Here is a 60948-nt window from a genome sequence, read left to right as displayed (position 1 = left end):
GTTAATGGTAAGACCCTACTGTTGAAGACACCATATATTGTTGGTATGTAATAATATGGCTGGAACCTGGAAGAAAGTCAGACCCCAAACAGTTAGTGTGTCTAGTGCCAGAAGGTGAGCAATATCTGCCCAAACAACACATGGTCTAACTTACATAGCAGCAAACAACCTGATGTGATGCTCATACAAGTGCAATAGTGGCACACAGCCATGGTGGAAACCAACTGCTCTCAATTTGGCTCACTGATCTGCTCAGTGGACCAGAACCCATAGCTGGAGCTGAGAAACAAGTCAGGACAATATCCAAAAACGAACCCATTCACCACTAAACTATCTCTGAAAAACAGTGGTTGTCACATTTACTTGGTATTAACTTTACTCTCCATTGGAGGATCTGCTTCTGTTTTTCAGATAGATACAGATCCTAAGGAGAGAACCACCCCATTACACCTCAAAAAGGCCCCAGATGAAACTAAGAATAATTGGGGAAGCATGCAAGTAGCTGTTTTCTTGGCGAACTGGGAACCAGCACAATGGTGAAGGAGATAGACACAGAGAACAACCAACCCTTACCAAACCAGATATCCAGAGACACAAAGGCACCCAAGATCTCAACACGGAAACAGACCAAATATGAACCCAACATGGCTCAGGAAAATTTTCGGAAGAGGGGGTGGAAAGAATGTCAGAGCCACACGTTGGGTCATGACACACAGAGACATTTCCTCCTACCCGAAACTAATGGCTAACCCCACAATACATGACCCATATACCCCAACAAGGAGGGTCCCTGTGGAGACGGGAGGACAGGGAGGAGGCTAACAATGGTACCCACTTGAATGTATTCACTGGCTACAAAAATAATTTAAAAAATATGCAAGAAGAATGTAAGCTGAAGAAACATTATTAGAGGAATGCATGGGATGCAAGTGGGTGACAGAGTTGAGAAGAAGCCAGTGATCCTTCTGCCACATTCACCTACACAGCTATGTGTGCAGTTTACTTCTGTTCTTTCCCCGGAACAGAAAAGACAATACACAAACTAAGCAACAGCAGCACAGGCATGATGATGCCAGAAATAACCTTGTTTACCAAATATTCCTCAGAGAAACAGATGATTAAAATGAAGTCAATTTTCAATATGTGCATCTGAATAGGTAATGAGTACAGTTATTTTGGTAGTAGATGAAATGAGATGCTATTTTAAGCCTTGAATAACATTATATAACACAGAACAGAGAAAGAACAAAAGGAAATCCAGTAGTTAATGCTCATACAATTTTGCATTTACTAACAAAGTGCCCAAGTTTTTTGCCAGAGAAAGACCCTTAGTTATGGTTTGCTGGAACAAGTTTTTGAGATTCTAAGAAATTTAGGAGTCATAGTTTGATGTGTAGGAGTAGAAAAACAGATTAGTAAATGTCTTCAGAGACTGAACTGGGATGTGGCAATGGCTAAGAAAATAGAATACTGTGGAAGGTAATAATAATAATAAAAAAACCTAGCACTGGCTTGAGTCCCTCCACAAGTTGATTAGAGACCGCTGACTCATGCTGCGGGGTCACACAGCTCTCCCAGTTTGCCCTCCTGTCACGGGGACAAGTTAGCAGACATGCACAGACTCCTCCCATCCATTCTCATAGCTTTCTATGTCATTAGGCAGGGAAACTGCACTTCAGCTTTATAATATCTTACTGAAAATTGAGAATGGTGGATTTATTATAGTCCTTTGATCTTCTGTACTATGAGCAATGCTAAAAGAAGCTCAAAAGACAGTATCTGCATGTCTAGCCAGTATCAGAACTATTGCCACTAAAATGCCTGCTCTTCTCTCTGTTGGCAGGCAGACTAATTTCCCCAAATGAGTGTCTTTTGTTTCAATAGTTCAAACTCAGTTTGTTTGTATTTCTTTCATCACTGGCATGCCCAAGCTCTCCCTCTCTCTCCTTGCAAATAAATAAATAAATATTATTTTTTTAAATGCCAGGGTACTGGGAGTCAACATGCTAACAGAAAACACAAGAAGTAGAATTGAACTTAAAACTCTTAAAATTTTTGTACTTGGGGGAGCATTTGGGTGAGATGCTCCTTTACTGGTCATTGTTAGTCATTCACAAAGAAACATCTCGGCATTGTTTTTAAGGGAAAAATCCAAGCTGACCATGGGCCACATTCAGCCCAAGAGAGCTATGAAAGTTGCTCAAAAAATCTGTAGATAACAACTTCATATCACAGTGCCAAAATCAGACACCCCTGGTGCTTAAACAAAATGCAGATGCTTTGGATACTGAACTACAGTGAAATGAAAACCATTCATGTGACCACTTGCAGTAAGAAAGAGAGAGAAACCATGGAATAAAAGGAGGAGTTTTCCCTAACAAATGAAGAGCTATCTATCTGAGACCACAGCAGGTGGGCACAAAAGAGAAATGAGCAGTGTATGAGAAGACACAAAGATGTCTGGTATGACAGCTTATGACCTTGATTTTCCAAAATTTCTTTATGTTACCATCAATCCATCATCACAATGAGAGAGACTTATACAGTGTGTAGATTGTGTGAATGAGCCCTTGAACATTAAGGCTGCTGTTCCACATCCAAAGTTACCACATGAGGACCTGAGGCACAGCTGGGCAAAGAGAGAGACAGTAAAAGGACAGATAGAAGCTTTGGAGGGTGGAAAGACCATAGCGAACAAGAGCCAAGGGGATCCGCCGAGTCCATGACCATGACTAAGCAGTGATCTGAAATCTCAGGGTCAGGTGACTACACTAGTGAACTCCCCCAAAGTGCACTCATTCCTCTGATGTCATGAAAGGCGGGGCCTTCTTCTATACTTTTATCCTCCTTTCCCCAGACTGTTTGCCACATGTATATAATTAACTTCTAGGAAATGCAGATTACTCATCACCACAGATTCCATACCCACATTCTGAGTCATCAAGTTAGCTAACAGTGTCTTGTTTGCAGCCTCCGGTTTGTCCTTGGCAATAGTAAACTCAGCTGAAAGAAAGAACTTAAACCTGGGAAGCCTGCATGCTAAATATCCTAGGCCTCTTTGCTACATGAATGTGCTTCAGTCTCCTGTAGACACACTGAAAGATGGGTGGCCATATGTATGACTGAATGTGAGATGGTATGAAGTGGAATTCAGAATGTATTAATATGTTTGCATGATTTAATATAAGCATAACTTAAGCAATAGTCCCATAAATACAGATTACAAGTTTACACATGCTGAGCAAGAGGTACTGTTTTTTTTTTCCCCCACCACAACAGTTGGGTTACATAAAATGAACAGCATTTACACTATTTTCTTTTGCTTTTCCTTTAAAATCATGGCAAGACAGTTTAGAACATATGCAGTTCAATAACTCTAGGAAGCTTTCCTACTATCTCACCTGGATCACAAAAGCTTAATTTTAAAAGGTGGGAAACAAACCCTGGGTGAACGAGGTAGCTACTCCTATGGTCGTAGCTTAGTAAGTTCATCCTAGACTGCTGTCCTCCACGGCAGTGCCTACTTCGGCAGCAGATTCAAATCTTCACTGTCACTTTGCTCTTAAGAAAGTGCCTTGCTCTTTCACCACTTGTGAGCACCTTTCTTCGGGTCTTTGAGTAAGATGCCCCACAGTTTTCACTGTCATTGGAGGCCTTTATTCCAGCACAGAAAGATGAGGGAGACCCATGTCTTAGGTACCACTGTGCGATGCTTTGCATGGATGAAGCCCCGTTTTCCGACTGCTTAGCACAGTGAGGGCCAAGCAGGAGCCGTGAAAACAGAGGCAGCGGAGACAGGAGAGTGGCAGCTGTGGCACTGGTGATGTGGTGACAGTGACTTCTGGGCGGTCAACAGCCAAACTGTAAAAGTGGCCAAGCAGGCAGTCGATTGACAGCTGAGGGGGCAGCTGAATGTCTTGACAGAGTGGCCAGGGCAAGAAGAAGGGTATGACAGAAGGAGAGTGGAACATGAGCTAAGGATAAAGATACACAGCAGGCTAGACAAAGCCACAGAAAAAAAAAAAACCAGGGGCTGGGAGATGTCTCAGTGGGCAAAGGTTTGGTGCTTGAGTTCAACCCACAGGAACCCCTTTAAACCTTCCTCAAAACCCACACAAAGCCAGACCCGAAGTGGCCCATGCATCAGTAATCCCAGTGTGTCTATGGAAATGGGAGGAGCCACGAGGAGAATCCAAAAACTCACATGTAACAGGTGAAGGAGAAATCCTGTCTGGAACAGGTGGAAGAACAGGAGAAACACCCTGACCTACACATGCACACACACACACACACACACACACACACACACACACACACACTATGACCAGTATTTACTCTCACACGCACATATCACTATATACATCATACAAAAACACACATGCATACACAAATAATAAAAACAGAAAAAAAAATAAAATTAAAAAAAATACTGCAGGCCTTGGTCACTGGAAGAGTTCCAAAGAGCTGTCAATTCTTCACAGATAAGGGCCTTAGCTGCTCCAGACCTAGGAATGGTAAATCCCAATGCCTAAGCCTGTGAGAAAGCTTTGATGCCAGGCTAAGTCATCCAGGTTCTTTAAAGTCTTTAAAGTAGTAACACTTGCAGTGCTTAACTGTCCTTGTGCCCTAGTCTTCCACAAGAGTGGTTAACTTTGTGTCAACTTATCTGTTTAGGAATCCACGGACATTCCTCATAAGTGGGTCTCTGAGATTACTTCCAGGAAGGGTTTACTAAGGAATCCTTAGGGTGAGCCCTACCCCCAGAGTGAGCAGGCCCCTCTCAGAGGGAGGAGGCCTTTATCTAAGGAAGCTCTGGGAAGGGAAGGATCCCCTCATCCAACCTGGCTACCAGTGCTGCTTAGTGCTTGTTGCTCGCTGCCTTCCAATGTGGACGGAAGACCAGTGTGGAATGAACAGCAGCATCTCTCCAGGAAGCCTCCAGGTCTTCAGTGCTGGACTGGTACTGCTGAGGCATCCAGCCTCCTGGTGAACTGAGCAGCTACCGGTTCCTTGACTCTCAGGGCTGCAACCTGCTTCTTGGACTGCCATAAACATATCCAACTGTGGTGGTTTGAATACATGGACCCCAATATAGTCAATTGTTTATTTGTTTGTAGTTTGCATCTTTAGCCACATGGCTGGAGGTAATGTCACTGGGTGGCTCTTAAGGTGTGGTGGTGGGTTTCAGATTTCAATCTAAAGATATGCAAAGTGTACCTAGCTGGAGTTCCTGAAGTGTGCTGTGCTGTGTGGCTTTTTGGCTTTAGGCTTGTACTTCTCTCTCTCTCCTTGGGCCTGTGAAAGCAGGCCAGCTTCTTCTGCCATTATGGAACTTCCCCTGGATCTGTAAGCTTTAATAAATCCCTTCCTCCATAACTGCGCCTGGTCTGGAAGTTTATCTCAGTGAACCTGAATCTGTGCGCTACACCAATGAATTCCCTTTTAATACAATTCATTCTATCAGTTCTGTTCCTCTGAAGAGCCCTAACACAGGCCATAACTAGTAAACCTGTAAGAGTACTTATACCTGAGACATTAAGGAGAACTGTAAAGCTTAGGGCACCACTTGCTGCTGCTCCCTCCTGCCTGCCACCACACATCATTTCTGTCAAATGCAGAGGGATTCAGAACCTGGCAAAGACCAGCCCTTGAAAGGCTCCATGCTCGTGCATGATTTTTATTCATGGAGAGAAGAAAGGACCCCACCATCTGAATGGTAAGACAACCCATGGCATCATCCAGCTTGCTGATCAGCTGGGAGGCTACCATGCCGCCATCTACAATCTGGTGTCATTTATTTGAGGTCTCAGGATTACAACAATCCAGAAATTATCCACTGGCCTTCACAGAAAAAAAAACAAAAAGAAACAAAATTTCAGGGATCCTCTTCTAATAGAAGTTCAGTGTGTTTCTACAGTTCTCAAGACCTGAATGATGTCATTATAGACCACTGTCTGCTGCAGTCAAAGGAATTGTTAATTCAATCATTAAAGGAGAGCAGCTTAGCTGTAATTGAAAAGGTAGCTGATGTCAAATTCCTATTATTTGATGCTGGATTTGCATATTTGCAATGATATTATGCTGTGGAAAGTCTCTGGCCTGTGAGCTATTAAGAAATGACTGAATGAGTGACTGCTTCCAGCAGTACCAAATCAGAAAGTGATTTCAGCACAGATCTTTCCTTAGCGGGGGAAGCACAGTAGCACTAGTCATCTTCAAAAATCTGCCACTGTCACCCAGATCTGGAAAGATGGGAGAAACGGCTCAATGCCTCACCTCTACCTTTAAAATCTGATTTTCATCAAAAGGAACATAGATTCTCAGTGAGCCACTTCTAAGTGAAAGTTTTCATGTCTAAACTTTCACCTACTAAGTTTTTTTTTTTTTATGGGACAAAAACCGAGAATAGCTGTGCTTTAACATTTTATGGTAACTAGTGTGTCTTAACAGGAAACAGTGCTCAGTTTCACTAGCTGAGGATATCGAAAGCTATGAACATAATTGGAAGGAGCCACCCTGTGAAAGCACTCCTCACCACAGGGAGACAACAGTGTGAGATATTCAGATCTGCTCCAGTTACGAAGTGGCTTTGACCAGTGTTTTTTTTTTTTTTTTCTTCTTTTTGTAAATATCTGCTACCTTCATCAATACTTCATTTTCTTAGCATTTCAGAGACTTGAAACAGACACCTGTTCAGTTTCTGAGAGGTTTACTAAATTATCTTCCTACTCACACAAAAGAAGCCTGATTCCTGCCTTATAGGAGATCCAGGATCTGGACATTGCTGAAGAAAGTTCTAGGAGGTGAGTCGTGCGCTGTGTTCTGCACAGATGAGACACCTCTGTGCAGTCCACAAGGACTCGGGAAAATTAGTGCTGCTCTGAGGAGGGGAGGGGAGCAGGCTGCTCACTGCACTCATCGCAGCCTCATGGCAATAGCTGGAGTCTGACGCTTCCCTGGGAAAATGATAGACAACTTCCACTTCCTCCACTGAGGCTGGAGCCAAGGCAGATGCATCAGCACTATTGCAGATTGTAAAATAAGCTTTCAAAATGAAGATCTGCATAAGTTGATAATGACCAGAAGGTTTTGATTACCTTCCTGGACAGCTCACAGGAAATCTGGTGGCTATGGGATATGACTAGGTAAAAACAAAAACAAACAAAAATGTAGTGATAGGAAAAAATTGTAATGAAATAATATTAAGTAAAAAATACATTTGTAGTTAGTAATATTAGTTAAATTTTAGTGACAGGAGAATTAAAGTACATGTGTTGTAGAAATTTTTTTTTCAGATTCAAAGACATGGTGATTTTAGTTTCCCAAGTAGAGTTAATGTTCACTTTTATCTCCCTATACACTAGGTAGACCATAGGCATTTTTATTGTCCACAGTAAGTTATTTTACATCATACTGAAAGCAATGTTTTAATTACTTTTATGTTTGGGGGACAAGGAAAGTAGAAGATGCACACAGAGAAAAAAGAATTAACTAGAAATTGATTTCTATTGCCTACTTTTAGAATGATTCAAAGATTTTATGTGTACCATAGTATAGTACTTTATGTATACTTGAATAGAATATTAGGTCTTAAATGTTGACTTCAGAATTATATCCATATGAGATCAGTTTTGCTAAGTTTATTATGTTGCTCAAGCATCCTAAATCCTTGAAGATGTCTTACAAGTGTGCTCTCACATGTACATTTTATGTATGCTGTGCATGCACATGAATGGATGTAGGTGATTGTGTGTATACCCTATTGTCAGGAGCTGCAGCTGTTCCTTGACTTCTTTTCTTGAGACTTCAGACACAGAGGCATTATCGTGTGGCCGTGGTGAAGCAGACTTTAGACACGTAGGCATTGTCGAAAGTTTTATAATTCTATCAAGAAACATGAAGTAATGATAAGTACTGTGTAGTCTTTTAGGATAATAAAATCATAATTAAAACTGTTGTATCATCCTACAGGGTGCAACTTTATCAATTTGTGATATCTGATGAGGTTTTATTATTAAGTTCTACTTTATGCTATACTAATAGTGTTAATCTGGCATTTTTATTTACTATGTAAAATATTTTTTTCCACTTTTCCAACTTTAAGGGATGTTTGATTAACATGTGTCTTAAGTATAATTTGGCGAAAGTTTCCACTAAACAGCTTAGACCCTTTTATGTAAGCTGATAAGTTACGTTTTTATTTTACTCGTGTCACCTATACTGCTGTATGTCATTTTTGTCTTTTCTTTTAACTTATACCTTACACTTTAGGATGAATACATTAGTGAATTGTTATAGTCTATTTACCTCCCCCTCATAGGTATTGATATTCTTCATTTTTCTCCCTTCTCTGGGGTTTTATTTTTAAGACATGGAACACTTCATTAAAAAAAAAAAAAATTTCGCTTTCCTTACCCTTAAGCCTGAGGTCTCATCTTTTTTTTTTTTTTTTAACTATTGCTTCCAATACATATTTCTATTTGGATTTTGTCTTTCAAAACTAAAGAGGCCTTGATTATCAGAAATTATTTTTTTAAGTTTTCCTTTTTAAATGCCACATTTTAATAGGTGCAAACACTAGCCTGAAAATTATTCTTTTACTCAGGTTAGGTTGAGAGCACTTCTTTGTTCCAATTGGGATAAATTTTAAACACCACATAACTAAAAACTCCAAAATCAAAAGCAACAATATTTTAGCAAAACACAAATGTTCACATGTAAATAAGATACATTAAAATTATATGCCACCTACTGAAATCTCATATCTAATTATACTTTGGAGATAGTTATGTTGTTACAACTCACAGAACAAATTATGACTTTCTGGTTTTAAAACTTGTTTTCCAATTGATATGACTTTTTGGACAGTATAATATAAAAATTGTGCAATTGTTTTCCCGAATGTAGTTTTGCTGTGACAATTATCCTATCTGATTATTGACTCTTCACAGATGGCCTTCCATTTGTGTCAGAAGGCTTACTCAGTATTCAGTTTGTAGCCTTCCTCATTTTCACTGTCATTTGTCTTTCTGATGTTACCTTCTTCATTCTGTGGGCCCTTTCCACTTGAGGATGCTCTTTTATATTTCTCAAAATAGGGAGTAATTAATAGTCCTAGAAATCTAACATAGGAAAGGAACACAGAAGAGACAATAAGATGTTATTCTTAAACCACAGTGACATGAACTTTGGCAGAATATGAGAATCCATCCACACGCTGAGGGTCAACAAGGAAGTACTCAACTCCTGAAATTCAGAGCAGGAGTTTTGGAAGTTTCCAGAAGACTAAACCGCACTTAATTCTTAAAGGTTCTCACGGGAGATAGACAAAGAAAGAAATGTAAAAATGGCGTTGCAGACAATGAAAATGAAATTAGCTAAATCATAAAGCATGGACAAGCAGAAGTACTCTATATTTCTAAAGCCATTTTATATGAGGAATATAAAAGCAACATAAAGTAAAAATATGGAGATTATGCAAGGACTTCCAAGACAGTATACGAAGCAAGTACTATTTTGAATATGTGTGGAACTATTGGAGGACTTCAGCAGAATTGAAATGTGTCTGAGGTAGAAAACTTGTTCTAGCCTATGTGGTGGAATAGTTTTTAAACCCAGAGCTTAGAAGGTTCAGGTAGGAGGATCACAGTGAGTTCTAGGCCATCCTAGACTGCAGAGTGATTCCAGGTTACCCTGGGAAGGAGTGAGACACTGCTTCCAAAAAGAAAGAGAAAGAAAGGAAGGAAGGGAGGGAGGAGGGAGGGAGGGAGGAAGGGAGGGAAAAGAAAATTGGTTCTAGGAACAAACCAACTGATTAAGAAAATTAAGCTAAACAGGAGAAAAAACAAACTATTGAAATAATTATACTCCATAAGTGCTGTAATCTACAATAGAAATTATATAGATGCTGATCAAAGTGAACATATTTAACAAGGCGCTGAGGACACAGGAAGCACATCCCGACACCAAGGGAAAAGGGATGTGATGTTAAGGAGAGCTGCTTACAGAAAAGCCTAGGGGCACAGGAACAGAGTCAGTGCCCCATCAGGGGCCCACATACTGTTGATAAACCTTCATGCATATGATGAGAGCTGTATCCCGTTACAGATAAACCTCTAGGGCTCAATGAGTGTGGGAAGAATTGAGAATAATAGGTAGATATCCAGGGACAGGCTTCATCACCAATGAAGTATGGGAAGAGGATCCAGGGGTTTCAACAGTCCCCAGCCCAGACTCCAAACAGCAGTAATCACCTATTTCCTCTGTGCCTTCTGCCACAGCCACCAATGACCTAACTCAGTTGTCATCGTTCATAGGCATGAAATTCTTAGACATGTTTAATACAATAACCCTATACTTGGTGCAGGATTGAAATCCTGGGAGAGATTATACAAAGATACAGAAATATGCAGAAGACCCCATGCTGGTCCTTATCTATGTTATCAAAGACTTGAAAAAATGTGGACACAGAGAAGGTTAAATTATGAGATTTTTATTTTAGGGAGAGTGAAGATAAGAGGGAAACTCAGGAAAGCACCTAAGTAAAATTTTCTCCCCATCTCAGTCTGGCTAGAAATGGGAATAGGAGATGAAAGAAATTTTACTCACATACAGTCTCTCCTCCAGGAGGAAGCCACTGGGAAGGGAAAAGGAGAGAAGGGGAGGGGAGGAGAAGAAAGAACTTACACATGCATTCAGACCCCTTTATATGAGTCAGAGTCCAGTTAGAATAAGCCTTATCACAAAGCTCAGGTATGTTGTGAAGGACCTGATTGGCCTGTGGGCCCTGGAAGAACAGTAACTTAGGAAGGGCCAGGAAGTTGTGGTTGCTAAGGAGTTGTTGCCTTCAACCATCTTAGTTGAAACTGAATCAGATATGTGAGCTCTGTTCTTGCCAGGGCAGGCAATGTGGTATCTGTGTTTATGTGGCCAGTCCCTAGGTAACTAACTACCTATCAGAGAAAATTTACCTGGATCCTGTGTCTCTGCAATACCCATTTAGCGCAGTGACACATTGTCAGTGGCCAAACGGCAGCAACAGTCAGCTCCGGAGTGTGATGCTGACAGGACACCTTTCAGCAGGGCTGCGACATCCAAGACTTTCTTGGGCAGGACAAGAAGTCTTTCAGCGACCTCCTGGAGTGCCTGTTGTCTGACAGCTTGTGCTATTGCTGTCTTTTCCATGAATTTTTTGGGATTATTATAAATTTATTACTGCTTATTTTTGCCTTTGTTTTCCCCTTTTCAGTAGTAATACGGGAATCCAATTCAGATGTGCTTATACAATCACCAATGGTTAAACAGGAAAAGAATGTTTCTACAGAAATTTTTGAGTCTGTAATGTTTAAACAGGTAAACAGACTATGGATCCTGAAACTACAACTAGTTTGACTGAACAAAGTTTCTCAACACCACAAATGTATATTTCACCTCAGACGTGTTCCTCACAGTGCTATGCTACATGCCTTACCAATTGTTCCCAAGAAACATTATTTATGGTTACAGGAATTAATGGACACGTTTCCTGAATCTACAGATGACTAACTAGAAAAGGAGCCTGAAATGCTAGGGAGCAAAAGTAAACATCTTTCAAATGATAGGGTTGGGCCTACACAAGGAAGTCAAACAAAATATGTAACTTTCAGAATTAACAATAAAGTTAGGTTGGGCTCCTAAAGGAAAGACATCAATGCAAAACACTGATTGGATAGATCAACCTTTACCATATACAGGGGCCTCATACCTTATACTCACAAGAGCTACCTGACAGGGCTCTTGGCTAGTTTCCATGAGCCTGGGTAAGATATTAACCAGCTTACAATCTTTGACTTTGTTGCTTAAGATCTTATCAGAATGTCTATCGGGCAAGTTTGTGATTTAAGTACAAGCAGGGGAAATCAAGGGAAAAGAAGAATATTGTGCAAGATTTCTTAGAGAATAGAAGCTACATGAATTAAGTTTCTATGTCTTGCTTGAAAAATATAATGTATTGTAAAGTATAAGTAAAGAAGCAGAGTTCTGCTTTTCATCCTGTATGATTCACTGAACTACTGATCCACATCCTTCCCTCACAGTGCTGACTCTACACGTCCCTTTCAAGTTCTACAACAACACTGAGGCTGGACCCCCCCGGCAACACATCTTGCAATTCGGTCTCTCTTACTCACACACCGCCCATGGATGACACTTTGGTATGGGTCATCCATTCACATAACCATATCCTATTTTAAAATTATCTTTGTATGCATGTTATCCTCTCTGCCATTTGTCTCTTACAGGCTTGCCTATAATTTGAGAGATGGTGAATAAGTACAAGAAAATTGTTCTTGTGCAAGGGTTAGAGAAGATGAGTGATTATCAGTTTAGAATGGTGAAATCCTTACTAAACAAAGAACTAAAACTGACTAAAAAATTGCAAGAAGAATATGACAGAATTAGCATTGCAGACTTGATGGAAGACAAGTTCCCAAATGATGCTGGACTGGGCAAACTGATAAACGTGTGTGAAGATATACCTGACATTGGAAATCTTCCAGAAATTCTTAAAAAAGAGAGGACAAAAGGTATTCATGAAGCATCCTTAACTCTCACCATTTCTACATCTTCCCTAGCCCTGATTTCCATCATACTGTCATTATCTTGGCAATTCCTTTTCCCATTAGATGTCTCAGCAGCTATAGGAATGGTAGCATTTCAGATGTCAACAAGCTGATAATTTAGAGAACTCCTTTCTTACAAAGAATTCTGATGAAATGGGGGTAGGATTATTTGGGACAGTGAAGTTTAAAAAAAAAAAGCAGAAGTTGTTGAGAGAAACTAGAACTCCCAATACAGTCAAATAAAGTTGAGAAATGAAGGTAAAAATGAAAAGTAATTAAAATTAAAATAAACATTAATACTCAAGATACTAATTCCATCATTCATGTATATTCTGAGATTAACTAACAACTTTTACATAAAATCTTGCCTCCCTGAGATGTAAAGAAGTTCCCTTTTATAAAGTCCAAGTCTAAATATTATACAAAAAAGTTGAGCATAGTGATATGTGCCTGATACATACTCAGGGGACTGGACAGAGAGATCCCAAATTTGAGGCCAGCCTGGGCTACATAGTGAGATCCTGTCTCAAAAATGCGTAAACAAGTAAATGAACGAAATCAAAGTGTAATATTGACCACTTTATCATATCACAAACCATCATGATTGCTCTGTTTCTTTAGTTTGAAGAGATCTTTTACTGAAGGTCACCTGCCATCATGTAAACACGAGATTATGTTGGATAATAGGATAAGGATGGAGTTTAGATTATGTACACAGAAGTTCTTGGGGTTAGGGGGAAGGCTGTGTTCACTGCCCATGGGAAGAGCACGGAAAGCAGAGACAGTGCCTCTGCTTGATCTGGTCCGGGGCTTGTGCAGCAGAGGGAGACAAGCACGCAGCATGAGGTGAGAGCAAGTCTTGGATATTCCTTAGCTGTCTTAGACCTGCTGGGCTAACTTGTGTTTTCTTTACCACATCAGTTAAAAATAAAAACAAACAACAACTCAAAGCTGCAAAGAAAAGAAGCAAGGAAGAAGAACCCAGTATTTCTCAACCTAAATCCCCCACCAATAAAGACGTGGACCCAGAAACGGCCAAGAATGCACCTTCATTAAAGGTAGGTTGGCTTGCCGGGTGTGGTGGCGCACGCCTTTAATCCCAGCAATTAGGAGGCAGAGGTACTTGGACCACTATGAGTTTGAGCCCACCCTGAGACTACATAGTGAATTCCAGGTCAGCCTGGGCTAGAGTGAGACCCTACCTCAAAAAACAAACAAACAAACAAACAAAAAAGGTAGGGTGGCTAATCTATCAAGACAAAGCTTCTTCTGTAGTTTTTCCCTGCACTATTTTTATGGGAATACTCAATTCTTTCTGCAGTCCAACGACTAACTAGAATGAGGCTCAAAGTCAGCCAAGTCATAGTTCCTAGCCACTCATTTTGACTCAGGTCTACTGTCTACTTTAACTGGAACAATGTAATTATCAGTGAAGGAAATAGAAAATCATTACTCTGTTTTATGCATTCACTAAAATAGAAATCAGTTTAAGGGCATGGCTTTTCAAGGACAGTTAAAGAGAATAAATGGGTGCTTGGATTTGCTCAATGCAGGTCTACTGCTCACCTATCTTCACAGAATTGAGTAAAGGAGTTCCCCAGGACATAAATTCAACTAAAATCTTCCCACATTAAGCATATTATTCTTCATCCAATATTTAAAACCAGTACTAAGTTCTGAGATCAAGCTGCATAAAAACACAAGGCCCTGAGTTCAGTCTCTAACACAGAACAACAGAAAGAAAGAGAGAAAGAAAGAAAGAGAGAGAGAGAGAGAGAAGAAGAAGAAAGGAGGGAGGGAAAAAGAAAGAAAGGAGGGAGGGAGGGAAGAAGGAAGGAAGGAGGAAAGGGATAGAGAAAGAATACCAACTATTATAAGGAAGAAAAGGCAAGCATTGTTCTTTCAGAAAAAGGGGAAGAAAACTATAAAAGCTGGAATGTCTACAACAATGAAGCTTATCAAGGAGAAAAATCAACTTCTAACACCTTCTGCTAGCAGCACACAGCAAGCTGAAAGCTTTCCTCAGACTCCTCATAGGCCTCCACCAATAGCACCCAGCAGTTCCTCAATCAAGGTACCATCTTCTTATTCCCAAATGCTGATACCTGCCCATTATGTACTAACAGAACCTCTCTAACTTTAAAAATGCTGCTCACTGATGGGCGTGGTGGCACACGCCTTTAATCCCAGCACTCGGGAGGCAGAGGTAGGAGGATCTCTGAGAGTTTGAGGCCACCCTGAGACTCCATAGTGAATTCCAGGTCAGCCTGATCCAGAGTGAGACCCTACCTCGAAAAAAAAAGTGCTGCTCACTGAACACTGAATATACATAATTTCATGATATAATTAAATCACATATCAAGTAATTAAATTCATATAGCAGGACTTCAGTATACTATGCCATTTACTTTTTATAGAGTATGTACTTATGAAATAAAATTTTCTCTTTCCTATCGGCCCAGGAGAAGGGTGGGGACAGACAGGCAGAGTTGAATATGAGTCCATCCCTCCCCAACATTCTAGTTTCTTTTCAGCCTTTTTCTCTTTGCTATTGACCAAACTTCTGAGTTTATTTTCTGCAGTCTTATCTGCCTACTTCGGGTCTTCTGTCCAGAGAATAGAGTTGCTAAGGGCACAAACATAATTAGAATCCAATGATAAAAGGTAGATTATGTCTAATAATATTTAAAATCAGCCGAGAGTAAAGTTGCACAGGAGTACACATGCTTAGCAAGCCCCAGGCCTTGGGTTCAGTCTACAGCATTAAAAAAAAAAAAAAACAATAAAACTAAATTAAAAAAAAGAAAGAATATCAACTATTACAAAGAAGAAAAGACAAACATTGTTCTTTCAGAAAAGAGGGAAGAAAATCATAGAATCTGAAGACTTCAAGAGAATGATACTTAGTCAAGAGCAGAACCAGCTTTCAGACCCTTCAGCAATTAACACACAGCAAGTCAAAGGCTGGCCTGAGACTCCTCACGGGCCTCCAGCAACAGCATCCTGCACTTCCCCAGCCAAGGTACCGTTTTCTTGTTCCTAGTGCTTATCCCTGCCTACAATGTCACCAACTGGTCACCACTAACTTGAAAATGCTTCTCACTAATCTAACATACTCAGTTTCTTCAAATGAAATTACTTATTGAGTTATCAAATGCACATATAAGACTTTGGTATATTATAAGTCATTTGCTTTTGACAAAGTATATATTTATGGAGTAATTTCTAATATCTTGTGTTAGCCTAGGAGAAAGGTGGGGTACATAAACAGAGATGAATAGGAGAGTATGTCCAACCCTACATGCCAGTTTCTTTTCAGCCATTTACCCTTTGCTATTGACAGAACTTCAGAGTTTGTCTTCAACATTTTATATACCTCTAGTCAGGGTTTTTGACATATGCTCAACCACTGGTTTTTGATTCATTATTCCTATCTCTTCACTGACCAAATATATTCAAGTTTCTGGTGGCAGTCTGAATCCTTTCCTCAGACAGGTTCTCACTGAAAAATCCCTTACTCTTTCCTTATAGCCTGTGATAACAGGGCCACCTTTCTTCTCTACAGGAAGCTCACATTTACAGGTACACAAAGATACATGTAGAAGAGTATATTTGCACCCGTATTCGTAATGTCCCTTTTGTTCCACCCTTTCTGCTGGTATAATTCCTATGGTTTTCCGTGTTCTGGGGCTATGAAGCCTGTGCCTGAAATGAACAAGCATCCCAGAGAATAAAGGAAAGATGGTGTAAGTCTATTGGAGGGGGATGTAGGTACAGAAATTAAATCACTATTATTTAGTTTCCAATTCAAGACCCAAGCTGCACTTTGATGCTCCAAATACCACCAGCAAAAATCCACCACTTGAAGATAGAATTCCCATATAAAGGGACTACACTATTTTTTGTTTGTTTTTTCTATTGTTATCTATTTCAGTTCAGAGAATCTATGTCTCTTCTCACAAACACTCACAAAGGGTCAAAGAAATGTTTCTTTGTATTAGAAGCCTGGGCACAGGTATCAGGAACCAATTTGCATATTTTCTTTTAAGACTCGGTTTTGGTAAACTTCATCTAACCTAAAGCATAATTGATTAAAAAGTGTTCACAGAAGAGACTTGGAATCCTGACTATGGTCAGAGGAGGGGAGATGGCAAAGGCATTTGAGCATGTGCTATTATTCCAGAGAAAATTTGGGAGTAAAGAAACTGCATGAAAAGAAAGAAAAATATAGGGCTGGAGGAATGGCTTAGTGGTTAAGGCCCTTGCTTGTGAAGACTAAGGACCCAGGTTTGATTCTCCAGGTCCCACGTAAGCCAGGTGCACATGCTTCTGGAGTTTGTTTGCAGTAATTATAGGCCCTGGCATGCCCATTCTCACTCTCTCTCTTTGTCTCTAATAAATAAATTTTAAAAATCATTTTTTAAAAAAAGGTGTGCTCCACCACACCCAGCTATTAAAAAAGAAAGAAAAAGATAATTTGTGTACCTACCATGTGACTTTGAAAATCATTAGTCAGAAATAAGAAAAACAATCTGTTTTTTTCTTTTTCCTTCAGAAAAAGAAAGGCTCAACCACAAAAACTGCCAACATACGAAGCTTCCTACAGCAGTTAGCCAACAGGCTTCCTGAAACTTCAGGCACAAGTGGAGAACTTGCTGAGAGTCAGCCTCAGAGCTCTCACAGGCCTCCTCCAGCCTCTCCCAGTCATTCCTCAATCAAGGTAGCTGCTCCTGCTTCCCAATCTGTAGACCTTCCTGAAATAATGTCAGTGATCATAATCTTTCAGGAGCTTCCCATATAACCTCTCACTAATTTATCTGTTTAATTCTTCATTTACCAGGCCTACGTTTTGACACCATGCTTGTAATTTACAAAAGTCTGTTTATTTTATTTCATAGTACCATTACCTCAGGATTCTCAAGGTGATCAAGGTCGATTCCTTTGAGTAGAATGCCATTGCCTAAAGTGGGAAGCCTTTAGGCAAATCTAATTACTTGTGATCAAGAATGATAATATAATTTGAAACATACTTAAGCCTAATGAAAGGCTTCCATTTGTAATACTTTGAGTGAGGATGATATCAGCTTAGTGAAGCAGTTTTCTAATTTTTGCGTTTTAGAAGACTTAGGCAACAATGGGTCATAAACAAAGAAACCAGTAATATTTAACATCACAGTTACATGGTTTTAATTACTCCTGTAATATAAAATATTCATCTCTCCTTTCAGTAAGATTTAATAACATAGTTCTCTTTTTCTATTCCATATACAGTAATAGAGGAGCTTAAACAAATTTTGAATGTTCATACACATGGGACCATATGTAATTTGTCATGAAAAATTTCAATGATACAATAATTTACCTAAAGATCTTTGACAAACTTATGCACCCATGATTCTTATACAAACAAAAGCCTTAGTAAAAATTTATATTCAAATTGTACACCTAACCTGCTCCTGGAAGGTAAACTCACTGAATTTTTACAATAAAAGGATTTTTAACATGTATCTCTTAAAGGTATTCAGTCTGTTTCTAGCTATGTATAAAGATATTTCTATACAGTTTAGCATACTAATGACCATCAGTCTCTGTTGATAAAGGAAAAGTCAAAAGTAACTTTATTTTGATAATACATACACTAGACTCTCGGGTGTTTCTAATTATTGACATAGAAAACATTTTGTACCCCTTCCTGCTTTCTATTACTACTGAGTATTCAAAATATGAATGCTAAATTATTTTGGGTGTACTTTAGAAGAAAAATTTTATCAAACATTTTAGAAACTTGTCAAGGAAATTAGTTATTGTATCATAGGGTTCTCTTAAGAGTCTTAAGAGACTCATTTAAAATTTTCTCTTCTCATTTATATTAAATGAGAGATTCAGCCAATAAAAATAAAATACCATGAATATAATACATAACCCAGATGTTATAAATCAAGAAAGTGACATTTGTCTACCATCTTATTTCAGCAACCAAACGATTTTCAGTAAATTAGTAAAACTTCTGACCTATGATTTCATGGATGTTGCTTTCAATAAACAAAACATATGTGTATATAAGTATGTGTAAACACATGCTTTAGGAGTCAGACTAGAAGTTTAAAGCAGTAGCAACTATTCATTGTGATTATTTACTAACTAAACTATTAAATGAATGCCCTTAAGCAAATTCCACAACCTGATTTTTAGTCCACTAAAATTTGCTATTGTAGAACACTCATTTCCTTTGAACTACTGATGAAAGCATACCTTAAATAAAATATTTCCTGAAATTTATCATCTCTCTAAAATAATTGCTGTTGAAATTATAAAATCAGAAATCTCTTTACAGTACATTCACATTTACATACTAATATGTGAAGAAGTATGTCTAATAAACCCAAATATATAATTGAATAGAGCTTATAAAGTTAAGATTACCAAACTCAATAAGACACAGAAGCATGGCAGTAAATATCTACCAGGCCTATAGTCAGTCAAATCCAAATTACATTTACAACAAAGTAAAACAAGTAACATAAGGTGTGAAACCTTTTTTTGTTTGTTTGTTTTAAATCATACTGTCTAAATATAAGAAATAAAGTTCTTTCAGTCTCAAGGGAATTTCATGAAGGCAGAATTGAGGCAATTATGAAAGAAAACAACAACAAAAACCCAGAGCAAGCTGTGCGTGGTGGTGCACGCCTTCAATCCCAGCACTCGGGAGGCAGAGGTTGGAGGATGGCTAAGAGTTTAAGGCTACCCTGAAACTACACAGTGTATTCCAGGTCAGCCTGGGCTACAGTGAGACCCTACCTCAAAAAAAAAAAAAAAAAAAAACTGATAGGAAAAGAGCCCTCTGTTTATCAACCTCATAACTGCAATTTCTGTACTTTTTTAGACATGCACAAAAAGTTGTCTTTTAACCAGTCGTGGCAAGAAGAGCACTTAAACATGTTTTCATTTACCTATTAGATATATATAAAGAGTATATGGATGTACAGGGCCTCTTGCCACTGCAAACAAACTCCAGATGCATGTACCACTTTGTCCATCTGGTTTTACGTGGGTACTGGGGAATTGAACCTGGGCTATTATCATTGAGCCATCTCTCTAGCCCAAGAACAATGTTTAAGGTGCATAAGGTATGTTTAAAAAAATCACCCAAAGTTCTTATACAATCTCAAAAGCACTGTTTTGATTTCTCAGTTCCTCTTGCAGCTGGTGACTAATGCAAAGTGTACAGACCCTATGGCGAAAACCGCCCTAGTTAGTGACCCTGCACATTCTCTACGGGGAGGGAGCTTTGGAATAGGCCTCAAACATAAATTCTTTATTTCACAGCAGCAAATAGAATTCAAACTTGCCTCTCACATCACCAAATGGCTATTTAAACTCCATATCTGGAATGTTTATCTGACAATAATTCAAAAGGGTCTCCAAAATTGCAGGCACTCACAGTGTGTCTAGTTTCCCTCCAAATCCCTTCAAAAATTGGCACTAACAACACAAGGAACAAAATGAGGCCCAGACCTCAAGAGTTTAATGGAAATTTTCCAAGTCACAAACAACACAACAGAGCACTCTTTAAGAAGAACAGATCTGTTTTCCCTGTAGCAGTGAAATGTGTGTATATCTTAGCACCATATGCAAAGAGATGGCCAAGACCACTTCCTCCTAGGCTCCTCAAAGCTCCCAAGAGAATTGCAAAGTGTGGCTTGCTACTATGCTACATTAACAAAGCAACAACAAAAACAGGAGACAGGGCTAGGTAATGGGATACAAGAATTTGGGTTTACTTACGGTTTGGATCAAAATTGGAGAAAGCTTTTACTTTCTTTCTGCCTTTCTTAGTGCGATGTTCCAATTTCATAGAAAAGACAGGATATGGGCTGTGGAGGTGTTTCAGTCAGTAAAGAGACCACCCACAGCATGAGGACCTGAGCTCAGACCCCAGCATCCATATAAGATATCAGGCACAGAGGTACACACCAGTTATCCCAGCACTCAGGAAGAGGGAGAGACAGATGGAGCCCCAAGGCTAAGCTACCTGATTAGTTTAGCCAAATAAGTGAGCTCTGAGTACAAAGGGACACCCTGTTCAATAAACAATTTGGGAGAGATAGAGAAAGATAACTGACATCAAACTCCTCCACGAACACACAAACATATACCACCACCCCCTCACACAAAGACTTAAAGAAGATGAAGCAGATGCCAGGAAATATGCGTATATAGATTTAAGTTGGGGCAGAGGTGGTGAGTAAATTACCTTAGTTGTGCTAAATCTTTATCTGGGAAGGAGGTGTCTGACCCCTTTGCCCTGGTGCCAAGGCTCCAGGTTATTCTAGCCCGAGCGTGGACTTTAATTTTGAGACAAAGGTCTCATATATCCCAGGCTGGTCTCATTAGGTAGTCAAAGATGACTGAACTTCTAATGTTCCTGCCTCAATTTCACAAGAGTTGAAATTATATGCACCATCACTTCCAGTTTTATGTGGTGCTAGGGACTGGACCTAGGGCTTCCTGCCTTCTAGGTAGGCACTCTACCCACTCATCTGTATCTGCAGCCCTGACAATTGTATCTCTTTGTGGTCCTTTTTTTGGCGGTAGCTGCTACGCAATTATAATCAGATCACCTGAAAGGATGGAAACTCAGCATCCTTGGTGTCAAGAGCACGTGATAAAGATAAAGGTTTGAGGGCTGGAGAGATGGCTTAGCGGTTAAGCGCTTGCCTGTGAAGCCTAAGGACCCCGGTTCGAGGCTCGGTTCCCCAGGTCCCACGTTAGCCAGATGCACAAGGGGGCGCACGAGTCTGGAGTTCGTTTGCAGAGGCTGGAAGCCCTGGCGCGCCCATTCTCTCTCTCTCCCTCTATCTGTCTTTCTCCCTGTGTCTGTCGCTCTCAAATAAATAAAAAAAAATGAACAACAACAAAAAAAAAGATAAAGGTTTGAGTACTTGCTTGATTGGAAAGGCTGCATGAAGAAATGTTCATAAGAATGAACCAAATTTGCTATAAACCATTACACACACACACACACACACAGAGAGAGAGAGAGAGAGAGAGAGAGAGAGAGAGAGAGAGAGAGAGAGAGGGAGAGAGAGAGGGAGAGAGGGACGGAGAGAGAAACCTAGGAATTGATGCATATTAATTGATTTTTGATAAGTTTTAAGTGATATATAGAACCAATGTTGCATCCTATACCAGCGACATTTCAGTCCCCTGAGGTTTTGAGAGAAGTTGTAATTCTGTGCAATAGTACCTCCTGCCACCCAGGAGAAAACTGGCAGACAAAAGTCCTGCTTAATATAGGAAACATGAAGAGATAGGTTGGAACTAGGTTTTTGAAAACCACAACCAGGATTTAAAGAATTTACAAACTTGTTTCCCTTCAGAAAAGTGAAGGCCCAAGGTTGGCAACACACAGCACCTCGAGGATACAAGTACACGACAAGGGAAAGTGTCCAGCTCAGCTGGCAGCAACCGGCCCATGCCGGACGGTGAGCTCACCTCAGGCTCCTCAAGGGCCTCCGGCGGCCACCCCCAACAGCCATCAGACTTCTCAAGCACATCTAAAATTTTCCCACGGTGTGTGGGCTCAAGGGCCTCGAGAAATGGCCTCCAGCAGTACCCAAGTGCCTCCAGTGCCTCCAGAAATAACATCCAGCAGTGTCCAGATAAGGACACCGCCACAAACCTCATATGTCCTCACCCGAACCCACCCGGGAACTCCAGCAGGAGCCTTCATCCTTTTTCAGCCTCCTCAGATGTGTCCAGCAATGTCATCTAGTAGCCTGCAAACTCCACCAGTGCTTTTAAGGCCTTCTGGCAATGTCCAGGATGTTCAGGTGGCCCCACTGAGTGGTCTCTGCAGCCCACAAGGGTTTCTAGCATCCACATCCAAGACTCATCTTGACCCTCAGGAGCCTCCCTCATCTACATGTAGTGGTTTTCCAGACCCATGGAAATCTCCAGCCACAACATCCCAGGTAACAATTTACAGTTCTCACAATGTCATGACAGGATCAGCTCAACTTTGGAAGAGTTTCTCATGAATTCCCTAGACTTTTATTTAAATAATTTATATGAAGTGAGTATTTGAAGCTCCTTCCAAAAATTCAAATTCTAACTCATCTTATGTTCTCCTCCTTTGAGTATCATTCAGTGAGTACTGGAGCATCCATATTCTCTATGGAATAGAATTATCCATTCACTTGTCTAACTTCTCTTGTTTTGGATTGCAATTTTGTCTCCCTCATTCCTACCCAACCCAGAGCACCATGAAAGGGATATGTTAAGGGAAAACAGGATTTATTAGCACTGATCTGACCAGAATCACTTATCTATGATTTCTCATCGTGTTTAATTGCACCAATAACATCATCTTAGAAAGGAAAAACTGGGGCTGGAGAGATGGCTTATCAGTTAAGCGCTTGCCTGTGAAGCCTAGGGACTCTGGTTCAAGGCTTGATTCCCCAGGACCCACCAGTTAGCCAGATGCACAAGGGGGAGCATACTTCTGGAGTTCATTTTCAGTGGCTGGAGGCCCTAGGGCACCCATTCTCTCTCTCTCTCTCTCTCTCTCTCTCTCTCTCTCTCTCTCTCTCCCTCTTTCTCTCTGTCACTTTCAAATAAATAAATAAAAATAAAAAAGAAAGGAAAAAATGAATACATATACAGAAGTAATTAAGTTTTGACTATCCTGAATCTGTTTTTAAACTACCATCTTTTAGTATGCAATCTACTTTTAAATTTTATCTTTTTGTAATTTATTTAAGAGTGAAAGAGAGAGGAGAGAGAGAGAATGTGCATGCCATGGCCTCCAGCCATTGCAAACGAACTCCAGACTTTTTGGGTAATGGATTTTTAATGAGGTTTTTAAAAGGTTGGAGAGGTATCTCAAGCATAGAAAACTTGTCTAGGCTGCAGAAGACCTTGGGCTCACCCCCAGCACCATAAACATATAAGTTCCATCCCTGATCTTCTCCACTTCTTCCATTAGGTAAGCTACATCATGTCATTCATTGTTTTGACTTTTTCTGAGTCTACTCAATGAAGGTATTCTTTAAAAATCAACTAGTTGAAGAGATGGTTTAGTAGTTCAGGCATTTGCCTGTGAAGGCTAACGACCCAGGTTCGATTCCCCAATACCCATGTAACATGCATGCGCAGTTCATTTGCAGTGGCTAGGGGCCCTGGCATGCCTATTCTCCCCTTGTCCCCCTCTCTGCCTCTTTCTCAAATGAATATATGTATATATATATATTATATGTATGTATATATATAATATATATATATTTATTATTATATATTAAAACATCAACACTGAGAGCTGGAGAGAAAGCTTAGCAGTTAAGACACTTCCCTGTGAAGACTACAGACCAAGGTTTGATTTCCCAGTACCCACATAAGCCAGATTCAGAAGGTGTTGCGTTCATCTGGAGTTTGTTTGCAGTGGCTAGAGGCCATCACTCTCTCTCTCTTTCTCTCTGCTTTTCTCTCTCTCAAATAAAAATAAATATTAAAAAATAAACACTGAGCTTGAGACAGGTCTCAGTAAATTATCTGTCTTAAATTACCTTGGATTTGCTGTGTGTTCTGTGCAGAGAAAAAGATTGACCAATACTCCTAAGGAACCTTCCAGGGAAGATGATTACCAGACAGGTCTCAAAGAAGTAACGGTACTGAAAGCAACAGAACCATTTACATATGAGATGAAGGAAGGCAAAAAAATGTTTCATGCCACAGTAGCTACTGAGAATGAATTCTTCAAAGTGAAGGTTTTTGATGTATCACTGAAGGAGAAGTTCATCCCAGACAATGTGATCGCCATCTCACATTATTATGGTTGCGATGGGTTCCTAGAAATATACCATGACTCCTGTGTGTATGAAATAAAATCCAACTCAAAAATGGATATCAAGCCTATGTTGAAGAGAAATGCCAGTGCAACTCCTAAAATTGACTATCTTTACTCACAACAAAGAGGAATTTTTGTGGATGGAGTGTTTTTGGTGCACAAGGTAAGCCATTGCATTATTTTATAAAATTTCTTCTGAAAGCTCAGGTTTTAAGACTCATAACATATAAAAATGTGGTCAATTTTTCTTGAAAGATATAGGTAAAAGACTTTAAATAAAGAAGTATTGAGAAAGGCTTCTATAGAGAAAATTTGTTAACCAGAACATCCAAACTATTTTGTATTTATAATTCTAAAGTAACAGCTCTACTTGCTTTGTTAGAGACAGATTTCTGCTAATATCCTTTCTTTCTCATAGGCGTGACAATTTCTAATACATTTCTCAGAAACTGAATGCTAATTGCTTTTGCAGAAACAGGTGAGGAATGAATGCATTTACTATACAGTAGGAGATAAAACAGGGATGATGGAAGTAGTGGTGTATGGACGGCTGACCAACATCGACTGTGAGGCAGGTGATAAACTTAGGCTCTTCTGCTTCGAGCTGGACTCAACTGCAGATTCCTGTCAGCTAAGATCTGTAATGCACAGTCACATGAAGGTGTGTACGCTAGACCATTCACTGGAAAAACCTTATTCTTCCTAGGAAACAATTTTTCATTTATTTGTTTATTTATTGTGATAAACTCAATGCATGTGCTACTTTGTGCATCTAGATTTATGTGGGTACTGGGGGGGGTCCAACTTAGGCTTGCAGGCTTTCCCAGAGAGTGCTTTTAACTGCTGAGCCATCTCCCCAGTCCAGGAAGCAAACATTTTTTTTTTTTTTCAAGGTAGGGTCTCGCTCTAACTCAGGCTCACCTGGAATTCACCATGAGTCTCAGGGTGGCCGCGAACTTGTGATCCTCCTACCTCTACCTCCCAAGTGCTGGGATTAAAGGCGTGCACCACCACGCCCAGCACTAAACTTTTAAACTCTAACAAAACCTGACTTCTGGTGTTACAGTAAAACTCAACAGATAGAAAATTAAGGTGTATCCATTAATATTAAGATATATAAACATTTTCTTATTTTCCATCATTTTCCATTGAATGTATGTGTGTGTATGTATATACATATATATGTGTGTGTGTGTGTGTGTGTGTGTGTGTGTGTATATACATGTATTAATAGTAATAGTAAATAGAGTGCATTCAAAAAGACCAAAGGCTTTTATACCATAAGATAAATAATAAACATTGTGGAACTTATAAAAAAGCACAGTCTATTTAATATAAATGAATAAAGGTTTACTTAAGATAGATTTAACATTCTAGCTGTGTGATTCGCAATTCACTGAAAAATTACATGAAGAACCTCAGGGTTCTCATCTATAACAGATATTACCTATAAACAGAACTCATAAAGATAAACACTACCAAGGATGCCTTAGGATATCAGAACACAAAGGTACCAAAATCCCTGCTCTGTCTCACACTGGCACATGTGTCACATGGGACACACTAAAAATGCTAGTGTTACACTGTAAACCAGTGAAGTATAAGGACCGATCTACCCAGGCACATGGAAAGTATTTCTCAACTCTTTTGGGGGTAGAAAGCCATGAACACTTGTGCCCTCTACCCCAGGAGAACACACACTACAGATAAACTAAAGGCAGATTCCACCAGAGTTCACCCTCGTGAACCAATGAGTTCTTTGGGCTTCCTTACAGAGAATTTACTAGAAGTCACTTAGAGGAAAGTGGAAAGCAGTTATAACATTGTATAGTGTCATCCCAGCATGGGCTGCAGACACCTTCTTGCGCTGCTTACATGGAATTCCTCACCTTTTATATATTCGATATCCCCCTGAAGTCAAGAGGCCTCCTGCACCCCTGCACATGGCTGGCCCAGGAGTACACTTGAGATCTCTTCAGATGCTCCCTTCTTCTAGGGGGAAATGTCAACAGCCCCAAGCTGGAGAATGCCGTGTGTCTGGTTGCAACTATTTCTGGTAAAGATGGTAGTGTTTGTTTCCTCAGACAACTGTATCAAACACCAGACATTCATTTAGATCTTTTTAGTTCTCAAGATCAGCAGGCAAACACTCCAAATTTTCCTTTACCACAGCCACACCAGGAATGCCTTTGATGCCTTCCTCCCACCATTCTGCCTAATGAGAATCTTCCACACAGAGGTTGCCATCGGGCGATCCACTTCCTTCCTTTCCCATATTACTCCACACTCCTCCTGCTCTTCCTCTTGGATTAATGCTGAGTGGGAAAGAATGGCTCAATGTGAAGTCCCAAGAAAGGGAAGAAAGCTGACTCCAAGGGTAGGAATTCACGAAAGCAGCTGAGTGAGAGTGTATAGAGACATAGATCATGGGGACAAGTCTGTGAGTGATTAGAGAAGTGTGCGACCAGCTGCATCTCAACTGACCTATATCATTTCTTCTTCAAGGTCATCAAGGCAAGGACATAAAGGACAGCCAAACAATCCTGATTCAGCCATGAAAACTTCACTAGAGTCCCTATGATAACCTGAATGCCACTGACAAGGATGTTTATGTGGTCAAGACCTAACTACAGAAAAGAAGCCTATGTGCATATATGTTGAAATACAATGTATTTCTGAATTATAGGATTTTTATTTCATTATTTATACATTTTTGTATTTTTGAAAATTTCATGTTTTGTATGTATAAGTTCCATATTTTGTAGAAAGCAATAAACATTTTATCATGAGCTGTGCTTCCTCAGAAGACTCATCAATCTACAAGTTGCTTTAAAACTTGTGATGGGTAGAACAGGATCAGACTCACAGGTTTCAAAAATGTATCAATTCATAGCTTGGCTGTGGCATTTCAGAATAAAGCCATGTTCCTGTGTTCTTCACAGAGGAAACATGGTAAGTGGAAGATGGAGGCTGAAATCCAGCTTAGAATACAGTTGCCAAGACTCATGGCCTGAGGAGAGGATAGCAAGGGGTGTCTTTTCAAAATTTATCTCCTAGGAAAGAAATGCATGGTGATTTGGCAAAATGAGGTGTCTTCTTATACTTTGCATTAAAGCACTAGGATGTTAGAAGAACGTTTAACCTTGTGAGATGTGAAATGGATAATTCCATTCATTTCCACAAGTACCCATAGCTCCTCAGCAACTCACCATAGCACTTGCTTCTTGTATCCCATGCTTTGATTCCACGATAAATTGTTCCCAGCAAATACTTCTATTAGGTAGACACTAATGATATAATTTACATTGAGGTACAAGAGCAGGAGGTTAATATCTAAACACTGAAATTTATATGTGTTGACCACGCACAGTCTTCTGTCTGCTAACCTTCAAAGTTACTCTTTACAAGTTGATACCTTTCTCTTTTTGCTATTTTTATTTTATGCAAGAAAAACTAGCAACACAGAAACAAAAGCACTTTCCTAATGAAACTGACTCAGCAAACTACAGAGCTTGAGTTAGAATTCTGGGTGTTGTTCCAGCATGAATCAGGTGTATTATGCACAAGTGTGTGGAGATTAGGTGGAAATTGCAAAGAACAGAATGGAAAAGTTTGCATCCCTGAAAGTTCAAGACTATTTATTTCCAACTAATGGAAGGTAATGAGGCATTAATCTTTTATTGTTATGATCTGTGTCCAAAGACCCAGTACTAACATGGTATTGTTTCACCTTCAACTGTCTCTTTTCTGATTATATCTCCCTTATTATAGTAGACAGATTTCATTTAGATATTTTTTATATTTCCTCATTTAATATCATAGTATAGCAAATACTAGCTTGTACATGTATTTATAAAAGCACATATCATTATTTACACATGCAAATAGGTTTGGTTATATGTCTATATAGGTATATACTAAACACACACACACACACACACATATACACATACATACATATATGTAGTCTTTAGGAAAATAAAATTCTAAAGAAGCTTCAGAAGTCACAGACTCTCATTTTCTCATCAACAAAGAGAAAACTGAAGTTAAAGAGATTCAAGATTGTGTCAAAATTACAATATTACTCTCTGGCAAGACTTTATCCAAGAATGAAAGATTGCTAAAAATCTTCCTCAGGATGAAAACTGGACATTAAAGAAAAAGACCCTTTTGTTCACAAGTGATATGCGGATTCTGAGTAATACTAATGTCTCCTACAATATTTTGCGGGGGGGATTTTTGAGGTAGGGTCTCACTCTAGTCCAGGCTGGCCTGGATTCACTCTGTAGTCTCAGGGTGGCCTCAAACTCACTGCCATCCTCCTAACCTTTGCCTCCCAAGTGCTGGGATTAAAGACATGCCCCACCATGCCCGACATACTACAACTTTTATAAAACCTTGGACAAACACCTATGCCAGCGTTTGTACATGTTGGTGATTAACAGTCACTTGAATGATGTGCCTGAAGCCTTAGGTTCCCTTAATAACCTGCTGTTCCTCCCTTTTGAACTTGCCACAAAGGAGTCAGAATCTCTGGATAAGATAAGCAAGAAATGAAACCCAGGAGAGATTTTCCTGTTTGATTCTGGTCACCTAAATAGCTTTATTAGAATATACAAGCCTACCCTACCTCAAATCCTTGTACCCTAAGAGTTCCTCTTGGGGACCCAAATGAAGCAAGAAAGAAGACAGAGCTTCTGCTAGATTTACAGCATGTGGGCTGAAGAGAAGGAACAATAGAACAGCTCACAGGGCTGCTAATCTGCCAGTACAGCGTTCTTACAGATTTGTGTATCGACTGAGTTTAAGTTATACAAGAGGAAGAAAAACTTCTATGGCATGATCTCTAGGTTATCAGAATATGACAATGAGTAAAAGAGGCAGACCCATCCCTTTGCCCGTTTCTTCCTTTGTTAAAATAGGGCCGATAATAAAACCTACATGATAGTTATTTCTGGCATGGCCACCAAGTCAGTCAATCTAGACAACGCTCTTAGCTATGACCTAATACACAATTAAGACCAAGTGTAACTAGTTGGTAGTTTTCATTTCTTTTCTTTTTAAAAAACATATTGATTGCACATTTTACTATATGACATATTAGTACTATTCCAATCAGGTAATGCTCATATTCCCTCTTCCTCACCCATTCCACAGAGGGCTCTCTTCAGTGAAGTCATTCACTGTGGGGTCATGAATGCATCAGTCTGAATATGGAAGGGGAGGGCAGGAAATGCCTCGGGATATACTCCTTCTTACCCTGTGGCTCTTAGAATCTTTCTGCTCCCTTTTTTGCAATGTTCCCTAAACCTTGGCAGGTGTGTTGTAAGTCAGTCTAGTTTAGTGTTCAGCTCTCTGCACCTCCAGGTTCAGTTTTGATGAGTTTTGATTGTCCTCCGTGTCTATTGCCATCTCTCCAGGGCTGGTTATCAGATTAGCTGTGAGATCAGTACCCATGTTTAAATTGCCACTTCCTCTGTGATGTCTTCTGGGCCCTGGCAGACATGCTAGACGTGGCTGTTCTCATGCTAGAAAGTTGCCTATCTTTGCTTGTCATATTGACAGATCTTCATACTCCCCAGTTTTTGCTCCCCTCTGTAAAAAATAAATAGATTCTACAACCAAGAGTGAGACATGGATTAAAGAGGATAAGAATAGTTATTTAAGAGACTTTTGTTGGGTACAGCCATTCTTCTTAGCCAAAGATCACTTGGATCTTCTCTCTGGAGTCTATGACTTTCTTATCCATAGGATTCTGATTTGGCTCTCCGTACAGTTATGAGTTCTCTCCCACTGAGCAGACCTCTGATCTGATCGTATAGACATTGATTACATGCATAGACTGTGTGCCACTGTTGCACATGTGTGCATAACTTGTCCAGCTGGTTGATTTTTTGTAGCTTTCAGTATGCCCTGCTTGTTCATTCAGTTGTTGGCCATTATCCCCCAGCAACCTGCTTAGCACTTTCTTGCACTGTGATGGAAAGCCATCAGAGAGCTGGTTCAAGCTGGCTTCCTCCTAAGTTCCATTTTGATCTCTCTAGATCATCTGCCCACAGCCTGCATTAGGATTTTAACATTTAGCTCTGGTGGGTAACAAAGTGCTTAGCAATAGCCTGTGTTGTTTGGGGGCCTCCTGGGTCTCTCTAGCCAACAGCTAGCTCACTGTGGGGCTTATCTCAGTTCTGGTACTAGGATATCTTTATCAAAAATTGTTACCCAAACTCATAAATGATTTAATGGCAAATGGATCATAACTTATTTAGCTATGTCTTCATTATTAATGTACAGCTCAACTATAGTATGCTTGCCTAACACAGGTAAGGTTCTAGGTTCCATGACAAAACTGCAAGAAAAAAAAAATCAATCAATACCCATCAAAACAAAAAAAGCAGCTCTCACCTCAAAGGATATAAGAAATAGTTTATTCTGAAATCAAATATGACTGACTGTGGCCCAAGAATACATATATGGGCCACCTCAAATAACATGTTCCAATGTGGTACAGTTTTTTTAAAAGTTTCAGAACAAAGAAATTCATAAATTAAGACACTTTTAAAATATGTTAGTGGAAACATCAGGAGGCAGATTTTAACATAGATGAAAAAATTTCCGTGATACCCGTTGGATGCCCTGGAAAATTCTCTCTCTCCTCCCTCTCTCTCTTTCCTCTAAATAAATACATGAAAAATAATCAAATGAAGTGAAGGTCATGTTGGTAACATGAAAAACTGAAGTAGCAGACAGCAGAGACAGAAAGTCAATGACGGAGTCCCTAGTATGGTGGCAGCAGTGACCTCTGTGCAGTCATTAGGCCAATATGCAAATAGGACACATCAGCTGGCAGCTGAGGAAAATGCAGCTGAATAGTTTGAAAGGGTTACCATGGCAAGAACTGGGGGGCATGAGGGTAAAGATGACAGAAAGCTGAGAATGAGGAAGGGAAGGTTCTAAGAGCAAAAGAAGAGAACTGTAGTCCTGGTCACTGGAAGAATGACAAAGAGTTGTGAAGCCTTCAGAGCCAAGATCATTAGACACTCCAGGCCTGGGAACTGTAACCCTGTCCACTGTCATGGTCTGAGGAATCCCAATGCCTACAAGCTGCAATGCCCGGCTAAGTAATGCTGGTTTTGTAGATCTTTAAAAGTAGTAACACTTGGGCTAGAGAAGTGAATTAGTAGTTAAGACACTTGTCTGCAAAGCCAAAGGATCCAGGTTTGATTCCCCAGAACCACATAAGCCAGATGCACAAGGTTGTGCATATGTCTGGAGTTTGTTTGCAGAGGCTGAGAGCCCTGGAGTGCCCATTCTCCCCTCCCCCTCTCTAAAATAAATAAATAAATAAAGTAGTAACACTTGAAGAGCTCTAAGCAACCTTGTATTACACAAGGGCTATAGCTGGATAGGCTAACAAAATACCTCCAGGAAAGCTGCAAAGCTAGAGGGCAGGTACCACTTGCTGATGTTCCCTGCTGCTGATCACCACAACTCACTAATCAATGAACAAGGATCTAGAACTTGCCAAAGATGAGCCCTTGGAAAGCTTCTTGGGCATCCATAATTTATATCCATGTAGAGACAAAAGGACCCTGCCAGATGAATGGTAAGATAACCATGACATCATGCTGCAGGCAAGTCACCTGGAAGACTACCTCACATCTAGCCAGTGTCTGGGGCATTTGCTCGATGTCTCAGACTTACAACAGACTAGAAATTACTCACTGTCCTTCAAAGACCCTTCAGGCCCTGATCCTACTAGAAATTTGGTGCTTTTCCATGTTCTCAGAGCCTCAAGCTGTCATGACATAGACTCACTATTTTCTGTGTTTATCCATAAATAATACAGAAAGCCTAAGGATTCATTAATTCAATCATTGACAGAGGGCAGCTCAGTAGTTACTCTCAAGAAGGCAGCTGATGTCAAATTCCCTTTTATTAGTAGAGGTGGAATTGGCAAAGTTGCATTGAGATTATGCTCTGAAAAGCCACAGACTTTTTGACTATTAATAAACAAGTGAATTAAGGAATGTATTGCAAGTACATAAAACAAAAGTGATTTTATCATAGACCTTCCCATAACCAGAAGATGTATTCAAGCATTGGTAGCAACAGATGCCTTCTCATACCTCTTCCTGTCACTACTGATGTGGGGATCTGGGGTGTCTCTGAGAGTCTTGGAGCTTTTCACAGCTCTTGGAGAGGCTGTAACTTAGGAGTTAGGGTGCTATGCAATTATGGCCACACAAAAATTCTGAAGTCTATGACAGCCAGGTTCCTGTCTTATGAGTTTTGAAAATAAATTCCACAAATCACAGAGGATAAAGTTTAAAAATATTTTATTTTAAAGACTATAGAGCCAAAGAGAAGGAAAGAAGGCAGATTTCCTACACTAGAGACAAAAGGGGGGTTCCAGATGTGGGAAAGCTGCCTGGAGACCCAGATTAGGGTCTTTTATAGGAACTTATTTGACGGGGCACAGTCCAGCCCCCACCTTGTGTCTAGGTGGTGCCAAGTTTCTAGCAAAGGGAATAAACCCATTTACATTCCTCGGAACCGAAGAGATAAGGAAGAAACAGATTCCATTCATATGTTCTGGCATCTTGTGACCTTATTTACATTTTAGTCTGGTGTTGAAGGAAGGAGGATTTCCTTAGTGAAGAAAAGAGATAAGAAGAAAACAGATCCTATGTCACACGTTCTGTCAGTTCTGTCACCTTGTCACCTTATGCATATCCTCAGGTCAGGTTCACTTCTAGCCAAGGGAAAAACTGCTCACTCTGGGAACCCTGTCACCCTCAGCTGCCAACTTATGCACTCTATTCTTTATCAGTACCAACATGAACAAAAAAGAAGTGAGAAGATAGTGGCTAGAGAGATGGCTCAGGAGCTAAATAAAGGTCCTTGCTTGGAAAGCCTTCTGGGCCAAGCTCAATTCCCCAGTACTCAGGTAAAGTGTGATACAGTGGCAAGAGGCCCAGGTGGCCCAACCTCCCTATGCAAATAATTAATAATAAAAAATTAATAAAAATACAAATAAAAAAATTTTCCATACCACCACTGAAAAGAGAAGAAAAGCAATAAGAGAGAAGTGTCTAGGTGACACCCCATTCTCTTTGAGATGTTATATTCACTGGAAGTAATTTAGATAGATTCGTAATGAGCCACATGGGAGTTTGGTGGATATGATAGCTTTTATGTTGGGATGTTACTTATTAAGATTGGCAAGGAAAAAACAGTATAGCTGAGTTTGGATTTTTCATGATAAATAAAAGGTTTATAGGAAGGAAATAGTTTAGTTTCAATAGCTGAGGAAATCGAAAGTTATGACTATTTCCGAGAGGAGCCTCCACTGGCTCTGCCCTCCTCTCTCCAGGTAGACACCAGTATGAGACAGCCCATGCTGCTCCAGTTATGAAATAGCTCTGACTGGATTTGTTTTTCATAATATCTTCTTAAGTACTTCATTATCTTAGCAATTGAGACTGCAGCAGGCTTTGCTCAGTTGCTGAGAGATTTACCAAATTATCTTCCTTCTTGATGAAGCATTTCCTGTTTCCTGACTTACAGTTGTTAGATCTGGACATTGCTGAAGAATTTTTCAGGGAGGTGAGTCGTGCACCTGTCGTCCACACAGATGAGACAGCACCTGCAATGCCCAGGGGCTCAGGAAAGTCTGTGTTGCTCTTCTGTGGCAGGGAAGGGAGCAGACTGCTCACTGCCCTCACAGAAGCCACACAGCAGCATCTTGAGTCTGGGGCTTCCCTGGGAAGATTGAGGCTGGAGCCAGCACACATGCGTTAGCACCATTGCAGGTTGTAAAATAAGCTTTCAAAGCGAAGGCTTTTCATAAGATGATAATGAGGTATAGATTATATTCCTAGAAGTGCACAGGAAATTTGGTGGTGGTGGTGAGTGACTAGGTAAAAGACAAACAGTGACATGAAAAGCTATCATAAAATGATTTTAACCAAAAAACATAACTAAACTTTAAGCTGTATTTAGTAGTATAACTCAAACTTGAAACATAAAAATTTATGAAACGTGTAGTAGAAAATTGCTAAGATTAACAAACACAAATATTCAAATACAAAATTATGTTTAATGTTTTTACTTCTTCATCTGATACTAAGGGTAACATCTTAGTTACTTGGGATAGTTCTGTCATATTGAGAGTTATTGTTTTGGTTGTTTTCATGTTTTTATTTTTGACTTTTGGTGATAAGATGTAGAAGAGAGAAATAAGAGTTAATTGGAAATATATTTTATTGCCTACTTTTAGAATGTTTTCAATACTCTGGTGTACTGACTAGAATATTAGATCCTACATGTTGATTTCATAATTGCGTATATATTAGATGAGTTTTGCTAAGCTGATTAATTATGTTGCTCAAACTTTCTCAATCTTTGCAGATTCTTATACCTTGTTACTTCATAATTTTTTTTATCCTTGTGGTTCTTTTGGACTTTCATGTGTGTATGGTCTCACACATGTAACATATGTTAAATATGTATGTTAGTATTTATGTATGTTTTGTATACATAGTATACATGGAGAGAAACTCCACAACACTTTCTGTATCATCAAAGAAGATATATTACATATTATTGTTGTTAGATAAATCCATCATTAAAGCGTTGTGTCTTTCTAGAAGGTCAAATTTCATCATTTTATGGTATCTGATCAGAGTTTTTAATCTGAAGTTCTATTTACAATATATTAGTATAGATAAAATGGATTTTCATCGGTTACTGTGTAATTTTTCACCACTAAGGAATACTTTATTAACAAAATATAGCTACATGTCTTAAAGAAAATTTGACAAGCATTGTCACTTAAATAGCTAGGTTTTTCCTTCCTCCCCCCAGCCATGTTGGTATACTTCCTACTTCTTCTCCTCCAGCCAGGATTTCATTGTTAAACATTGGAACACTTAGTCAAATGTGGCTTCACTCTACTCGCTTTGTGCTAGAAGTAGTTCTCAGCTTTGTTTTCTTCATAACTGTTATTTCAAATGCATATTTGCATAAGATCTGGCTTTCAAAACTGCCGATATTCGATTATCAGAGAATTTTTGAGATTTTCCTGTTTAAATGTTATTTTGAAATATTAGAGTATTATCTCTAAAATTATTATTTTATGTATGATAAGTTGAGAGCACCAAGGGTCAATGAATATGCTTGGATCTCTAGAATCTGGGGGCTGCATATTATTAACACATGCATTCTAAACAGTGTATTACTGCAAATTCCTCTGGGATCAAGATTAGGATTTATTCTCACACCTTGAAGGGAAACTGTCACTTTAACACAATCAATGCCCCCCAATCAAAGCAATAGTAGTTCCATAACAAATTAAATGTATATGGTTAAGTGGAATGAATAAAAACTATACACACGCTCCTGCCACTCACATCTGGTTATGTTTGGAAATAGCTGTGTTATCTTAAATATCAAAAAAAAATATTTTATATTTTTTATGTTTTGATAAAGGATTTTAGACAAGTATTATGTAAAAATCATGCCATTACTTTTCTTAAGGCAGTTTTGCTGTGAGAATCAGTCTTAATCTGATTGCTAATCCTTACAACGATCTACTTTTTATATTTCAAGACTTGCAAAGTACTCATTTTCCTTAATATTCTTCATTTTGCCCTACAGGTATCTTTGTTTGGAGTTTACATTCATGCCTGGGCCTTTGCAACATGAAAGCATTCCTTTTCTCTCAAAAAGGAAACAATTAATAGCCCTAGAAATATAACATTCCAGTTACACACACACACACATACACACACAAAGACAGTGAGACATCATTCCAAAACTAAGGTGACATGAATTTAGGCAAAATGTTAGAATCCATCCATACATGAAAATCATCAAGGCAGCATACACCTACAGGTAAAGTTCACAGAAGGACATGTAGCTCTTTCAGGAATCTTGGAAGATTTTTATTTCAGAACACAAAACTTCTTGTTTCTTATAAGGTCTCATGGGAGGTAGACAGAAAAGGAAGTGTGAAAATGGTTTGCAAGATAAAGAAAAAGAAATTAGCTTAGTCATCAAACCTAAACAGATAAGGAGAAGTCTATGTTTCTGAAGCATTTGATATAAGCAATATACAAGTTGCATAAGCAAAAGCATGCATATTATTCAAGGGCTTTCAAGATATCTTACAGAGCAAGGAGTATTTTGAATACCTGAGAATCTATTGAAAGACTTTCAGCAGGATGGAAACATGGTTGAGAATTAGAAAACTGGCTTTATGAACAAAAGAACAGACTAAGGAGATTTAGCCTAAAAGGAGAAGAACAGTCAATTATTGAAATAATTCTACCTCATGGGTGCTGGGATCTACACTACACTGGACTATGTAAGCCTGATATAAACCCTCTTCTCCCATAAGCCTCTTCTGGTTGGATAGTTTGTCCAGCCATGTCAAGGCAATTGCAGCAGTTACATTGGGAAGCATTTGCTAGTTGGAGAATACAAGGAGCACATTGATGTAAAGTTAGTTAAACCTCTCCTCTCACGGGTCTGCATAATTTTTTCAGGTCAGATAACATTGAGTATTGATGTTTATGTTTGCCTTCCTGTACTGGTTCTGAGATTTCCTGATTTTCAACATACTTGCTGTCCAATTTAACAGGATCTCCTCTATTCAAAGCACTCTCCTACAACTCAGAAATAGTGCTCGGCACTGTGAGGACCATGATGGAAGAAAAGTTCTTTTATGTCCAATACTTTCAGTCAATGCCTGCTACTAAGCAAACAGAAAGCCACTAGGACTGAACTTATTCTGATCAGAAAAATTCTTGGGGTTCCTTTATTGACTGCCTCACTAAAGCTTTCCCAAGTCAGTACTAATTTGGGAGTGAGAGAGGGAATGTGGAATTTGCATCTCTGTAATTCCCCAGTTGGTTAAAGGCAGTAGCTCTGGAGTAGAAATCTTGCCTAGTTTGCATGAGGCCTTGGGTTCATTCCCCAGCACCACAAAAAAATTGTGAAGACAATGTTAGATATGTCTAATATGTGTAACTAGTTCCAGCTGAAATTCCTACTTAAACCTTCTCCATCCCTTAAGTAGCTAAGCTATCCCATTACAGCCATTGTTTAGATTTTTTCCCTAACTCTATCCAATGAAGGTGTTCTTTGAAGATCGACACTGAGCTTGAGTTGGCTCTCACTAGAAAGTGGCCCTTATTAACTGCTTTCGTTGTGCTTGTGCTTGCTGTGTGCATCCTATGAAGAGTCCAAGAATGAGGGATGTAACAAAGGAACCTTCCAAGGAATATGGTCACAAGAAAGGCCCCAAAGAAGAAACCAACCATGCTGAAAGCAACAGAACCATTTACATTTGAGATGAGAGAAAGCAAAAAGGTTTTTTATGCTCAGTGGCTACTGAGAGTGAGTGTTTGAGTGAAGGTTTTTGACATATTCCTGAAGGAGAAGTTCATCTCTGAAATGGTCATTTCCATCTCAGATTATATTGGCCAGAATGGCGCTATACATTTCCTCCTGCATGTCTAAGGTGAATACAAACTGAGTGATGTATATCTCACCGACACTGAGGAACACTATCAGTGCAACTCCAAAATAAATTATCTTTGCTCACATGGAAGAAGGATATTTGTGAATGGAGAGTTTATGGTATACAGAGCAAGCCACTGAATTATTTTGTAATATTTCCTCTGCAACCCAATATCTTTTTGTTTAATATTTTTTGTTCATTTTTTATTTATTTTTTGAGAGTGACAGACACAGGGAGAAAGACAGATAGAGGGAGAGAGAGAAGATGGGCGCACCAGGGCTTCCAGCCACTGCAAACGAACTCCAGACGCGTGCGCCCCCTTGTGCATCTGGCTAATGTGGGACCTGGGGAACCAAGCCTCGAACCAGGCTCCTTAGGCTTCATAGGCAAGCGCTTAACTGCTAAGCCATCTCTCCAGCCCCCAATATCTTTTATAGTACAATTTTATTAACAGACTTTATATATGTACAAAGTGTATTTTAATAACTCTCTCCTGCTCTGTTTTTATTCTCCCATACTCTATTCCCCTTTCACATAACTCTTTATCATTTTCTAAGTATGTCTTTTTCTAATTTGATTTTTTTTTGCTTTCCTATATCATTCATGATAATAGGTTAGTAGACCCAATATTGAGGCATATAATAGCAACCACCATGCTGACCTGCATTCCATGGCTACTTTGTGTCCATAAGAAACATTCCAAAGCACTTCTCCCCAACTTCTGACTCTCACATGCTTTCTACCACTCCTTCCACAATACTTCTTGAGCGTTGGTGGTTGTAGTAAATATGTCTTGTTTGGTGCTGAGCACTTAACTGTCGCTTCTTTTCAACACTTTGACGATTCTTGAGTATCCCCAGTAGTCACCACCATCTACGAAAAGAATCTTATCTTCCCAAAGTGAACACATCACTAACTAATCCATAGAAATAAAAATAAAGATTTAGAGGGCAATTTGATGAGCACAACATATCTACTCAGCAAAACCACAGTAGTTGCTTCACCCTATGGCCTATGTATGACCTTACAAACCATTAGCTGTTGGCTAGTTTTTCAGCACCTGGCAGGGATTCCATCTTGTGAAATGGGCCTTAAATCTAAATCCAACCAGGTAGCACTTGGTTACTCCCATGACAGTCAGGCCACTCTTGCACTGGTGGGCACATCTTGCCTGGCTGGTTGTGTAGCTCTCAGGGTACAGTGCTGGGTAATGCTGCTGATTATTCTCCCTATGCAGCACACATAGCTCCTTCTAGCCCTGAGACTGCTAGCCAGGAGGGAAGAGACTTCCAGGTCTGTTCCATCTTGATTTCCAAGTATTCTGTAATTGATGCATGTGATGTTTTCAGCAATAGGGTATTGCAGTCTAGTTCTGGAGGGCAGCCAAGAGCATTGTCAATGGCTTGTATTGTTTGGGGGCCTCATGGGCCACCTTATTCAACAAATTCCTGGGAGGTTTCCCACCCCTGAAAGTACAACCCAAGAGTTTAATTGTTAACTTTGGCCATTTAAATTTGTTCTACTTATTAAACATAGGAAGTTAAGGCCGCCTTGATCAGCAACTGCTTGTTCAAAAAATCATCTCATACTCCATTAAATATGTGTTCAGGAGTTGTTTTTAACATTTACTATGCTATTTCTATATTAACCTTTTAAAGAATCATGCATGTCCATGTGGCTATAGAACTAATAAACATATAAATGAGATACACACCACAGCAGCAGAGTTAAATGACTAGATGATGTGGATTTATTATTTTGGTGGTTGGGTATGGAATGAATAAAGGTATGTTTTGAGAAACATGATCCATCTAATAGGATATGGCAATATTTCTCAGATTCATAATGACCTTTAAGTAGTCTGTCTTCTCAAGTTTTGGGAGCTATGTAACAAGTCTACAAAGGTAATTAGGTTTTATTCCTCTACACAGGATTTTTAAAACATTTTAGGTCCACTGATAAGTGAGAAGTAAAATTTAGGAAGATATTTTAAAACCAATTCAACAGATACTGTTATAAAGGAAAGCTGGAGAGAAGGTGCCACGAAAGGATCTGCTGGCCAGAGCATCTTAAGCTCTTTTGTACCTACAATTATAAACTTACTGCTATATTTGTTTTGTAAGAGACAAATTTATTAATACAAAAGTAATTTTTCCCATAGATTTATGAATTTCTGACACATTTCTCAGAAGACAAACATTACTTTATTTTTCAAAAAAAATGTGAAGAATGAATTTATTTACTATGAGATATGAGACAATACCAGGGACAATGGAAGCAGAGGTGTATGGGTGATTGAAGAGCATTGACTGTGAAACAGGAGGTAAGCTTAGGCTTTCCTGCTGAAAGCTGACTCAGTGGCATAGCCACTGCAGGTTGTACTCTAGAACATCTGGAACATCCATTCCCAAGAAGAACGTTTGTTTTCTTAAGAATAAATTAATTTTTTATGACTCTAATAAAACTTAATGGCTGGTGTTCCAGAGAATTCTCATCAGGTGAATTGAAAATTAAATTTTGAGGGGAAGAAGAAATGCTCAGTGGTTAAGGCACTTGCCTGCAAAACCTAGTAATCTGGATTTAATGCCACAGTACCCATTTAAATCCAGATGCACAAAGTGCCACATGGATCTGGAGTTCATTTATAGCAGTTGGGGACCCTGGCATGCCTATTCTTTCTCTATCTCTGCCTCTGTATCTCTCTCTCTCCTTGCAAACAATGAAATAAAAATATTTTTAAATACTTATTTAAAAAAGAAAATTAAGAGCCAGGCGTGGTGGCACACACCTTTAATCCCAGAACCCAGGAGGCAGAGATAGGAGGATCGCCATGAGTTCTAGACCACCCTGAGACTACATAGTAAATGCCAGGTCAGACCGCTAGAGTGAGACCCTACCTCAAAAAAAAATAACAAAAAAAGAAGAAAATTAAGGTTTGCCATTAATATACATATGCTTTTTCTTTTCATAATTTTAATAATATAAAATAGAGTCATTTTAAAATGAAAAAAAGCTACTATACCAAAAGATAACAATAACTATGGGATTTATCAAATCAGTGTGACTATTTAAGAAGAACTGGGATTTGGTTAAGTGAGATTTGTTTAAAATGTTGGCTATGTGATTTTTTAAATTGATTAAATACATAAACATAATGCCTATGAGGGTCATAGTCTATAATGTGGAAATATTATATTATAGGGGATTATTAACAGAACTTACAACATACATAAGTTAACCAAGGATGCATTGGTACATGAGAACATAGTTATCAAAATCCATGAACTTCCTCATATTGACACATTCATGTGGGATTAATTCGCCCTACATGAAAAATCAGCTATGAGTTATGGAGGGTTGGTTTATGAGGACAAAGAGTGTTGCTGGGATTGGGATAGAGGCAGTTTGTATGAGAGCTAACTATGCTCTTCCCATATCCTGAGAACGTGAGAAAAGTTGACTTTAAAAGTAATGGTCTGATATGTTTGTTGGGAAAACAATGGAAGGGCATGGTACAGAAAAAGAAAAAGAAAAAAAGAAAACTTCAAGCCACTTGAGAAACATTGAATTTCAAAGTAATGGACTTCTGTGTTTGCTGGGGAATGCAACAGAAGCATATGGTACCGAAAAGACATGAAAGCTTTAGGCTTGAGACTATAGACCAGTTCAGCTACAATTGTTTGAAAAATCACCACCATTGAGATTGGGCCAGCTGTTCTACATTGGTATCCATTGGGACAGTGAGCAAACTCTTTTGAAAGGTGGAAGAATGCTGAAGGGGTTTTCCTCCCCTTCAAAATTGAATTTATTCTCCCCTGGATTAACAAATATGGTATCCCACCTGGTACTGGTTTTGGAAGTATGACAAATATAGGAAAGAGAGGGGCTGTTGCAGTCAGGTTCACAATGGTGGCAGAAATCACCTGGCCAAGAGCAGCTTGTGTGTGTGTGTGGGGGGGGGGGGTAATGTGCTTATTTTGGCTTACATACTCAAGAGGAAGCTCCACAATGGCAGGGAAAATGACAGCATGAGCAGAGGGTGGACATCATCTCCTTGCCAACATCAGGCAGACACAGGTACTGGAGAATGTGCCAAACACTGGCAAAGGGAAACTGGCTATAACACCCACAAGCCCACCTCCAACAATGCACTGCCTCCAGGAGTGTTAATTCCCAAATCTCCATCAGCTAGGGACCTAGCATTGAGAACACCTAAGTTTATGGGGGACACCTGTGTCAAACTACCACAGAGGCATTGGGTTTGCAACACCATAGTTTGGAGACAGTCCCTAGACATGTTGATTAGGGTCACAGTCACTGCACAGAGGCCACGAGGGGAGCATGGCATGGAGCTGTGAGGATGAACCATGGGTGACAGTGGAAACCCAAGTTTGAGATGCCAGGACTACATGATGGCTGCCAAGGAAGGCTGCTTGTTCTGGCTCAGGTGTATCTGTTCAGACAGCAAATGGCTAAGGCTGAAAGGCATAATCTGAAGGCCAGAGATTTCATCATAGGCCTCAGAGCTATAGGAATTGATATTTGCCCTGCAGACATATGAATCAAACCACCACAGAGGGTTAATGAGAAAGAAATACCTTTTGCTTCCTTTAGAAAGTTTGAAATACACTCTCTCTGTACTGTCAAGTGGTGTAGTGTTTCATGTGCACTTGAGTAGAATATTCAATATTAAAATTGAATCCAGAAATGTATGCATACTAGATCAATCTTGCTAAGATTAACAATCATGTTGCTCAAAATTTCTCTTCCTAGGTTGAAGAGATGGCTTAGTGGTGAAGTGACCCCAGTTAGAGGCTCAATTCCTCAGGACCCATGTCAGCCAGATGCATAAGGGGGCGCACGTGTCTGGAGTTCATTTGCAGTGGCTGGAGGCCCTGGTGTGCCCATTATCTCTCTCTCTCTATCTGCCTCTTTCTTTCTATGTCTGTCACTTTCAAATAAATAAATAAAAATAAACCAAAAAAACTCTCTTCCCTTGCAGATGTTTTCACTTGTCATACTCATCTACTGAGTAAGAGATACACTGCTGTATCTACCATAAAATTGAATTTTTTTCTTGTGTTTTTCTTTCAGATTCACATGTGTATGTTCTCACATGCTGTGTATATATGTGAATGGATGTGTGCACTTGTGTGTGTTATGATATTATCTGTAGTGTTATGAAAGACCATAATAAATATTGTGTGTTATTATTATTATTATTATTATTAGAAAACGGGTTATTAAAACTATAGTGTCTTCTAAGGAAGTGGCATATTATTATGTTGTAATAACTAATCATAACTTTTATCTTAAGTTTTTTAAGGCTATACTAATATAGATTAAACTGACTTTTCCTTAGTTGGTATGTAATTTTGTTTCTAAATTTTCTACCTTAAGGAATGTTTCATTAATAGCATAGGTTCACGCTCTGTACAAAATTTGGCAAGTTGTCACTTAACTGGTAGTTTCTTTAAGGAGGCTGACCACTGACATAGTTGTTCAAGCAGCTTCTCCTATCTTTACTTCAATTTATTCTTTTATATTCCCCATCTTGTCTTATTCTTTTGCTTACATACTCTAAGACATTAGAGAACTGCTAGGTTCTTTTCCATGCCTCCCTCAATCATGTTGATCTACTTCTAATTCCTCTTTTCTTTTTTCTGGGCTTAATTTTAAAATACAGGGACACTTAATTAAGATTTTCACTTTGCTTGCCTTTGAGCCTAAAATATTTGTCAACTTTCCTTATAATTTTCTTACAATTACTCCCATAGATATATCCATGTGGATTTTGTCTTTCAAATCTCAAAGACTCTATGAATCAGAAAATATTTTTTTTCTAGGCTGAAAACCTAGCCTTAATATTATTTTTACTCAGTATTTGAACAACAATGCATAAATATATTGGTGAAACTAGAATACATAAAAATATACACCATCTCCTGCCATCTCACATCTGATTGCATTTTATAAATAATTCTGTAGTCACAGACACAAAAAATATTTTTTAAAACTGCGGTTTTGCCACAGATATAGGATTCTGGAACAATATTATATAAAAATCATTTTACTGTTTTCTTAAGGCAGTTTTGCTTTAAGACAGAGTCTTACTATCTTTTGTGAATCTTTGTGAATGATCTTATCTTTCTATCTGAAGGCTTACAGAGTGTTCATTTTCTTTTATGCCCTGCATTTTAAGTGACAGGTATCTTTGGACTTCTCCTTTATTCCAGAGGCCTTTACAGTCTCAGAGAATTCATTTTCTCTCAAAGCGGAAGCAATTAATAGCACTAGAAATTTATCATCCCAGTTACACAAGAGTGACAATAAGGCACAATTCCTAAACTGTTGTGACCTTAGTCAGAATATTGAAATCCATCCACACACTGAGAGTCATCACAGAAGCACAAAGCTGCTAATGAGATCCAGAACCGGATACTCAGTCCTTTGGGGAATTTTGGAAATTTCCAGAAGACAAAACCTCACTTGCTTCTTAAAGGTTCTCATGGGAGATAGAAATGTGAAAATATCTTTCCAGACAATGAAAAGGAAATTAGCTAAGTCATTAAGTCTGAACAGGTATTTTTGAAGTATTTGAAATAAGGAACATAAAAGCAAATAACAAATAAATAGATATATGTTATGCAAGGCCTTCTAAGAAAGATAAGAAACAAGGAAAGATTACACGGATTTGGGGAATTGCAGAAGTTCTCCGGAATTAAAACATGGCTCATAGGTGGCAAACTGACTCTGAATCACAGCTCTGATCAAAGAGAATCAAACTTAAAAGTAAAAACAATTAAGTAACCATTGAAAATATTCCATGCAATAAATGCTCTACTCTGTCACTACAGAGTACATATTTGTCTACACCATCCTGCTGAGCCTGGGAGAATGCGAACTGAGCTCACAGCACACACGAGATATGATGAGAAGGAGGATCACGGGGTTCCCTGGAGAGAGAACGCTGCACTGACTGGACCTGCAGCTTTTACTCAAGATCAATGAATTGAAAACTATGGGGAACATTAGCCAAATTGGAAAAAAAAAAAATGTTATTTCTGACAGCTGACAAGTCACAAGTTGATCTACTCGTGTATGTCAGCACAGACCAAAAGTTGCTTGGCTCATGATTATTTCGTAAGAAAATCTTTAGAGACGCTACCGAGTTCCTTGTTTTCTAGGAGCTCCAACCAAGGTACATAGTTTTCTATGTCCTCAGGCAAGTTAGCTTGATATTCACAGCTCCTCAGCAAAGTGACAGCTATAGGGGCAGAGAGAATACAGAGAACTCTGGGAGTCACCAAGAGAGTCAGGTTGCCAAGGAGAGCTGCTTATGGAAGAGCCCAGTGGGTGAGCACCAGGGAGCCAGCACAGGCCCCAGGTCTGCAGCAGACTGCAGTTCATGTCAATGGTGAGAGCAGCAGCCAGTCAGTGAGAGGCCACTTCAGCCACCTTGAGAGCGGGAAGGGTCAGGAACATCAGGCAGACATCTAGAGACAGGCTCTGTCACCAGTAAAAGATGGGAAGACACACAGGTTTCCACACTGCACAGCCCATGATCTAAAATTGCAACAACTGCCTGTTTCCACACAGCATCACATCACAAACTAGCACCGACCTAATTCAGTACTATATTGGTAATTTAAATATTCTTAACTGTAATTTCTAATGTTATTTTAAATTTGTACTCTTTGTATTATACTGAGATCTCTAGTGCTAAGCAAGTGCTTAAAAGCTAAGCCATCTCTCCAGCCCAGTGTGCCTGTTTTTAAAGTTGCCTTTACCTTTACATGTGTGCAATATGGGATAGCATTTGTCTCTTATAGGCTCACGCAGAATTTGGGACATGGTGAGTACAAGAAAACTGTTCTGAGCAGATTAGAGTCTATCAGTGAATATTATGTTAGAATGGTGAAAGCTTTACTAGTCAATGAACTACAACTGACTAAAAAGTACAAGGTAATTTTTACAGAATTAGTTTTGCTGACTTGATGGAAAGCTAGTTCCCCAATGAAGCTGATAGGATTGTGCAAGGATATTCCAGAGCTTGAAGATCTTAAAAAAAAATACTCTTTAAAAAGGGAAGTTAAAAGACAACGGGAAAGCACCCATGACTCCCACCCTTTCTACTTCCTTCCCAGCCTTGGCTGGCACACCACAGTGATCCTCATTGATGTATTCCTTTCCTGCTCTATGCCTTACTAGCACCAGCAATGACAGTATTTCGGAGGGCAATGAGTTGACAGCTGAGAGAATTATTTCCTTACAAAGAATTTTGATGTGTTTAGGGATAAATGTCTTTGGGTGGTGGGGGTAAAGGGAAAAAAAAAACAAAACAGAAGCTGTTGAGAGAAACTAGAGATCCCAATACAATAGAAAGAGTACAAGTGATAAAATAAAATTAGAAATTACAGTCAAGAATATTTGGGCTGGAGAGATGGCTTAGCGGTTAAGCGCTTGCCTGTGAAGCCTAAGGACCCCGGTTCGAGGCTCGGTTCCCCAGGTCCCACGTTAGCCAGATGCACAAGGGGGCGCACGCGTCTGGAGTTCGTTTGCAGAGGCTGGAAGCCCTGGCGCGCCCATTCCCTCTCTCTCCCTCTATCTGTCTTTCTCTCTGTGTCTGTCGCTCTCAAATAAATAAATAAAAAAATTAAAAAAAAAATCAACCAGTAGTGAAGTTGCCAAGTAAACTTGTATGTCAAATGCACTTTAACACCATTAAATGTATTTAAAAAAATAAATAAATAAAATAAAAAAAGAATATTTAAATAAAATAATATTAATAATAATTTAAAATACTCCATCATTAATCACATTTCCAATAAAAAATATGTGAGGCAATATTGAAGTAAAAACTTGCTGCTCTGAGAGGTGGAAAAGTTCCCTTTGATAAAGTCACTGGGTTTAAAATACATATAAAAAATGATGTGCATAATGTCTCACACCTGAGATTTCCACACTTAGGAGGATGGGCAAGAAAATGTCACTGTGGGGGCAGCCTGGGCTACATAGAGACATTGTCTCAAAAAAACAATCGAAGACCAGTATCACCACTTTGTCACATCACAAATCAGATCATCTTTGTTCTGTTTCTCTAGCTTGGCCTGATGTACCAAAGGTGACCTGTCATTATCACCATGCAATGTTTAGATTCTTAAAAGCAGAATATGGGGCTATAGGACTGGGAGAGGGGTTGGCTGATAAGCATAAAAGTCCCCACCATAGGAAGGCTGAGTTCTGTGCTTGTTTGTGGGAAGAGCAAAGAAACCATGGAGGCAGAGCCTGTGCCTGACCTGGTACTGCTACCCCTTGTGGCCAGGTTGGGCTTGTGCAGCAGAAGTCCCTGAGACAAAGGCAGGAGTGGAGGAGGTACTGAATTTTTTAAAAATTAGTTATTTATTTTATTATTAGATATGGACATATTTTGCATATAAAAAGCACATGTTGGTATCATCCTTTCCCTCCTCCCTGCTCCTTTTCTGAAGAGGCCTTCCTCTTTGGGGATGTAGGTAACCCCATGGGGATTGTGGGTCACACATTATGGAGGGGGAGAGGCAATGTGTCTGTGCAAAAAGTCCCAACTTGTGGCTCTAACGATCTTTCCGCCTCCTCTTCCGCAAATCCCCTGAGCCCTTCTGGGAACATTTCAAGTCTACTTCAGTGATGGGCCCTTAGGAGCCTCTAGATCTCTAGTTTGGTAGGTGTTGAGTGTCCTCAGTGTCTACCTCCATCACACTTTTGCTGATATCAGCGTAACTGAAAAAAGCGGCAATATTGCTCATTTCCCCAATTTTCCTCTGTGGTTTCAGTTGGGGCCTGGGTGGAGTGCGCTGGGTCGTTTATCTCCTCAGGTCCAGTTCCCATCTGAAAAAGAGAAGCAGATTCTCCAATGTAAAGTGGAGTCAGCACTGGTCAAATAGGATAACCATTATTAATTTAGAGAGAATTAAAAGGATTTAGACACTCTTATACTCTAAGGTTAGTGGGAGCTTGACAATGGAAAGCAGAATCATTATCTGGATATGATTCTGACTTGTTTCCCAGTTCCAGACATGGTTTCCTTTCCACTGAGTGGATCTGTTAGCCAATCCAAGAGCAATTGGTTACCCACCATGGATGCATGCCACTATTGCACTTGTATGAGCATCACATCAGGTTGTTTGCTTCTGAGTCACTTAGACTTTGAGTTGCTTGGACAGATGTTGGCCCCTTTCCCCTGGTAGCTCTTGTAGCACCTTTCAGCACTAGATGGCACTAATCGTCTGTGAACTGGCTCTCCACTGGATTCCATAAAGATCTCTCCATGGTCCATGCCAACAGTGTTTGGTGTCTTCAGCAGTAGGGTTTTATCATTAAAGTCCGGGAGGTAATCAAGTGCTCTGACAGAAGTCTATCTTGTTTGTTTGGAAAGATCTAGTAGGTCTCTCTGATCAACAGCTCATTGTGGATGTTGACCACATCCTGGTACAGGGAATAACAGGCCAGAACCAAGGGAAAAGAAAAAAGAAAAAAAGAAAAAAAAAACAGAGAAAAAAGAGAAACAGGAGAAATTTGAGGTTAGGTTTTGTCTCACTCTCTCCAATGTTCTTCGATTCAGGTACCTTTGAGGGTTCCACCTTGAGTCTAACTTTCAGGATATAGTATTCTATGGTACCAGTTCAATTTGGGCTCAGTTTTATGTTACCCCACTTTTTCCCTTCCCCCAGCCCTGCCCTCCCTATTGTCTAAGCCTCAAGATACTATTCACTTTTGTCAGCAACTTGGGCTGCTCCAGGTTAGGAGATGAGTGGATCATATGCTGGCTGTCTCTCTGTGATTGTGTGAGTTCATTTAGAATGATCTGTTCCAAGTTCCGCCATTTTCCTACAAATCTCAACATGTCATTTTTTCTTACTACAGAGTAGAATTCCACCATGTAAATATACCACATCTTGGTTATCCATTCACCCAATGATGGGCACCTAGGTTGATTCCAGTTTTTAGCAATTATGAATTAAGCAGCTATAAACATGGTTGAGCAAATATCTCTGAACTGAGATATGGAGCTTTTAGGGTAAATGCCCAGTAAGGGAATAAGAGGGTCTGTTGGTAATTCCTCCTTTTCAGGAGTCTCCAAATTGATTTCCACAGTGGTTGTACCAGCTACATTCCCACCAACAGTGAACAAGTGTTCCTGTTTCTCCAAAGCCTTTTCAACATTTGTTTTCATTTGATTTTTTTAATGTTTGCTATCCTTACTGGGGAAAGGTAGAAATCTCATTGTTGTTTTAATTTGCCTTTCTCTAATGGTTAGGGACATTGAACATTTTCTTAAGTGTGTGTTAGCCATTTATAATTCTTCCTCTTGGAACTTCCTATTTAGTTCTCTGCCTCACTTTTGGAATGTGTTGTGTGGTTTTTTTATTGTTTAGTTATTTGAGTTTTTTGTAGATTCTAGATATTATGTTTCTGTTAGTGGTATGGCTGGAAAAGATTTTCTCCCATTAATTGGGTAATCTGTTGGATCTACTTATGGTATGTTTGTGCAAAAGCTTTTTAGTTTCATGAGATCCCGTTGGTTGAGTGATTGCTTAGTTTCTTGGGTTACTGGAATTTTGTTCAGGAAGTCTTTTCCCAGTCCTATATCATGGAGAGTGCTTCCTATTTTTTCTTCCAGTAGTTAAAGAGTTTCCAGTCTTATATTGAGGTCTTTAACCCATTTGGACTTGATTTTTGTGTACAGCGAAATAAGTGGGTCTAATTTCATTTTTGTACATATGGTCATCCAACTTGTCCAACACTATTTGTTGAAGATGCTGTCTTTTCTCCATTATATATTATTGGCACCTTTGTCAAAGATCAAGCAGCTATAGTTGCTCGCCCTAAGGTCCAAGTCTTCAATTCTGTTCCATTGATGTATGTTTCTCTTTTTATTCCAGTACCATGCTGTTTTTGTCACTATGGCTCTATAATATAGCTTTAGATCATGTATGGTGATACCAACAGAGGTGTTTCTTTTGCTGAGGATATGTTTGGATATCCAAGGCCTTCTGCCATTCCATGTAAATTTTGAGATCATGTTTTCAATCTGTAAAGAATGATGCTACTATTTTCATTGGTATTGTGTTAAATCAGTATATTGCTTTTGGTAGAATTGGCATTTTCACAATATTAACTTTACTTATCCAGGGGCATGGGAGGTCTTTCTAACTTCTCAAGTTCTCCTGTATATCTTTCCTGAGTGTTATTATGTTTTCATTATATAGTTCGTTCACATCATTTGTTAGTGTTATTCCAAGTTATTTAAATTTTTTGTTGCTATTGAAAATGGAACAGCCTCACTGATTTCTTTCTCTGTATATATCCTTTGCATATAGAAAAACTATTGGGTTTTGTACATTGATTTTGTATCCTGCCACGTTGCTGAAGGAATTTATCACCTTTAGAAGTTTTGGGATGGAGACTTTAGGGTCACTTCTATATAGGATCATGTCATCTGCAAATCGAGCTGAATCTTATTCAGCTGTCTTAGGCCAGGTGCCTGGGCTAACTGTGCTTTCTTTATGGGGTCAGTGAAAAAGAAACACAGAGAAAGAGCAAACGCTGCAGCCAAAAAAGCATTCAGGAAGAGTCCAGTACTTCCAGAGCTATGCCCACCACAGACTGTACAGGCCTAAAAAGATGGAGACTTCACTTTCTGTGTGCCGACCAATAACAGTATGTGATTAGGACTGGTTTGAGTATTCACTTGATTTAGAAGGCTGCATGAAAAACAAAAAAATCCCAGTGAGGAAGCCAATTTATTGTAATCCCTATTTTCCAAAGAAATCACCCTAGGAATTGAGTTAATCTATGTGATTATATATATAATTTGAGGAGATAGTGAAAAAGAAAGAGGCAGAGTGATAGAAATAGAGATAAAGAGAGAGACATAAAGAGAATGGGCATGTCAGAGCCTCTGACTGCTGCAAGTGATCTCCAGACACATGTTCCCCTTTGTGCATCTGTCTTACATGGGTCCTGGGGAATTGAACTGGGTCATTTGTCTTTTCTGGCAAGTGCCTTAACAGCTAAGCCATCTCTTCAACATTCCATGTGACTTTTTGATCAGTTTATAAGATATGTAGAGCCAGCTTTCTACTACCTTGAACCAAAGAAATTTCAGTTATCCTCAGAGTTTTAAGTAGCAATTTTTATTAGTTGTGGAGGAGGCCAGGTACATGAAGTATCAGAATACATGCAAACGTACCTGTTGCGCCACAGGAGAAAACTGGCAGAGCAAAAGTCCTGCTCATATAAGAAAAATGAAAAAAAAAAAAAAAAAGAGGGTGTTTGAAGTGGTTTTTTGTAAAACCATGAACCAGGATAAAAGAATTCAAAAACCTATTTTCCTTCAGAGAAGTGAAGGCACAATCACTAGAACACACAGTAACATGAGGTCACAAATATCCCAGGACAACCATAATCTTCCAGAACTTTCAGCAACCAGAAGATACCCAACTGTGAGAATACCCCAGTCCTCTCAGGGTACTCCAACAACAGCCTGCAGCAACCCCAGGACTGCTCAGATGCCTCTACACCTTCCCAAAGTCATCAGCATCATCACGTGGCTCCAACAACTTTGCATAGGCATCCTGCCTCTCAGGTGCCTAAGACAGTAGCATCAGCAGGCTTCAGACTTCTCACGTGCCTTCAACACAAACCCAGACTTACGAGGCCACTCAGGTGGCTCCAATGTCTTCACAGTTACAGAACCCCTCAGGTGCCTTCAGCAACACCATCAAGGGTAACAATTTCTGTTCTCACAATATATAGACATAGTTCCTTTTATTGTGAGTAAACTTAGAGATCCTTCCATAAATTCAAATTTTAACACATGTAATACTCTAATCATTTAAGAAAACTCTATCATTCAGTGAGCACTCAATCATGCCTATTTAAAGGAGTGATTATTTGCTTTTAAAATTTTTCCTAGATTTGCTTGGAACTTTAGGTAAGACAGGCTATAGAAATAGAGTCAGCAATATTATATTAACAATTATCTCTCTTTATATTTAATTGCATAAATAGCATCCTTTAGACAACTTAGAAAGAGTAGGCACATAAGCAAAAATAATTAAATATTACCTGAAATGTCTATATGAAAAACTGCATGGTTAATTCATATATTACAAATATAATTCTGCATTACTTGTTGCTTTTGGTCTTCCTGTACCTCAATGCACAGTGATAGCATCTGTCCCTGAGGCTCTCTCTCATTTCTTGAGAAAGTTACAAAATGTTTTCCTTAAGTCCTGTGCACCTCTTGTCAGTGTTCTGGCATCACCACTGTGACTTATTCCTTAAGCTACTTGCTTTCTTATGCACTTCCAGATGCACGAAAGCCCTAGATTCCATTTGTGTGAAGTCAGTTAAACAGCACATCCCACAGGTCTTACCCAGATGAAATCACGCTGAGCACTGATGGTTCTCGGCTACATCCCTGTTCTGCTTTCTAGGTTCCCTTCGATTGCCGCCACACTTCCTCTTCCCACTCAGCAGCCTCCATCACAGTTGAGAGTGCTCTCCTGCAACTCAGATGTAGTGCTGGGAAAAGGAGAGACAAGTGATCCAAGAAATGTTTCTTCACGACCATGTTTTGGATTCCCGATTCTCCTCAGTTGCCTGATATTATATAAAAGGAAGAGCCACTAGTCTGAACCCATTTGCATTAACAACATTCTTGAGGTTTTTTCAGTAGCTGCCTCATTAATCCCATCTCTAGATAGTGCTTATGTTTTGGGAAAAGTTTTGTAATTTGAGTATTTAAAATGGCCCTGTTGTACAAAGGATGTAGCTTGGGGATAGACAACTTGCCTATACTGCTTGAAGAGGTGGGTTCACCCTATAGCACCTCAAAAATGTGAAGACAATCCCCTCATCCACTATGTATTTTAGTACCAGCTAAAGTTACGACCTGTCTTCTCCATCTCTTCCATGAGGTAACCCGTACTATGCCAACAACTGTTTATATTTTCTCTAATTCTATTCAGTGCACGTGTTCTTTTCAAATCTCCCCTGGGTTTGAGATGGCTCTCACTATAAATGATCCTTTATTAACTCCCTTAATTGACCTGTTCCTATCGCTTACATTCCATGCAGAGAGAAAGATTGAATAATGTGCATGAAAAAACTTCCAGGGAAGGTTCCAATAAGGCAATGGTGTTTATAGAGATAGAACCATTTACATTTAAAATGAGAGAAGACAAGAAGATGTGTTAGTAGCTACTGAGAGTAATTTCGTCAGAGTGAGGGCTTTTGGCATAGTCCTGGAGAAGTTCATCTCAGACAAAGCTCTTGCTGTCTCACATCATTCCAGCTGTAATGGCTTCCTGGAGATACACAATGCCTCCTAGGGCACTAACCAAGTAATGAGAAGCCCTACAACACTGAATCAAAGTGATATTGCAACTTTTAAATTGGTGATTTTGGCCCACAAAGAAAAGTAATATTTGTGAACAGAGTGTTCATAGTGCATGAAGTAAGTCATGCCACTAATTTGTAAAATTTCCTGCAATCCCAGATTTAAAAAGTATTAACTTGGCTACTGAAATTTTATCAACTTACCGAACCCAGGAAGTCTAAAGTTAGCTTTCTTTTCATCATTCTTAAATGACCTTTTTAACATTTAAAAGAAGAAACTAAGAACAATGTTTCACAACTATTGTAAATTAAGCTAAATGAGAAAAATTGTAGAGTCATCAAAGCACAGAGGTTACTTAGTAATAATGGGTTTTGTTCAACATTCTGGATGTGTGATTTTTAAACTGATTAAAGACTTAAACAAGAAGATGCTCAGAGTCATCATCTATGCTGTGGACATACTGTCTTTCACAGACTACCATGTGCACAACTCACAACAACATAAGTTACCAGGGATGCCTTGGGAAACCTGAGCACAGAGGAAGCAAAATCCACAGTCGTTTTCACACTGACACATACACATTCAGGTGGGACTCATTGTACACTATGAAGGCTACTATTACAAAGTGATGAAATGCAGCACTGACATATTCAGTCACACAGAAATGCCCTTAGTTCTCCCAGTTCTCAGAGTTCTGAAAGTTGCCTTGTAGCAACTTCTGCAGGAATGCTGTTTGTGCCCACCTCCCACCCTCTTGCAAATAAGACCTCCCTGTCATTGGCTATACCAGCTCCTCCCTCTCCTGTTCCTCCCTGACTCCTCCTGCTCTTCCACCTTGGTTCATGCTGGGTAGGAGAGAGTAGCTCATTGCATGATCCCAAGCAAGGAAGGAATGCCGATTTTAAGGACAAAAATTCATGAACGTTGCTGGGACAAGACTGTGAGCGACTGAGAAGTGTATGACCAGCTGCATCTGAACTGATATATCCTTTTTATTTCTTCTTCAAGGTCACCAAGGCTAGGACAGGAAGAGCAACCACTCAACCATAATTCAACTTGGGAAACTGCACTAGAGTCCTCCCGGTGAAAATGTGGATGCCACTGGTAATATTAGTTAAGAAGATAAGACCCATTCACAGGAAAAATGTGTCTATACATTGAACAATAGTGCATATAAAAAGCAGCTCTGGGGCTGGACAGATGGCTTAGTGGTTAAGCGCTTGCCTGTGAAGCCCGAGGAACCCGGTTCAAGGCTCAAGTCTCCAGGACCCATGTTAGCCAGATGCACCAGGGGGTACATGTGTCTGAAGTTCATTAGCAGTGGCTGGAAGCCCTGGCACACCCATTCTCTCTCTCTCTCTCTCTCCCTCTTTCTCTGTCACTCTCAAATAAATAAATAAAAATGAACAAATTTTTTTTAAAAAAAGCAGCTCTGTACTCTAGGAAATGGCATTTTTAAATCCTTTTTATTTTTGCATATTTTGTATCTCTGGCATTTATAATTTGAGGAAAAAAAAATAAACACATTATAGAAAACTGCTTTCCCAAGTATCTCTTCAATTCATCTCTGAGTTGCATTAAAACAAGCAGCCTTTGTTCTACAAATCAAGATCGAGCATATAGATTTCAAAAAACATTTGGGTTTTTCCTTTGGGCATGAGACTTATGAACAAGGCTATGCTCTGGAAGGAGCTGCCTATGTCTTGTCCAAACAAAACAAGCTAAGAGGCTGCAATACAGCCTGCACTATACATACCAAGATTTATATCTTAAGAAGAATGTACATTACCTCAGAAGCAGTGATATCTTTTAAAACTTGGTGTCTTGAAGGAAATCATAAATAGTAATTTGGCCAAATGAGGTGTCTTCTGGTTGGTGAAGGCACTAATATGTAAGAATTTCAAGCCCTGTGTGACATGAACCATCTGGTTGCATCATTTCCCAAAATCTCATCATAGCTTGCCTTCCACCGTTTATGGCTTTGTATTCTATGTACTTGTTTCCATTGGACGTTTTCCCCCAGAGAGGCTTGTATAGGCAGGTACAGAAGATAACAATTTACCTTGGGTGGAAAGGCAGAAAGTAAATATCTAAACACTGAGATTTGCAGCAGGTATATAGATCACATACTTGTCCCCCACTGTTTTATGAATGTTTAGGTCCTTTAATCTTCATACTCACTGGACAATGTTGATAGTTTCCTCTTTTTTCTATCGTTATACTGTGCAGAAAATAAGACATGCCATTCAAAATTTGTATTATCATGGCCAGTGTCCAAAGACCCAAGAACTAACAACGGATTATTTTACCTCCAACTGTCTTCTTTCTATTTTTAACTTTATGCTATTTAGTTTAATTGGCATAGAAAAATTAGATTTTTTTCCAAAGAAATTTTGGCTTAGTTTCACTTCTCTCATTCCCGTCCATCAACTATGCAAGGCCTCTTGTTCCTCTCTCATGGACTCCTATCCAGTTTCAGATCCTGCACACACTTTCAGTTTCCCTATTTACACGCATAAAAGCACTAAAATTTAGACACTGAAATTAGAGAGAATGTTCACATTTTGTATTTCTTACCCCGGCTGACCTCACTTAGTGTAACTGTTTTCAATTCCATTCATTTTCCTGAAAATGCTATAATTTTAGTTTTCTTCAGAGCTGATAAAAATTCTATTGTGAATATATATAGCATTTTTGTTACCCAGTCTTTACTTGATGGACATATAGACTGGTTGCATTTCCCTGACGTTATTAACAAAACAGCAATGAACCTGGATAGGTCAGTCTCTGCGGCAGGAAATAGAGGACTTTGCTGTATATCCAGAAGTGGTATAACTGTGCCACATAGTAGTTCTGCCTTTACCTTTTTGAGAATCATCCACACAGATTTCCATAGTGACTGCAACAGTTTACACTCCCAGAAACACTGAATAAGGGTCCCTTTCCCCACATCCTTGCCTTCATTTGTTGTCTTTCTTTCTTGATGCTAGCCATTGTGGCGGGGTGAGACGACATCTCAGAAAAAGGCTTTACTGTGCATTTCCCTGATGTCTAACAATGTGAAACATTCATTAAACTATTTGTTGGCCACTTGTGTTTCTTCTTTTGAGAACTATCTGCTCATTGCATTAGCTCGCTTATTGATCCACAGTTTGGGGAGCTGGTGTTTAATTTTTGCAGCTCTTTATACATTGTAGATATCAAGCCACTGCCTGAGTTATAGCTGGCAAAGATGATCTACCGTCTATAGGCTTTCTGGTTTCTCTGCTTATAGTTGCTTTTGCCTTCTGAAAACAAGTTAATTTCATGTAGCCTCACTCATTAATTCTTGGCACAATTTCCTATGCTATTGGAGTCCTGTTCAAGAAGTTCTTGACTATAGCTATAAGAACAATGGTGTTGTCGATGTTTAACTCATTTTTAGGTGGTCTGGTTTTAAATTTAGGTCTCTGATTCATTTTGAATTGATCTTTGTGCAGGGTGAGAGATGTGATCTGTGTTAACCTTTCTAAAGGTAGATTTCAGGTTTCTAGCACCATCCTTTGAACAGACCCTCTTTTTACCATTGTATCTTTTTCATGTCTTTGACACAATTTAGATGGCCACTGATTGGTTGGTTTGGTTCTGAGCACTCTGTTCTATTCTGTCAGTTAGTGTGTGTTTTCATGCCAGTGTCCTGCTGTCTTTATCACTATGGCTCTAAAGTATAATCTTAGGTCCAGAACTCTGGTACCAACACCACTATTCTTTCTGTGAAGGATTGCTTTGGCTATGCATGTTCATTCCTTTTACTATAGTATTTGTTGTAATTTTTCCTAGTCTGAGAAGAATGTCACTTCAAATTTTGATGGGGATTACATTGAACCTATAGATTACTTCTGATGATATAGTAATTTTCAAAATATTAGCAATTTTCCAAGTACAGGAGCATAGGCGTTCTCTTTACTATCCTTTTTCAGTGTCTAAAATTTACTCTCTAGTGGTCTTTTACATCCTTGGTGAAATTTACTTCTAGGTACTTTACTTTCTTAGGGACTATTATTAATGATTCCTAATTCTCAGCAAATTCATTATTGGGATATATGAAAGCTGCTGATTTTTCAATGTTGATGTTATATCCTGCAACATTGTTGAAAGTGATTAATCTAGTAGCTTTCCGGTGTATTGTATAGGGAATAATAATTATAGAGTCATGTCATCTGCAAAGAAGGCTCATTTTCTTTTACTAGTTATCACTTTTATATCTTTCTCTTGCCTTATTGCTCTAGCTAAGAGTTTAAGTGCTATGTTGAATAGGTGTAGAAATAGTGGGCACCCTTGTGTTTTGGGGTTGTTGTAGATTATAAGAGGAAATGTTTTCAGCTTTTCCCCATGTAGTATAATGTAGACTGAAGGGTTTCATTATATATTCCATATTATTTTGAGGGAGGAACCATCTGTTCCTATTTCCTCAGGGCTGTAATAAGGATGGCATATTGAACTTTGCCTTTGTATTCTTTTTCATCTATCAAGACAATAATGTGTTTCTGTCCTTAAGTTTATTTACATGGTGAAACATACTTACTGATTTGCTTCTGTTGAACCAACCTTATAACCTTGATACAAAACCTACTTGGTCATCACTTATAATCTTAGTGTTTTTGTGAATTCCACTTGCAAGTATTTTGTTAAGAATTTCTGCATCTAAGTTCATCATGTCTCCAGCTCTGGTATGAGATGAATCCTGATTTCATGGAATGAATCTGGTCATATTGCTTCCCTTTGTACTTTATGGACCAGTTGGAAGACTGTTGGGATTATATGTTACTTAAGTTTGGTTGGATTCAGCAGTAAATCCATCTGGTTTTGCTTGTGGGGAGACTTTTAATTATTGTTTGATTGTCATTACATTATCAGTCTATTCATTATTTATATCTTCTGGTTTTTAACACCGGTAGGCATATGCATTTAAAAATGATTTCTTTCACCTAGGTCTTCCAGATTTTTAGGATATAGATTTTCATAATATTCTCCTTAATGATCTTTTGAATGTTATTGGAGTCTGTTGTAATAACTGTTTTGTCTTCTCTAATTTTTTTTTATTTAGTTCTCTATCTTACTTTGGCTAGTTTGGCTAGCCATATGCCAAGTTTGTTACCTTTTCAAGAAACCAACACTTAGATTGGTTGATACTGTGTATTGTTGTTTCAGTCTCTATCTCTTTAGTTTCTTCCCTGTTCTTTATTATTTCTGCTTTCTAATAAGTCTTGGATTGACTTGTTCTAGTCCTTTAAGCTGCCTCACTGGATTGTTCCTCTGAGATCTCTCAGCAATTGTTTGATATGTTACTTATTTATTTGAAAGAGGAAGAAAGAGGCAGATAGAAAGAGAGAGAGAAAGAAAGAATGGGCATGCCACAACCTCTAGCCAATGCAAATGAACTCCAGACACAAGTGCTACCTTGTGCCCATGGATACTGGCTAATTTAACCTGGGTCCTTATGCTTCACATACAAGTGCCCTAACTGCTAAACAATCTCTAAAGTCCAACATTCACATTTATACACCTACATATATATTTGGCTGGAGTGAGACCCTACCTCAAAAATAACAAAATATATCCAAATTTTTGTTTGTTTTTTCTAGCCTAGGCTGAGCTGGAACTCACTATGCAGTCTCAGGGTGACCTCTAACTTGTACTCACGGCAATTCTCCTACCTCTGCCTCCCAAGTGTTGGGATTAAAGGCATGTGTCACCATCCCTCTCTGAGTTTTTTTGTCCTTCTTACCCTTTCCTTTCCCCCAGCCCTGCCCTCCCTATTGTCCAAGCCTCAAGATGCTATTCAGTTATGTCAGCAACTTGGGCTGATCCAGTTTAGGAAATGCAGTGAGTTCATGTGATGCTTATCTTTCTGTGATTGTGTGAGTTCACTTAGAATGAACTTTTCCAAGTTCAACCATTTTTCTGCAAATTTCAACATGTCATTTTTTTTCATACTACTGAGTAGAATTTCATCTTGTAGATATACCACATCTTGATTATCCATTCATTTAATCATGGGTTGATTCCAGTTTGTAGCTATTATGAATTGAGCAGTTATAAACATAGTTGAACAAATATTCCTGAACTGAGATGTGGAGCTTTTAGGGTAAATGCCCAGTAAGGGAATAAGAGGGTCTGTTGGTAATTCCTCCTTTTCAGGAGTCTCCAAATTGATTTCCACAGTGGTTATACCAGCTTTCATTCCCATCAAAAGTGAACAAGGCTTCCTATTTCTCTACAGCCTTGCTAACATTTATTTTCATTTGATTTTTTTAATGTTTGCTATCCTTACTGGGTGCTTTTATGTTTTCATTATATAGTTCTTTTACATCCTTTGTTAGTGTTATTCCAAGGTATTTAATTTTTTTTTTTTTTTGCTATTGAAAATGGAACAGACTCACTGATTTCTTTCCTCTGTGTATTTGTCCTTTGCATATAGAAAAACTACTGATTTTTGTGCATTGATTTTGTATCCTGCCACGTTGCTGAAGGAATTTATAACCTTTAAAAGTTTTGGGATGGAGACTTTTGGGTCACATATATAAGATCATGTCATCTGCAAATACAGCTAGCTTGTGGTGTATTATGTTAACTGATTTTGGAATGTTAAACCATCCCGGCATCTCTGGGATGAAGCCTACTTGATCAAAGGTGGATAATGTTTTAATGTATTGTGTAATTTGGTTTGCAAGTATTTTATTCAGGATCTTTGCATCTGAGCTCATTAGGGATATAGTCCTATAATTTTCTTTCCTTGTTTCATCTGTGTCTGGTTTTGGTATCGATGCTAGCTTCTTAAAGGAGTTGGGGAGGAGTCCCTGGTCTCCAACTATGCAGAATACCTTGTGAAAAATTGGTTTCAGTTCTTCAATGAAGATTTGGTAGAATTTGGCTGAGAAGCCATCCAGTCCTGGACTTTTTGAGGAAGTTTTTGATTACCTTTCCAATCTCTGTGGATCTGATATGTTTGTTTAGAAGATTAATCTGCTCTGAGTTTTGTTTTGGTAGGTGGTATGTATCTAGAAATTCATCTATGTCTTCCAGATTATTCAATTTTATGGAGTAGAGGTTTTGGAAGTATGCCCTGATGATTCTTCCAATTTCAGCGATGTCTTTAGCCATCTTTCTTTTTTCATTTCTGATTTTTGTTAATTTGAGACTTTTCTTTTTGCTTGCTCAGTTTGGCCAGGGGGTTGTCAATCTTGTTTATATTTTCAAAGGACTGGTGCTTCATTTCATTGATTTTTAAATTTCTTTTTTAGTTTCCAATTCATCAATTTCTGCTCTACTCTTGATTATTTCTTTCCATCTGGAGCTATTTGGGTTGGAGTCTTCTTGTTGTTCCACACCTTTAGGTGGACAGTCAGGTTATTATTTTGGGATCTCTCTGTCTTTATAATGAAGGCATTTAAGGCTATGAATTTTCCCCTTACGATTGCCTTCATTGAGTCCCATATGTTTTAGTAGGTTGTATTTTCATTATCATTCAATTCTAGGAATTTTACAATTTCTTTTTTTGATTTCTTTCATGACCAATTCATTGCTTAAAAGGGCGTTGTTTAGTCTCCAG

General features: G+C 39.1%; 1 protein-coding gene across 2 annotated transcripts; it reads left to right on the top strand.

Annotated features, from left to right (window-relative positions):
- Positions 1-6632: 6632 nt before the first annotated feature.
- Positions 6633-27080, top strand: LOC123457772 (interferon-activable protein 203-like). Of its 2 annotated transcripts, XM_045142442.1 has the most exons (11): positions 6633-6803; positions 7770-7857; positions 12279-12563; positions 13521-13657; positions 14506-14673; positions 15454-15621; positions 17155-17319; positions 21980-22573; positions 24191-24607; positions 24917-25105; positions 26950-27080. In XM_045142442.1, the coding sequence occupies exons 3-11, from the start codon at positions 12299-12301 to the stop codon at positions 26968-26970; spliced, it is 2124 nt and encodes a 707-aa protein (XP_044998377.1). In that variant the 5' UTR covers positions 6633-6803; positions 7770-7857; positions 12279-12298; the 3' UTR covers positions 26971-27080. The 2 variants fall into 2 exon arrangements, with proteins under 2 accessions (XP_044998377.1, XP_044998413.1); XM_045142478.1 differs by lacking the exon at positions 7770-7857.
- Positions 27081-60948: the final 33868 nt, after the last annotated feature.

The sequence above is a fragment of the Jaculus jaculus genome, chromosome 1 (genome assembly GCF_020740685.1).
Source record: "Jaculus jaculus isolate mJacJac1 chromosome 1, mJacJac1.mat.Y.cur, whole genome shotgun sequence".
Classification (NCBI taxonomy): domain Eukaryota; kingdom Metazoa; phylum Chordata; class Mammalia; order Rodentia; family Dipodidae; genus Jaculus; species Jaculus jaculus.
This window is presented reverse-complemented; position numbering and strand designations above follow the sequence as displayed.

Coding starts and splice junctions, on each gene's coding strand:
- LOC123457772 (XM_045142478.1), top strand. CDS start 12,299: ATGGTGAATAAGTACAAGAAAATTGTTCTTGTGCAAGGGTTAGAGAAG. Junction 12,564..13,520: donor TAAAAAAGAGAGGACAAAAG/GTATTCATGAAG, acceptor TTACCACATCAG/TTAAAAATAAAAACAAACAA. Junction 24,608..24,916: donor GAGTGTTTTTGGTGCACAAG/GTAAGCCATTGC, acceptor TTGCTTTTGCAG/AAACAGGTGAGGAATGAATG.